The following is a 66296-nucleotide window of genomic DNA, read 5'->3' on the forward strand; positions in this document are numbered from 1 at the left end:
GTTCTAAATTAAACTTTTTCCTTAAGGTCATTTGCCTATACGGTTGGAGTTTCAAATAGACATAGTCCCCCACATTGAAGACCACTACTCGCTTTCCTTGATCATAATACTTTTTCATCATATCTTGAGCTCTCTCTTCACTTTTGCCAAGATCTCGTCTCAAGTAAGCAATTCACTCTCCACTTCATTATTTTTGGCCGTGCCTCTCTCATAATTTACCCAAATGGGTGGTGGTTTCCCAAACACAACTTCAAAGGGACTTGTTTGGATGGAAACATGGAAGGAAGTGTTATACCAATATTCGGCCCATGTCAGAAAATCACCCATCTTCTTTGTTCCTCATGGCAAAAACACCTTAAGTATTGTTCAAGTGTTCTATTCAATACTTTAGTTTGCCCATCGGTTTGAGGATGGTAATATGAGCTTACCTTCAATTTACTTTCTTGCAATTCAAATAATTCATTCCAAAAGGTGCTCCTGAACACCCTATCCCGATCGGTCATTGTGCTCTTTGGAAAGCCATGGAGCTTCACCACATTGTCCACAAAGGCCTTGGCCATACTCTTGGTCGTGTAAGAATGCTTGAGGGGAATGAAATGAGCATACTTACTAAGACGATCCATCACCACCAAAATAATCTCATAACCACCACTAATAGGTAAGCCCTCCACAAATTCCATTGTCAACTCCTCACAAATTAAGTTTGGAATTGGCAATGGTTGCAAGAGCCCGGATGAAGGTCTTGTATCATACTTGGTCTTTTGACAAACATCACATTCGGCCACTAAAGTCTTCACGGCCTTCTTAAGCCATTCCCAATAAAAGAAGTGCTTAATCCTTATATAGGTTTTCAACCAACCCAAATGTCCTCCCTCTTGCTATTATGAAAATGATCATGGATCTCCCTCCTCAAGTTGGGTACATTCGGCACATACACATAGTCTTTGTAATAGATCAAGCCATCTTTTACATTGAAGCCAAACACTCCATCACCTTGGGCTTCTAAAAGTTCCATAAGTTCAATGGCTCTAGCATCAAGCTTGGTGGCCTCTCGGATCTTGTCCCAAATCCTCCATTTGGCCCCACTCAAGGCCAACATGGAAGACTCATCTTCTTCTTGCACAACCAACAAAAGTGAACTTCCCTATCTTCTACTCAAAGCATTGACTATCTTGTTCTTTTTTCCCGATTGGTACACAATGTCATACTCAAAACCAAGCAACTTCAAAAGGAACTTTTGTTGTTCGGGTGTCACAATCTTTTGTTGAAAGAGGTGCCTCAGGGCTTGTTGATCCGTCACAATAGTGAACTTGCGACCCAATAAATAAGGCCGCCACATCTTCACGGCATGAACAACTGTTAGCATCTCTCTAGTATAAGTACTCCAAGCCTTCTTCATTAGCCCAAGTGCTTTAGAAATAAAGGCCAATGATCTTTTTTCTTGAACCAAAACACAGCCCTTATTCCCTCACCACTTGAATCGGTATATATTTCAAACAGCTTTTCAAAGTTAGGCAAACCTAACACGGGAGTATTGGTCATAGCCCTCTTCAACTCTTCAAAGACATCTCTTGCCTCTTGGGTTCACTCAAAATTATCCTTCTTCAACAAAGAGGTAAGTGGCTTAGCAATAAGCCCATAATTCTTCACAAACCGCCTATAATAATCGGTTAATCCCAAAAAATCTCTTAAGGCCAAAATATCTTTAGGCAAGGGCTAGTCAACCATAGTCTCAATCTTCCTTTGGTCCACTTTCACCCCCTCACTCGAGATAAAATGACCAAGATACTCCAACTCCTTCTTCATAAAGGCACATTTGGAAGCCTTAATAAATAAATTATGTTCTTCCAATATTTTCATTACAACCCGCAAGTGATCCTTGTGCTCTTCAATTGTCTTGGAATAAACCAAGATGTCATCCAAAAATACTAACACAAATTTCCTCAAGAGTAGCTTGAAGATAGAGTTCATAGCGGCTTGGAAAGTAGATGGGGCATTACATAACCCAAATGGCATCACAAGGTACCCAAAATGCCTACAATGAGTTTTAAATGCCGTCTTGTGCACATCTTTATCTCTCATTCTTATTTGGTGATACCCGACCCTCATGTCAAGTTTGGAGAAGATTCTTGCACCATGCAACTCATCAAGCATTTCATCCACCGTGGGGATAGGAAACCAATCCGTCACCGTGGCCTCATTTAAGGCCTTATAGTCCGTGCAAAATCTCCATGATCCATATTTCTTCCTTACAAGCAACACCGGGGAAGAAAATGGACTAGTGCTAGGCCTTATCAAACCATTTTTCAGCATATCATCAACTTACCTCTCTATTTCTCATTTTTGAAAATGGGCATAACTGTAGGTGGAATATTCACCAGTTTCTTCTCATCTACAAGTACAATTAGGTGATCAAAGAGTCTAGAAGGTGGCAATGAAGTAGGCACCTCTAGGACCCCTCTATGGTCCTCTAAGACCTTTCTTACTTCCACGGGCAGCCCCTCAAATTCATCTTTGTTGCCTCCATTTTCAATCTTCTCATTCTTGCACACATAGTCATCATCGACAACCATAATGGAGAAGCTATGAGCCCCACCTTTGCATAATTTTTCAAACATGATGGCTTCACATGATTTCACTTCTTTTGAAGCCAAAGTGGTCCACACCCTCTTCTTGGACCTGAACTTGAACTCCATAGTCATATTGTGGTAATCGTGTATTACTCTTCTAGGTCCTTTGAGCCATGCATTGCCCAAGACCACATCTAACCCAACAAGCGACAACACATGAAGATTCGCCACAATCCTCAAGCCTTGGACATTCATTCTCACTATTTTAACAAACACTTCACATCTTAGTTTGTTCTCATTGGCTACTTTAACCTAGGGGTAGGCAGCGGGGGAGGGGGCCTCGCTACCCCGTCCCGCTTCTACTCTGCCCCCGTGTGGGGAGGAGAAGTACCCTGTCCGTCAGATGAGGGGGCAGATGGTCCAGCCCGCATCTGGCCCCCAAGGCGGGGCGGGGGCAGGATAAGAGTGACCCCCGCCCTGCCCCGCTTAAATATTATATATATAAGTATATACATATATATATATATATATAAATAACCCAGGCATGAAACGACATCGTTTCATGCCTGGGTTTTTTTTTACGTAATAACAAATAACAAAATGACGCCATTTTGTTAATGGAAAAATGGAGTCATTTCGTTATTTGTTTAGATCCCCCTGCAAGCTTACCATACCCAGAATCTCTCTCTCTCTCTCTCTCTCTCTCTCTCTCTCTCTCTCTCTCCGCTCACTTTTGCAATCTACATCTCCGTCGCCATCGCCATCGCCGTCTCCACCACCATCACCGTAGCCTTCCATGACTCCGTCTTCATCTCCATCGCCGAAGGTAAGAAACCCTAAATCTACTTTAATTTTTTGTGATTTATATTTTTTTGAATGAAGATTGAAGGAAGGATGTGGTTTAATCAGAGATGGAGAATGAGATTTTGTGAATTGTGTGCTGTGGAGACTTGATTGTGCATGTGGTTTGAATGATTGATGAACGATGTGTACTGTGTAGTAGTGTGTGAATCTGTCTGTGGTTTATTTTTTCATTTTTTTCAAAATACCATAAAATAATTTAGGGTTTCAGATTGATCCACTTTATCCAACCACTCGTATGGATCTCCCCCATTGAACTTGGGGAAATCCACCTTTGGCCTCCTTGGTCCCCAGTCATAAGTCCGGTTTCCTCTTCGATCATCATAATGGTCCTCATTATGTCTTCAACCCCTATGGCCTCTTTCTCAATCATGGTTGTGGTGTCTCCTACCGACATGGTCATCATGACCATTCGGTATCTCATGGCCAAACTCATACTCGGCCTCATGATGGCCTTCATATCTTGGAATTTCAAACCTCACATCTTGATGTTCTCTCAAAACACTCAGGCTTCTAGAATGGTTGCTTTCGTCACGGATCCACCTCTCCATGCCACATGGTTATTCTCAACACGACCTCCTCTTCTATATTCGGCCCTTGGTGGTTCATGCATGGAGCCTGTCACACTTGTCTCGGCTCCATCAACAAAGGCCTCATGCCTTTGCCCATTTGGACTAGGTGGTGCATTTTGACCATTGTTATCCGCCAATCTTCTCTCAAGCCTTTCAAGGCTTGTATTGGTATCCCGTCTCATGGTATCCATGACTCTCCCATTCTCTTCAGTCTCTCGGTATGTGGCATTCAAGGCCATCCTTAGCTTGGCCAATGTAGTGTTGACCTCGCCAAGGATATTGGAAAGCCTTGTGGTATGCCCTTCCATGGCCTCAAGGTGTTCTCGGTTGGAACCACCTTGTTCCTCAGCCTCTAGCACATCACGGTTCATGGCTCTTCAAAGCTTGCAACTGTAATTCGGTCTATCACTTGCAACTGAGTCTTGCAAATTGAACTTGCAACTAAGCTTGTACTCGGTAACTTGGACAACAATTCGGCTTGTGGAAGTTTGTTCACGGCTTCACAAGTCTAACCTTGGGTCCCCCACCTTCAAGGGTGGTCGATCTCTTCGAGTAACACTACTCTGTCCTCTACCTCAACCCCCGAACTTTGTTTCACAATCAATAAAAATAAATGAGATTCCAGAGGAATTCCCCTAACCAATTCACAAAGTACAAGTTAATGAGTTGTTTGCCTTGAGGATAAGCGAGAACTTCTCAAAACACCAAACAAGATAACACTCTCAATGAAAGTACCAATTAATGTTAAGGATCTCAGTCTAGTCTCTAAACACTAAGGTCCATGAGCTCGCCTTGGTGATGGTGATGACCGAGTGAGTCTTGCCAACTTGCTTGGCCTTCAACTTTTGTGGCAATGGATGGTCCCTAAGCTGATGAAGGTTTAGTGTTTGAGTGATGGAGTGATGATGATGATGCAATGGGGTATTCTAAGTGTTTGATGAATGCAATGCAATGTGGTTCGACTAGTGCTTGTTCTTGAAAATGGCGCCGAAATGGTATGGGCTAGGGTTGGAGGCGTGTAGTGTCGTTAGAGTTTGGTGGCTAGGGGAACACGCAAAAGAGGTAGTGGAATTAGGGTTTGCATGAGTTTAGGGTTTGGATTAGGGTTGGCAAGATTGGATGATGGAATGAGGTTAAACGGATTGGAGATTAATATGGAAAGATTCCTAAATGGTAGGAATCTTTTAAAGAAGGAAAATGATTCGGTTTTGGCTATTATGGAAGGTTTTGGGTTGACCTGAGGTAAAGTAGGAAAGTAGGAAATGATGAATAACAATTCCTTAAATCAAGGGATTTGATTTTGGATGAATTCAAAGAATCCTAAATGATAGGAATTTCCTTATGGGACTTAGAGATTTCGGCTAGGGTTTAGGGAGGATGGAGGAAAGACTAAATATGGTAAGTGGACTAGGGTAAACACAATAGTGGCCGAAATATAGTGCATGAAAAGATTGAATGGATGCAATAAAATATATGAACACAATGGGAAGTATGAATACTCAAGAACTTGAATGAACACAAAGATAAACCAATAAACTTTGATTCAGAATTTGTACAAAGATGAAAGAAAACCTCATATATTGATAGAATGAATCACACCTATTCACGAATTGTGTGATTCTCTCTTAGAGGATTCACGAATTGCACCCCAAAGAGCTTTATCTCAAGAACAATAAGTCGTCCACAAAGGGAATTGTCAAAATATGTAAAAGAAATGACTAAGTGTCATATTTATAGAGATTATAAAGTGGAAACCCACCACCAAAAGGACCTTTGAAAAATATTAAAATAAAAATAAAAGAAAGCAATAAGACAGTCTTGTTAAGAGCCATGGTGGCCCGTTGCATGCATTGGCCCATGGGTGGGCAAAGAGTGGTTCATGGCCCACGACTGGCTTGTCTGGCTCATGGTTAGTCTAGTCTGGTTTGGTTTGATGGTGGTCGTGGCAGGGTGCCATGCATGGGCCTGTTGGTGGGCACGACATGGTGCCGTGCATAGCCCGTTGCTGGACATGACAGGGTGCCCTGCGTTGATGTTGCATGGCCCAGGCAGGTGGCTTGGGCGTTGATGCTGCAAGGCATAGGCTGGTGCCATGGGCTGGATGACATGCTTAGTGGGCATGACATTGGCCTTGCCTGCAAGGCACAAGCTGAAGCCGTGCACTGGATGGCATACCTGCTGAGGCATGCCACTAACCTCGTTGGCTGCTACTCGGAGATGCGCGCATGGACTTGCGGCGCAAGGGCATGCATAGGAGTCACGTGCCACCTCCTTCTCGTCATGTGTTTAGTAAATGTCAATGGCCTTACCGTGCAAGATGTCCTTTGTGAAGAAGAAGTTCGCCATGTCTGGGCTACCCTAAGGCCTGAACACACGGAAGAACCTTAAGCCAGTGAGGGAGAAAGCTTGTAGATATGGTTGTTGGTGTGAGTGATTTCTTTGCCAGCTTTCTTCGTGGTGGCGTAGAGACTCGCCTGGTGGGTGACGAAACTTGTTGGAAGAGATAGAGCTTGGTGGGGCCAACGAAACTTGGTTGGTGTGATGGCATTGCCCGACTTTGGCGACGATGGACCTTGTATCGTGTGATAGGATTCTTCCCAATGTTCACGTGTTGAAATTCCAAGGAGGCATGACTTGCTTTATTGGGGGCCGTTAAATGCTCAAAGAGGAATTGGACATTAAATCATTAAAACCCCTTTCTTGACATGGGGTGATTCGATCTCTTCCCACTTGTAAAATTCAAGTATTCTATACCACTTAGCCAAAGATCTACTTTGACTGTACTGCAGACCCATTTTATTATAACTATATATAAGTCATAACTTATAAACTTTCTATAATTCTTCTATTTTTAAAATAATTCATAATTTTCAAAAATAAATCCCAAACTATTAATAATAATAAATATAATATATTTATTTTGAAAATATTTCTAACAATATTTTGAAAAAGATGAAAGCTTCAATCAGCTTCACTTACACAGAACAAATAAAGGAATTAGATATATGTGGCACACAAGCAATAGAAATATTGCCATTATTATAAAATAAGACCACTATATATAATTATATATATAGCATACTAATTTATTCTTGATATTCATGTACTGATCAATATTGTGGAAATAATTCAAAGCTAAAATTACAAATATAATAAAGATCAGAAATAATTTATACAAGTCTCAAATAAAAAAAATTTGAGTAAGTTTTTATAAAAAAATATACTCCATATTAAAAAAGTGTTAAAAAAATTAATTTTTTAACTCTCTCTCTCTTCCATTTTTTTTTTTTTTAAAATTCATAAGGAGCCTAACGGGACTTGTAACTAGCGACCCATTGATGTTGAACCCAACTAAATGACAATAGGAGATCAATTTAATTAGTTGGCTGTCTAGCTGGATCGGTTGCATGATTAATCGGCCTGGTTCTGTTGATCTGACTGCCATTCCAATTCTACTGGTCAACGTTTTGCTCAAGCAGATTCATGAATGGCTCCAGACTGCAGCCTATCGAAGTATGACTAATCATGTGGAGGTAATTAATATTCATTTTGGGTTAATTAGAAAAGAGGAGGGATACATGTCGTATTTATATTTATATTTATAATATTCATTTTAATATTTTTATTTTAAAATTTAAAATTTTTAATTTTCAACGTATCAATAACTAAAATGTAGAGAAGTAATTTTTTTATAAATTTTTCTTAAATATATTTAACATTTTTAAAAATATATATGTCAATATTGGAGGATAGTGAAAATATTTTTAAAAAATGGGAAATATACAAATTAAGTCTGAGATAATGCATGGGTATCTGCATGCGTAAGTATAAAGTAGTGAAAGAATCGGCCATGAACATGATCATTTAGATTTTGGAGTGAGCTCTAAAGAAATAGCTATCAGTGACTCAGTATTCTGCTTGATTTAATTCCTCTCAAGGGTATTAATTAATTGTGGTATTTGGTATATTTATTGACGCAAGATTAGAGAAGTTATTAATCAAACCTTATAACCATAATTTATAAAAGATGAATTCTATCTATCAATTACTATTTATTCTTATACTATACTTATAATTTTTTTATAGAATATAGGAATATTTTTCATAAAATGTGAGGTGTAAAATAATGAACAGTGACCGATAAAAATAATTTTTCCTTATAAAATGTATATAGTTTCCAATTTGAGTTGTTAAAACGAATTATAAAGACATGACCGTTGAAAGGTCTAACCCAGCATTAATAATATTCGAGCATATATGCCACAATGCTTATATATTTGTTGTTAAAAGCAAGCTAGGCCTCATTAATTTCTCCGAACTAGACAATGTCTTCAACGTTGAAAATAATGCTATTCATGGTGCTCCTATCCCTCCACACCTTCTCCAGTCTAGTCTCAAGCCACCAGCACCACCCCCTAGACCCTCTAACTCGATCTGAGTTCACCCTGGTCCGCACCATAGTGCAGAAATCGTACCCTAGCTCGATCCATAACCTAACCTTCCAATACGTAGGTTTGGACGAGCCAGACAAACCCAGAGTCCTTGCATGGCTATCGAACCCAGCCTCCAAACCCCCACCTCGGCGCGCCTTCGTCATCACACGCCTCGCAAAAAAATCCCACGAGATCGTAGTGGATTTGTCGACACGTTCGATAGTCTCCGATGCTGTTTACGACGGACATGGCTACCCTTTGCTTACCATTGACGAACAATCTACTGCAATCACACTGCCCCAAACATACGAGCCATTCATCGAATCGGTTAAGAAGAGGGGGCTGAACTTATCCGATGTGGTTTGCTCCACTTTTACGGTCGGATGGTTCGGAGAGGTGAAGATCAGTGCGAGGGTGTTGAAGCTACTGTGTTTCTATACAGATCATGGAACGGTTAATCTGTACGTGAGACCAGTGGAGGGAATAACGTTAGTGGTTGATCTAGACGAGATGAAGATTGTTGAATACTATGATAGGTTTAGGGTTCCGGTGCCAAAAGCTGAAGGAACAGAGTACCGGGCATCCAAGATGAAGCCACCGTTCGGTCCTCACTTGAATGGTGCAGCCTTCCTGCAACCGGATGGACCAGGGTTTAAGATAGATGGTCACACTGTCAGGTCGGTGTTTCTTCTCTCTTATTTCTTTACTCATCCAACGCCATTTTTGTTTGTATGATATATAATCCTATCCGGTCCGGTTGGTCCCTCTTTTTTTGACATATTTTAAAATTAAATTGGTATATACGTACCAGTTTTAGGATTTAAAAAATCGATATCACATTGATTACGCTTTATATTTTCAGTTTTATCCATTTCAATTTGATTTGATCTGATCCGATTTTTTTAATATATAATATATATAATATAGAATATAATAATATAATGATAATATATTATAATTATATTATAGACTATATATAATATATTATAATATTATATATTATATATTATATATTATATATTATAATATATAGTAATATAGATTAATAAATATAACTATTAATATAATAGACTATAGTAATAATATATAGTTATTTATAATATAAGATTTTAAAATTTAATATTAAATTAATTAATAATTTATCATATAATACAAAATTATTTTATATATAAAAATTATATATAATATAAGAAATTAAAATATATATGTGAACTAGTTTGGTCCAATCTAGTGTTTGAAAAAGAAAAATCATAACTAAACTAATTTTAATTAATTTAAAAAAAAATAAAATCGATACCAATATGAACCAAATTTAGTACCGAACCAAACCTACCTTATCTAATTTATCGATATTTTTTTTCACTCCTAACTAAATTAATCACATTATCAAGGCTGGCTAATTAATTTAAGCTTTGACTTTGCTATGGGCGATTGGTTTAAGCCATCTCTCTCTCTCTCTCTATCTCTCTCTCTCTCTCTCTCTCTCTCTCTCTCTCTCTCTCGTTTTTCTTTTGCTGCGCGTGGAAGTGTAGGAGACATGGTTGATTATTCCCAGGTTCTACCTAATTTAGGTTCATGCATGGAAATTGGACAAGTGAATTGACTAGTTTTCTAATAGAATGTTATAATTGATGATCAGGTAGAACCTAAATTAGGTAGAACCTGGGAATAATCAACCATTGACTGTTCACATTGACTGTTTAAGATTATTCTTTTCCTTTTTTCCCGATTTGACTGTTCTCATCGTTTCCATCACATGTTCTCCTCGATCCCATCAGTCGTCGATCGGGTCATTTTCTATACTTTCACCACCTTCAATTAGGGTAGTGATAACGGTACTATCTATCTACAACTCATCTATTATTTATAATATTTTTATTTTTTTATTATTTTATTTTAAATATTTTTTTAACGTCTTTAATTATTAAAAAAATTTAAAAAATATATAAATTTATTAATTATCACTTCCTTAATTATTAAATAAAATAAAAAATTATAAAAAAAAATTAAATATAAAAAAAAATAGTGAATGAATAATAAGAGGATAATAACCCTATCATTTTCCCTTCAATATACGATATAGGAATGAAGACGACGTGCTTGGCAAAATATCAAAATCCTCTTCGTGGCCTTTTTTTTTTTTAATAAAATAAAATAAGCTACATCAGCAGGCGTGCACGAAGTTGTTTGTATGTAAAAAGAAAATGATAATAGATAAATGAATAAATACGAATTCATATAAATGTTTTTTAATAGTAAATTATATTCTTTTTTAAGATAATTATATAATATTTACAGACTCCACAATTATATATAGTATTATTCATGCTAATGTGCTGCCTAACTAATTTATCTTTTTATTTTGACCGTTTATATATTTAATTTTTTTTAATTTTTGTTTTACTTAATAGTTAAATAAATAATTTTTAATATATTGATGTATTTTTTTATTTTTTAAAAATATTTAATGATGTTTAAAAAATATGAAAAGAAAAAAAAAAACAAAAGAAGTGGCACACTAGCACCACTCAAAATAAAAACAAGCAGAGGTAGGCTGGTCATAGCCTCCCATAAAAAGACTAGACACATACCCGGTTACTAGGTTAGGAAAAGAAAACAAGTAATGCTAGCTATAACTACAGCTCAAAGTATTTACAAAAAAGAAAAGAAAAGAAAAGTGAAACCCATTATAAAAACGTAATTTGTTTTTTTCTCTATGAAAACAGGAAAGTTTGAACAATTGAACTTGCAAAAATCATTTTTTATTAAAAAAAAAAAACATTGTCAGAACCATCTCCCTTCAGCCAGGTGATTTAGATTCAGAGATGAGTTGAGATGGTTTATAAATAATAAAATAAAAGTTAAATTATTTATTATATTTTGTGTAGAAATTTAGAAAAGTTATTTTAAAATTTGAAAAAGTTGATTTGTTTATTATATTTTATGTGAAAATTTGAAAAAATTATAATAATAAGATGAAATAAATTAAAATAAATTAAAATAGATTACAAATACAAACGAGACCTTAGGCTTATATCTAACGCCTGATATATATAGGCTGGCTAGGAGAGGCCGGATCTAAGTTTTTGTGATGGGCATGGACTAAATTAAAGATCAGGGCCCAAGGACTAAATGACCCTCCAAAGACTCTCATTTTAGTAGTTTTGTAACCCACAAAAGACATTTACGATGCATGACAGGCCCAGGCCTATTTCTTATTGTGGGGTCAAGGCTTGGGCTTAAAGGCCGAGTCTAGTATAGGGAACTTGAAAATACTGCCAAACTAACATTTATTTTTGGTGGTTTGCTGGTCAGTTGGGCCAATTGGGTCTTTCACGTAGGATATGACGTTCGAGCCGGTCCAATAATATCTGCAGCATCGATATATGACCTGGAGAAGCAGACATATCGCCGAGTCCTATACAGAGGATTCATATCGGAGTTGTTCGTGCCTTACATGGACCCAACCGAGGAGTGGTACTACAAAACATTCTTTGATTGCGGTGAATTCGGGTTCGGTCAATCTGCGGTGTCACTCGAGCCCTTCGCCGATTGCCCTTCTAATGCAGTGTTCTTGGACGCATATTTTGCCGGAGCAGATGGTTTGCCCGTGAAAATATCCAATGCTTTTTGTATATTCGAGCGCTATGCGGGGAATATTATGTGGCGTCACACTGAGATGGACATTCCAAATGAAGTTGTAAGTCATATTATTATTATATTTCACTCGCGCGAGTTACTTACTATTGGTTGATTTGGACATGGCAAGTACAGATCGATGACAATTTTATGGTGAATTAAGCAGATAAGGGAGGTCAGGCCTGAGGTGAGCCTTGTAGTGAGGATGGTCGCAACAGTTGGCAACTATGACTACATTCTTGATTGGGAACTCAAGCCCAGTGGTTCCATTAAATTTGGGGTATGGAATCATCCATCTTTTTTGTCATTTATGAAGTTTGATGCTAAGTTATATGATCAGGAAACATGTACGTAGTGACTCTAGTATTAGTATGTCTGTATGTGTAACATTATTACCAACTTTTAAAATAATCTTGGCATATTCCCTATTTTACCTCTATCTACAACCAAAATGGGAATCAATTGCATATTTCAAAATAGAGAAGAAAATGGCAATTTGAATAGTTTGATGATCATATTACAAAGAGTGATATGTATTAGATAATATGCAGCGTGGGTGTACAAAATTAATTAATTGGTAATGTAAAGCTTTCTCTTATCTGAATGATATATAGGTAGGGCTAACGGGAGTGCTAGAAGTGAAGGGTGTGACATATACTCACACAGATCAGATAAAGGAGGATGTCTATGGCACCCTGTTAGCAGATAACACAATTGGTGTGTACCACGACCACTTTTTGACGTACTATCTTGACCTCGACGTGGATGGCGAACCCAACTCCTTTGTCAAGAACAAGTTGGAGAAGATCCAGGTAACAGATGGCCACAGCTCACCAAGGAAGAGTTACTGGACAACTGTGAGTGAGACGGCTAAAACTGAATCTGATGCACGAGTTCAGCTGGGCTTGATGCAGTCTGAGTTAGCAGTGGTGAATACGAACAAGAAAACCAATTTTGGGAACAACGTCGGTTATCGTTTGATTCCAGGGTCAGCAGCACAGCCCCTTTTGTCATATGATGATTACCCACAAATTCGGGGAGCCTTCACCAATAATAATGTGTGGGTCACACCGTATAACAAGTCAGAGAAATGGGCTGGAGGATTATATGTTGATCAAAGCCATGGAGATGATACCTTGGAAACTTGGAGCCTCAGGTACCACATGATAAACTGAACTAGGAAAAAGAACATATATATGAAATGATGATATTAATTTGATTGTTGATGATTGAGTTTGATTTGTTTGTACGTGTGTTTGTGTCTGTGCAGGAATAGGGACATTGAAAACAAGGATATAGTATTGTGGTACACAATTGGATTTCATCATGTCCCTTGCCAGGAAGATTTCCCGGTGATGCCAACCTTGAGTGGTGGGTTTGAGCTCCGGCCGACCAATTTCTTTGAGAGCAATCCCGTCCTCAAAACAAAACCTCCCAAGCATGTGGACTGGTCTAACTGCACTACTACTTCCACTCACCCGTGACTGTACTTCATTGTGTTAGAATTATTATAAGAACCTCCATGATCCCCCGGGAACGTGTTGTAAAATTTCGTCTTCTACCGGATTTATATATAATCCTTGTCGGTTTTATCGTAATAATTAGCAAAATGATCAGCAGGGGCGCCGGGCGTTGCCAGGAATAATTGGTTCTTGTACAGTGATGTTAATTGGATCCCAATTGAATCTTAATTACTATAGTCATCTAAGATATATATATATATATATATTATTCATGACAAAATGACGAAGCAAAACGATATATATTCCTAAGTCTTTTAACAATCACTCTTTCGTCATCATTCTTGACATGCCATTAAATAATTATCCGATAATTAGTAACCAAATAATAAATACTTGTCCGCACTATAAAGGAATAATGATTAAAATACTTGTAAATATATATCATTTTCCAAACCAAAGTACAACATTCGTTAGGATTATTTTACATGAAAAAAATGGCTATCTACAAATAAATAATTCATTCTAAGTTACAGAATCTGAATTTAAAATCGTACGTACGTAATGTAATATGAAGTGAAAAGTTACAATGGCCGGGCTGGTCATGTACGCACGTTAACATGCATTATTACATCGAATGCATGCATGCATGAACAAGTAGTAGTTGTGTTAAAGTAATGGGTTGCTTTCGAAATAATTAGCTGGTCGTAGCTCAAATTCATTATGAACTGCTGGCATCACTGGGAAATCTTCTTGGCTTGGAACGTGATGGAACCCTACCGTGTACCACAAGACAATATCTCTGTTTTCAATTCCTCTATTCCTGCACATTATGCACGCATGCATTCAATTGATTGTCTTCTTAGAATTTAAAATCCCCATTAAATTAAATTAATTAAGTAGAACTCAATGTTTACCTCTGGCTCCATACTGCTAACCCATCATCTCCTCGGCTGCCATCCGCGTAGAAGCCTCCAGCCCACCTCTCTGTCCTGTTATAGGCGGTCACCCACACTTGATACTTCGTATAAGCCGCTCTGATCTGTGGGTAATCATCATCGGATAAAAGAGAATTGGCCGGCCGTCCGGCAATCAACCAGTAGCCCACCTCGTTCCCGAGCCTTGTTTTCTTATTGGGATTCACCACCCCCAGCTCAGCTGGCTCCAAGCCCAGGTTGACCCTAGCCTCGGCTTCCGTTTTGGCAATTTCTCCAACCACAGTCCAGTAACTTTTTCTCGGTGAGGTGGCGTCCGCGGGGTGCGACGCTGATGATCTTGCTGTTCGTAACTTGGCTTTGACGAAGGAGTTGTCGTTACCGTCAACGTCAAGGTCGAGATAATATGTCATAAAATGGTCGTGGTTTACGGCCACCGTGTTTTCTGCCACCAAGGTTCCATACATATTTTCTGTCATCTCTTCTACGTTAATGTACGGCGTGGCCTTCATCTCCGGAATACCTGTGAGATCCACCTAGAATAAAATGCCAAGTAATTTTAATAGAAGAAAACAATTTCATTTTTATAATAAAAATATTATTTTTCAATTGTCCGACTGAATTGGATCATTCAATTATAAAAGAGATAGACAATCTTACTTTGGATGATAGAAAGTGTTTCATCTCATCTCTAATCACATCTTATTATTATAAATTTTTTAAATTTCTACACAAAATATCATAAATAATTCTAATTTTTCAAAACCCAAAATAATACTAATATTAAAACATAATATTCTAACAATATTTTATTCAACTTTTAATTTTTATATAAAATCATCTTATCTCATTTCAGTGTCCAAATTACTCCACCTCAATATTACTCATATAGGATTTATGGATAAAATGGACTCCACATAAGCATTTAATGTTTTGTTTATATCTCTGCATTGAATTATCTGAGTTAAAAAATGTGTCAATCTGAATTATTCTTTGCTCTTCAGAAGAAGTAATCATGATTATGTACATCCATGATGGAGAAATTGAGGAAAGAAATCTTTGAAGAGAAAGTATGAATGTTACCCCAACTTTGATGCTTCCACTTTGTTTGAATTCCCAATCGAGTATATAATCATAATTACCCACGGTGGCTATCATTCTAACCACCAAACTAATCTCCGGCTCTCCACTTCTTATCTGCAAGAAGACCATTTTCCACCTTATGCTAACATTAATTGCCACAAACAACAACTACAGAGAAGGGGCGAAAAAATAAAAGTCAGAACGATAACCATAGCTTAACAACCTTACCACTTTGCCTGGAACATTAATTTCAGTATGTCTCCAAGCTACATCACCACCATATCTCTCAAAAATGCAAATAGCTCTTGTTACCATCTGTGCCTGTCCATCCGCCCCAACCATATACCCATCCATATATGCAGCATTCTCCGGGCAATCAATCGATGGCTGCAGGGTATCGGCTGATCGTCCGAACCCGAATTCACCGATGTCCATGAAAGTCCTGAAATACCATTCACGAGTTGGATCAGAATATGGTACAAATGTTTCAGATGTATGTCCTCTGTATAGCACACGCCGAAACTCCCTTTTTCTTGCATCGAATATCGAAGCTGTTGATATGATAACTCCTGCTCGAGCATTGAATCCCACATGGAAAACCCATTTACCCCATTTAACCTCGTGGTCATCAATGGTGAACCCTCCAGTACGGTCATTTGTGATGTTGTCTCGAGTGTTTGAATTGGGATTCCCTTTCGATGACTGAAAATCAGTACCCTCAGCTTTAGGCACAGGTGCTCTGAATCTGTCATTGAACGTTGTAATCTTCATGGAATCAACATCAACAAGCATCGTTATCCCCTCGATCGGCCTTGCAAAAACATTGACTGACCCTTCACGATAAAAGCATGCAACTTTGAGAGCTCTTCTTGTAGCAACTTCCCCATACCAACCAACTGTAAAAGGTATGCAAGAAACTTGAGACAAATTCAAGCCCCTTCTCAGAATCGAGTCCTTGAATTCGGGAGACTGTAGAGGCAGTTTGCTAGCTTTGAAAAGCTCAGTAAAGGTGAGAGGAGGGTAGCCATTGCCGGTGTGGAGTTGGTCGGAGGTAATTGAGCCAAGGGTCAGGTCCAAAATGAGCTCCCGTGTCTCACCCCCGGCTCGAACCACCACCTTGGCTTGACGATTAGGCTTTTTGCTATCATTGCGTGAAGAAAGCCACCTGAGGACATCTTCTTTTTCTGGCTCTTCAAGATCAACAAAGTGAAAGGTCAGGTTAGGGAGAGAGGCTAGGCTAGACTTCTGAATTATGAGCCTTATTTGGTCAATTTCAGTAGGGTTCAGAGGGTCTAGGGGGTGATAAAGACCGGAAACGAAGCAGCAACAACATTGTAGGAGACAAACCAGAACTATAAATGGAATACTCATGGCCGATACTGTTTTATAAACTCGATCTCCGACAGCACAAATTAATAAGCAAATTGTAAGTGTAAAATGCGTAAGCCCAATACTTTAATTTAACATAGAAATAAAAAATTATGAAAAAAAAGAGAGAGAAGATAAATCACATAAAAAGCATGACCGAGATATCATCAAAGGACCGAAAACAAGGCAACAATATAAGCTTATCCTTATAAAGGCGCTGGCTATAATTTTAGAACATCATGGCTATATATATAGTTTGATCTGTTCAAACGTCGTTTGACACTATATATATATATAAAACCTCTTGAAAATCAACCACACACTGTTGGGAACCCTAGCTGTAGTAATAAGACACGTACTCTTGAACTATTCTTATACCCCACTTCCTACCTTATAAACACAGTCTTACATTAATTTGACAATATTATTGCACATTAATTTATGTAAAAGGCCGGGCAGGAGGCGCACAGCCGTAGCTTTAAAGTTGCAACATGCAATTAATTAATTTCTTAGACTTGTTCCGGAAGCACGAGATACACGGCCACTTGCAATATTGTCCTTTTCTTACGTTGAGAGCAAGAACTCAGTGACTTCGTCTCCAGCCTTTTGCTTTAACGCTGAACGAGGGGCATTGTTGCACTTAAAATATATAGAGGAACAATGGGAACGGAATTTTCAATACAAATAAAAAAATCAAGAATTTATTAATATATTGGAAGGAAATGTTTTAGTTACGAAAAAACTTTATGAAATTAAACTCATAAATTGACATGATTTAATGTCATGTGCATGGTATATCAGATTAGTTCATGTAAAATTACTTTTGTTATAAATTAAATATAATAACGTATCATATGAAATCGCATCATATTAATACATATATAAGGAACAAGGTTGTATGTATAATATATAGTTATCTGCATGTCTATATCATCTTTCTTTTAACTGCATATTCCGAACTAAATATTAATCCCAACCGACCGATCATGAATGTTATCTGCAAAAGCAAATTATTTTGTGCTTGAGATTGAATCGTGGATTAAGTATAGGTTTGGGGGGTGGGATGAGACACAAAATTCTCATCTCATCATTACACATTTTTCAAATCCTCATACAAAATATAATAAACAATTCAACTTTTTCAAATCCTAATTCAACTTTTTCAAATCTCAATACAATAATAATACTAAAACATAATATTTTAAACACTAAAACAAAACATAAAATTCTCATCTCACCCCCCAAACATGTCCTAAATATATATTCAATAATTCTCTCACCTATAACCACGAAAGGTATATATCCCCATGCACAACAGCATATGGAACTGATCATGTTTCTTGTTTACTTTAAATCTATTATAAAAAAGGGAATACGTGTGCAATGGATCGAGTGATTATATGAGAAAAAACAGGCAACTAATTTGTCAATATTATTATATATGGGTTTTGAGGACCGGCCGGGTTGCAGGTGTATTATTCGGCCTTTGGGGGGGTTGGGCAAAGTGTAGATGCAGTTTCCTTCAAGTCGAGTGCATCCCGTACGCATTAATTCAACATACGGTTGCTGCAAATAATAGGGATTCTCTCTCCCGTACGCCACTTATTTCAAACATGGTGGCCGCTGCTCAAACTCAAAGTCGTTGTTGAGTGCATGCATCACGGGTACTGGCCAAAGTCTTCCGAGTAAGGTACGTGATGAAAGCGGCACGTACGTGTACCTTTTTCATTACACGATTCTTTTTCTTTTCTGTATCCCTTTTCTTGCTATTCAAAACACGGATTGCATACGTTAAACGAATATTCAAACATCAATCCCCGTCCCAGCTGAAGCTAGGGGTGACAATTTTTCGGTCCCTTTACTCGGTCTCGGTCTATGGTGTCTCCAAAACTTGGTTTTTAATCTGGTCTTGGAGTATAGTTTTTTTACTAGACCGGATCAAAACTGACCGAATCACTTATATATAAATTTTTTTAATATTTTTTAAATATATAAGATATTATTTATATAGTAGTTGCATAAATTAATTATGTAATTTTTTTAATCTATCACCATTGATCATATAAAATGTAAAATAATACATACTATCAATTAACTAATATATTATACGATAAATCATATGATAATATATGTTATTATATATAGATACATACTCTACTAAAATACTAAGTTAATAACTATTAAAATCATAAATATAATTATAATTAATTTTTTTAATAAGTTAGTTATATAATCTACATTAAAGAGCTCACTTAATTTCGGTTTTATTAATTTAATTAATTTTTTGTATTAATTTATCTACCAAAAAATGAAATGAAAAAAAAAATGTGTCCTAACACATATGGATCAAATCAGACCAAATTAGACCGATAGCTAACAGTCTGGTCCAGTCCTTAGGGATAGTCCTTAGGGGTAGTCGCGGCCGGTCTGGTCCTATTCGAAAAAAGAATGGATCGAAATTTATGATTCGTGACCTCGAACCAGACTGAACCGGACCGAATTGATTACACTCCTAGCTGCATCACATCTCGACCCTTTCAAAGCAAAAGACAATACAATACAATCCTTAAGTAATGTTATAAGTTTGGTTCAATCCTTCAGAGTTCGAAAAAAAGATTTAAGTTGCATTTGAGTAGTTAAGTGATTTTAGATAATTCACATAAACCACTTGAAATTATTTGTGCAAGTCCCCCATAATCCACTTGAGATTGAAATGACAAATATAAATTCCATCAGAACCGTTGTGATACAGACACGTGGCAGCCCCACATGCCTGCCAGGACCTTAAGATAGAATGTGGGCTCGTTGCGTGAGCCCACAAGGCTTCATAAAAGATTTAGTGGCACAAGTATACAAATTAATCAGCACCGACAAGTAGATCAGCCCCGAAGCCCAACGGAAAGGCAAGCTCGAGCACAGGACCCGGTCATACTCCACTTGAATTCCAGCATCACTCAGCCGAATACAGAGAGAGAGAGAGAGAGAGAGCGTCACAACTAGCAATAAATTAAATAAAGAGTAATATTAAATAGAGTTATGGATTGCGGAAGTATCTACATTTTTTTTAAGTATATTTTATTATTAAGAAATTAATTTTTTTTAATATGGATCACGTAAAAAAAAAAAAACAAGAGATAGCAGAAGACTCCAAAGGGAAAGATCCCAAATGTCTAACGTCAGTACTAGCTAATCGAGTAACAAAGGCTCGATACCTCGACGGACGACACCCGAAGATTGACGACAAAAAACGCCATCATCAGAACCAAAAACGTATATCATGTACATCCTGAATGTTGTCGATTTTCAATTCCCAATGCTACAGTCACTCTTCTTTTCATTGGACCTCTATTGATAAACAATTCAAACATCAGTTTGACTTCTCCAACAGCAAAACCCGACACATATTCCTACCAACTCTCTGCTAACGTTGAAACCAACCTATAAAATATGAGAGATCACCAAACTAATACAAGAACAACGCTACAAAATCAATGTTTTCAAATGCATGGTTTTTTTTTTTTTTTTCACTATATATAAAGTCCAACCACGTAGGTACAAAAGATTCTATCAACTCCAAAATATTAATAATAAAAAAACTCTCATTTTTCAAAACGACAAAAAAATAAGAGTATAAAACATCAGATTTGAGTCGGAACAGAGATATGCTTTCTTTTTTCAACGCTAGCTTTGGTTTAATTTCCTGGTACATGATGCATACAGTACTTCTCTTTCCCACCATATGATTTCAAAAGCAAAATGTTCGCCGTCTCGACGACGGTATGTATCTTGTCCCATGCATGGCGTTTTGCGCCCCACCAAACCCTAAAAACTTGTAGACTTCGTAAACTCCACAAACCTCAAACTTGGACATAATGCACACTTTCTCACACCCCACCTCGCACGTCGCTGTAATTTCTTCTCTCTCTCTCTCTCTGTTTTATTTTTCCTCGTCTCTCAAACTTGAACTGAGAAATAATTAATCAATTATTAGCTCTAGTGTCATTGAGATGTTAATCCACTATGTACTCTCTCTTCTTGGGTTACTGAATTCTATCAGAACCGTTGTGATACGGACATGTGGCGGCGTCTGATGTGGGGAGAGACGATGGAGATTAGTCCACCAAGTGGGGGCCTCATCTTTGACCTGTAAATCATCTCATCGTATGGCCTCCTGTAGAACTTTAGAAACGGTAGAAACGACTCCCGGGACCTGTCGCCACGGCTGACGTGGCACTCGGCCCTGCGGAAAAACATGGCCGGTGATTGGAGGAACGAGGGCCGTGGGGTTCGGGGGTGGGACATTTTGCTACGTTCATCGCCGGTAGTACGCTGTGGCAACGGGGTCGAGGGGAACAGGGACTTCCTCGTTGGCTTAGTGTAGCTACCCCCGTAGATGCTTCCAGGTGGCGTTCTAGCAGCCGGTGATGCGAAAGAGAGGGACCGGGCGTTGAGTGGGGAGATGAGTGCGGGGCCTAGAGAAGAGTATTGGGTGGTGGTGGGTCCTACTTTGGAGGCCGACGTGTCGGCTAAGCTCAGGTACCATGGTTTGAGCGAGTCAAGGTGGTGCGAGACCGTGAACGAGAAGCGGGAGGACGAGCATGAACCGATCTTGGCCGACGATTTCAACGACGAAGGGTCAAATCGGAGGGACGAAGCTCGTGGGTAGCTTGTGAAATCGTTGAAGTCCAACGATTCTTCAAAATCTAGTGAGGATACCACAATCGTGGCCGTTGATAGCTCAACGAACGGTCGAGCACCCTGCATCCACAGTACTATGTAGTTAATATAGTAACCAATCTTCGAATATAATATTATTGAAATGGTAATTTGAAAATGGACAGCCCTTCTCGTTTAACAATTCACAACCCGAAAATAAATTTGTCAGAATATCATGCATGCATGTCTATAGACTTGACGACTTCTGATTAAAGACAACAACAGAACCTTCAAAATTTCAGCTTAATTTCTACTCTTAGGATATCTTATTAGAACAACGAATTTTAGTTTTGGCATGGGTCCAATAATTTTATTACAAGGTAGCTAGCTAGTTGAAACCCAACAAAGGATGAATTGAAAGATTGGACAGAAAAGTGAAACGGGTTGTTCGAGGATTGACTTAGAAATCCAAAGCAAAAGATGGGACAGAAAAGTGGTTCTCGTTGGTGGTTAAAAAGTAACAAAAATTCAACAGAGCAAGGTGGCATGGTTTTGAATCTCACGTACCTTCCATAGATAAGAGAATAGAGACGGAGGGTCAATGACAAAAGCCTTGTGTAGCCGGCTCGGGTAGTACTCCGCCACCATTTTCAGCGTTGCCAGAAACAAATTCATAAAAGCTGATGCAGACCTGAAATAGCCTGAATGAAACATTTTTTTCAAAGTAATTAACCTCGCTCGTAGTACTTATATATCCGTTTAAAGAAAACATTAAAAGAAACTCTATTTCACAATGAAAGTAATTAACAAAAACGTAAACAATAGCAGAGTTATTTTATAATTAACGTCAATAGGAAAATTAATTAATTAAAAGGCTGAGCACTGCAGAATCCTGGGTACTTCTGCTAGTGAGCATTTATTTAAGGAAACAACAGCTTTGAAATTGACCACTTCTAGGAGAGTATAAGCACCAAGTCCCGATAATACCCCCACGCTTCCAAACCATTATTCGGGACTCGACCATGACATGACTTCAGGGGCTCTCCAGACTAGACACTTTCTGAGAGTATCTCAGACAATGCCGGTGCTCCGACACAGTCACAGTGGCATCCCTGGTCTCGTTGACAAGTAAGGCTGCGACGTACATGATGAGTCATGACCAGCGTGCACGTACAGTAGAGACTAATGAGCTAAACGGAGCTGATACTCAACTTTATATATATATATATATATATATATATATATATATATATATATATATTTTCTTTCAAATCATTTTTAAACATCTTTAAATATTTTTTAAAAATTAAAAAAATATATTACTTCACTAATAATTATTTTCTTAATTATTAAAAAATAAAATAAAATATTCGTTGAGGGGCAAACTACGGATCCAAGAATCATTTTTCTAATTTAAAATGGCTAAAATTAACTTAATTGGCACCATGTAATTTCAAACCTACACTTACTTGCGTCGAAAAGAAGAACGAAGTGCTCGACGTTTTTTTGCATGGTTTGAATAGCCACCTCCAGTGTAAACACAAGCAAACGAGTAAACCTGGCAGATTAAAACATGGAAAGAAAATCATTCTAATTAATACCGTGTGGGACTTTATTACAAACGTGATGACAAAAACTTCCTGTACTCACACTTTCTGCGAATGGAATTTTTGGTAATCTTGCTTGATCCGGAAAATCTGCAAAAGGGTGGTACAACAATTGTTCTCAGTCTCTCAGACTCTCTCTTTACAGCTCGCATATCATGCATTTTGGCAAAACATAAAAACAAAAGAACTTAGATCAGCAAGTGGGAGGTAATTACCAAAATGGGTCTGTTCTCTTCATCGTGACCGGCCACATAAGCAATCCCGTCGCTGAGCTCGGCCGAGAACTCGTCTGCTATCAAATGCTCTATATATCCAAAATGAAACGAGAGAACACAGACATTTTAACAAAATGACCGGAGACTTGAATTTTTGAATTCTTTTCTTTTCTGTATCGTGCGTGCATGGAGAAGTGCTAGTCACTTTAATCATTACGCGGAATGTAACTTTAACGCTTAATTCAAAGTGGGAAAGTAAGATTCGTAGCCCATACTGAGACCAATAAAGAAAGGAAAAGAAAAGAAGCTATCTAGCAACGAAAAGATCGTGGGTGGCTGCAGATCAAAACAGTAGGGAAAGCTTTTGAGAAGAATAAGGAGGAAAGGATTACCGGTGCCAATACTCTCTCTCCAAGCAAGGCAAGCCCTCAAGTTCTTCGCAGCCTTCTTCACACTATCCCCCTTGGCTTTCAGAAACCGTTCTACGCAAGCCTTGTTGCAGAACTTCTCCTGTTAACAATCGTGTCGTCACACATAAGTGTAAGGCAATAACAAACTTACAAACAAGTTCCAGAAAATGATTAGCAGTTTTATCCCTCGTACATAAAAACAATTTGAAATCATATTCATTCTTCAAGAAATGAGAACTAGTAATATTAGTAACAAAGATGTCAAGCACTGATCTATGCTCAATATTGTTTGAAAATAGCAAGGTTTGGTGACAAGCAGCATAGTGAGATCAAGGCGAACCCACACCCACCTGCTTTACTGTAAGTGGGGCTTGTTTTCTGAGAAGCTTCAGAACAGCTTCAACCTTTGCGTCTTCTTTCTGATCCTTCTGCTCTTTCTTCCCCATTTCGAGAAAACTTAGAAATCTCCGAGAAAACACGAATATCCCCAGCTTCTGATTCACGCAACCATTTAAAATTCGAACTCAAACTAGCTTGCAAATAGCGGAGAGAGAGAGAGAGATTTTAAGACTGAGATATAAGTTGAATAAAAAAGAGAGGTCTCAGAACAGGAATTTATAGCAAACGACGACTAATAACGCCGTTATGAACACACTCCCGCATGCAGACATTTAATAAAAAGCTATCTCTCAACGTCAACACCGCAGTACCAATGCATCAATCATAGAGACGGTACGATAACGATTCGTTACGGAAACCGTCACGAGTTCAACCCCACTGCGACCATCCGTTATAGCCTCATTATTATTTTTCCATTGTTGCCCCTCCTCTGTTTATCCTACTTGATGCATTTTCGGTACACGCATTTAATTTCATACGTCGTTTAGGAAAAATAGAGTTTCCATTTTAAGCCGTCTACTGAAGCTAGCCATTTTATGTGCTGCGTCAGAAGACACAAGGGGTCTGACAAATCTACAGCTCATTTATGAAGGCCTGTTAGCCAGCCGGAAATGCGATTGAGGAGGGGAGTGAGAAAAGATGCTGGGAGTGGCATTTGATGTAATTGTACGAGAGACTACTTCCTGTCTTCGTAAATTTGACAAGGGTTATGATGATAATTTAGTAGACTGACTGAGTTTGATGATGCGGCCGAAAAATATGGATGGAACCCGTGAACGGATATTATGGGTATCGGACGTACAAAATGAATGTCTCAGTGTTTTCGGGTACTATGGTTGGCAGAATTTTGTTGGGATTTATTTGTAAGTAGGTAACTTTCTTTTGCTGTATCTTCTCTCCATGGTGTCAATATAACAGTAGTTTATTGTTTCTTCTTCAATCTACTCTCAATCATGTGCATCCTCGTCTCTCAAGTTCTGAATTATATCACGGCCTCCCCAATTGAAATAGAGAAGTTCTAAGTTCAAACTGATCATATGTCTTAAATTTACGTGATTTCATGTTATATCATGTCGAATCTATTTTATATCATATCAAACTATATCAATTTATAAATTTATTTTTATAAGTTGTTTCAGTGAATGACATATTTCTCATTAATTGAAAAATGCATCATGAATCTCTTTTTCATAAACTCATGTATTTTTTCTTATATCTTTTAAAACTCTGTCTTTTGATGTTTTCATGGCCATATATAACACTTTCAAGAAAGTAATATTTAATTCAGAAATATTTTAGCCACAAAGAGATCTCACAAAAGTATATTCACAAAATGACGTGAGTTGATGCATGCGATACGTTAGATTGTAAAGTTATTTTTATTGTAAAGTAGATCTAACGTATCATATGAAATAATGTCAGTTTATGAATTTACTTTTGTGAGATCTCTTTGTAGTTGTAGTACTTATCTATTTAATTTGGATTGATATATAAAATTCTCGAAAGCTGGCCGAATGGTGCTGCGTTAAGTGAAATGCGTGGGATCAATTTTAGTATAAAATGTAAATTATTTTTGCCATTTCATACCATGAAGATCTCTCTTGAATATAATATTGGACTCATTTTCCACAGCTCCAAATTAGTAATTAATCAATGCGTTTGAGAAGTACTTGGCCATTAACTGTTGTGCAAGTATTGAGGTCATGTGGAGGTTTATAATGTCAATGAAAACACACGAGATCACATTGGACATTAACACAAACACATAGTCCCACAAGTCAAAACCTTGATATTTGTCGTCCATTAATTTTCTAATTACATTGATAAAAGTCCAAGTACGTTGTTGTCACGGCGGAGACCTCATTGGCAAAGTCCCACGCTCGAAGACACTTGATCTCCATGTGTACTAAGTACTTTTTAGCAATATATTTAGCTTGTACACACATGATGTTTGGAAAAATGCAAATAGTTTATTTATTGCCTAGAATTGGCCGCTAGCTTAGCTTGCTAGCTCATGAATTTCGAAACTCGAAGTATCAATTAGAACAAAAAAAAAATTTTAGACATAAGTCTCACACTCTTATACATCACTTAAAAATATATGATTTTACTTTTTTATCCTAATATTTCATAAAATATAAAGATAAAAAATGTAAAATTACATATTTTTAAATAATGTATAGAGTATGAAGTTTCTGTGTAACAGGACTCAACAAAATCCACAACAATTAAAAGCAAACTCGATCTCGTCCTTTGAAGTACGTAATAGCTAAAGAAAAGAGGGTGTTGTACTAAAGTTTACATGAAGGCTTTGGATAAATATATAGGGTAATAAACTTACCCAAAGCGCAGTACTTTGATTAGGGCATTAGCTAGGCAGGCTGGTAATTAGTTGAACTTCCCAAAGCTTTAAAGTTGTAAACTTTATCGTTATAACTAAAGTAATCTCACAAAGCTGGTGTTTAGTGAACGATATGTTCCTGTTGTCCTCATTCAAATGTGCTAGAGATTCTTCGCCCTACCTAAGCTTCCTCTCTCTCTCTCTCTCTCTCGTTTGAATATTATAAAATGAGTTGATATTTGAGATTTGATCAGGGTGGCCGGCATGGTTTTGGGCATGAGATGATGATTTTTTTATTTTTTGGTGGGGGAGGGGGTTTTAATATATGGTACTGTTAATTATTCACAGCCAGCCATCCCACGTGGCCAAAGTCATGTCCTATGTGGCTTCCACCTTATTCGCAGTTCTCACCTACCGGCCTTTTTTGAGTGATTTCAAATTTTGAAACATTTTACCCTTTGTTTTAATCTAACTCATGACTACTCAACGTGCTTTGCTTTCTTGCTTCCCACACGTACACCAGTACTCTTAAGCTATAAATATGTATATATGTATATTATGGGTTTGAATCATGATCACCTTTTTAAATTCAAATAACCTATTGCTTTCCTCTCTGGCTTCTATATATCCTGTCCGATCTAGCTGCATGATCTAGTTTCTCTCCATTAAAAACAAATTAATGTGAAAAGGTGAACGTACTAGCTAGCTAGCTAGCTAGCCAGGGATGGATTTCCTTGAATTATTTCATATATGGCAGTGTAAAAAAATAGCAAATTTCCTATTCTATTCATCTGCTAGCTAGCTTGCTTCTGTACGGCCTTCTGTTCTAACTTTATATCAGGGATTTTGTCCATTTCATATCTGCATGGGCAACTGATCAGAACGTCTTGTGAGCGGCGCCCAATTCAACCTGCAATAGTTTTATTTAGTACTTTTCTGTTTACCAACTGTATAATGTGTGAAGTTAAGTATAAAAAACACATGCATGCCAGCTCGTTGTTTTCACCTTTTGGAAACTTATGGGATCAAACTTGCATGAGAGTTTTTAGCTAGGCAGGCAATTGTAGTACCACTTCCAGCACAATGCATGCAATAAATGCCTTTTGCATTTATTTATATTTCTAATTACGTTAGATATACTAAGACATTATTGAATTTATCCCTTTTTTTTTCTTTTATTTGAGTAGTCCTACGTATATATTACTTACAATTTTATGTACAACATTATACATTTTGAGTAAAAGACATATCTTATCAGTTTTTTTTTTTTAATTTGAACCTTAAATTTCAAATTTTATAGTCTTCAACATATAATTAGATGACACGTTAACGTCGTATTGTTATGTAAGTAAAACTTATAAGAAATTTTCTTTTTTATTTCATTATCATCTTAATGGTACTGATGAGAAAGAATTCTACTACTTATAAGTCGATGAGTATAAAATGAGGTACGTAGTGTCTAATTCGCTGGAAGCACAAGAATAAAAGGAAGAGATAATACAAGAAAGGGATAAAAAGAGAGAGGGAGAGAAGAGATTGACTGATATATAAAAAGATGAAAGGGACATAAGGCAATTGAGACTCTAAAGTGATAACTCCAAATAAAAAAGAAAGACCTACGCCTACAAACATGGGAGATAGAATAAACAATGCACTATTCTATTGGGTCTCTCTTTCTTTCTAGATTTCTACGGGGACAATATCATATTCTTCAATCTCTTCACAACCTTATTCTTTCCCATTCATGTATTAGAGCTACGTGAGGTCAAATCATTAAACATAGTCATGAATTTCGCCTTCAAATGCTCTTTAGGTATAAGCTTTTATATCAAATCACGTAAATTTTTATGTCTTTATTTATTTATATTTTATTTTCTTTCATTATTATTTATTTTATAAATAAACATTTGAGTACCATATCCACGTAAAGAGAAATAATATTTGTAATTATAGAATGCGTAAATGCTGTATATTCTTTTTAAAAAAAATAAGTAAATATAAAATTCACATAAAAAAAATTAATTTTTTAAAAATAGACCATCTTTTTTAAAAATAATGTGCGATCTTTACATAATCTATATCGCATTGTTTTGAATTACTAGACGGTATTATTGACCTCCAACACCATATGAACGACAAGATTCATTATAACTATTAAAAAGTTAAAATTATATCAATATGTTTTATATTATTTGCTCTCAAAAAATACATCAGGAAAAATATTGCAGCAATCATCAGACAGAAAAAGTTGCCAGACACACTTTTCCAGCTAGCCCATCGTCCTTGAGAAATGAACGTACAAAGGATGATCACCTATGTTCATCGATCTCTAGTCATGCATTGAAATTTTCTGAAATTGTGTCGCCACTTGTTCGCCTCTCTTGGACAGTATTTCCCACCTCGGAAACATTAGTGCTGTCTCCACTAGTAAATCATCTGATCTTCACGTACAACACGAGCATCTGCTAAAAGTTTTCTTTGATTTCGACTCAACTAGTCATTTAAATCATGAGTAGTTAACAGTATTTATATTTGGAAATTAAGTTGTACATTAATACGTTTAAGATGAACAAATTTGGCATAAATAAGTAGATAAATATAAAAAAATTTATTTTTTAATGATGAATCTGATCATATTTATTTTTTTTATATAAAAAAGTGTGTACTAGAATTTACACATCTTAATATTATTTTTAGCAATATTCTTTAAATTAATATTCTAAATATATTTTAGATATATTATTATGAAAGAATTATACGACCATGCATATAACATATTAATAAATTCGTACAGAATTTCTCCCTTGCCCAATCGTCAGTCAAGTAATTTGAGCCAATCAGTTAGAAAATATACCACGTTAATAATATTTATCAGTTGAGATGACAACCTTGGACAACGGTCATATTTTGCTCCTTTGATAATAATAATAAAATAAAAAAAAACATTTTTTTTAATAGAATTTCAAACTTAAAAAGTAAATGTCGACAAATTGCTAGACTTGGTCAAACCCTTAATTGATGCATATCTTTAGTAGCCATCGATCCATCTACCAACATATTCAAACCAACCATGGAAACGAAAACAAAATTATTAACTTCAAACTTTGTTATTACAATAACACAAGGTTATTGTCAATTATTTATATAAGATCTATCTCAAGAAAAAGAAAGATCAATCACATCAGACTAGACAATTAAGTCCCTAGTTAATCTAAATTTTTCTAAAGCAATTCAAACCACCTTAATAAAATTTGTAAGCACTATTATAAATGGAGATAGAAATGTTTATAACTAGACATGGATTTGAAATCTGTAATATTATTCATCGACTACGAAGACTTATGGATAGGAAGAGTACTTTAGAAGATCATTTTAAAATCTGAGTGAGTTTCAGACGTACTTTCTATTCATGATTTATTTATTGGTATTAATACCCGGAAGAAACATTTTTGAAGATACAATTAAACACTTTGGTATTTTTGCGGATATTGTCTGTTAAAATTTCGTAATTTCAAACAAGTTTTTATAATTCTCAAATATTTTCAAACATTCTTAATAATTAATTAAACATCACAATTTACTTGCTAAAATTAACGTTGTAGCAAGTATATATATATGGTACAGGCGGGAAAAGTCAAATTTGTCGTTGCCTGATGTTTGAAATTTCATACATCTATTTGTTTTTTTTTTCTTTTTATTGGTTTGTTAACCCTTTCAAGTAGGGAAAGAAGTGGAATTATTGATCATTTCAGATTAGACATTTGCGACACAACTGAACGGATCATTATACCGTTACAAAGACGACTAAACAATTTATAATGTTGACCACAAACCTTGTGGATTTAAAACTAATGTTTTGAATTTTGTTTTGTATTGGTCAGTATGGTCGAAATATGCTGTACCGGTTGGATAATCGGTACAGAAAAGTATGTTATTTCTTATTGGTAAGAATTTCGGCCGATATACAGATTTCGACTTTTACTTTTTGTTTTTTGTTTTTTCATTTTTTCAAATTGCAGACTCATTTTTTAACCCTCCAATTTATATCAAACTATTTATAATTTATATATATTTATATATAGACTATTCCAAAACGATGCTGATATCGAAATATTTTATTTCAATACTTTGACTGAAACGATGTTCAAAATATTGTTTAAAACTACCTGATAGTGGGCCCATTGCCTTCGTGACTGAACTATGGCCCCACCTTGAGGAAAAAAACGTTTGGTGCCAAGCCCAAACCTTCGTCCTTCATTGTCCTTGACATTTCATGCATACTTTGCCGGTCCTAATAATTTTGTAAGAGTAATGTTAGTTACAGTTATAAATTATGTAAGTATTGTATATTTTTTTTAAAAAAGAGTAGAGTCTACTATTAAAAATTTAATTTTTTTTCAAGTAGATCTCATATTTATTCACTTTTTTTTAAAAGAAATGCGCTGTACTTGCATACTCTATGACTGTAAATATAATTTCTCTTTAACAAAATATCTTGATCTTTATTCATCATACATCTAACCTATGAAAACTTTATGCATCAAATATCTTTAGAAATCATTGAGGTTTTAGTTTTATATTTAAAATTATAATGTGTTATATAGCAAGTGGTGTTTATGCATAGATTTGTATGTATCATAATTCCTAATCTTGTGCTGATTAAGTGATTAATAGTCCGTACTTCCAATCATTACTGCCCATTAATCTACTATGCATTTATTAGGACGAGAAATGTTACTTATTATCCCTACACCATAGACCAACATGCGATTTGTCATTTTTGTCATTTTATTTAAACACACATATTTATACATCAATATATGCATGTTTAAATAGAAGGACAAAAATGACAAATCACATGTTGGTGTGTGGTGTAAAGGATGATAAATAGAACTTTTCTTATTAGGATTTTACACTTTATCACTACAAGAAATCAAGATTTTTTCAACACTCAAAATCGTCGCAAATACCCCTAATAATTTCTGCATTTGATCATTTGCGGCGATTTTTAATTCGTTGTATTTTCGACGAAATTAAAATTCCATTTCTGACCAATTTCAACAATTAGAAAAAATTGTCGCAAAAACTATTATTTTTAACGAATTTTTTTTCTCGTCACAACTGTCCAAAATATCGATGGAAATGACATTTCTGTTTACCATTAAAATCGCTGAGAAAAGTCAATTTCAGCAATATACTTCGTCGCAAATGGTAAAAAAAAATGCCACAAATAGCTCATTATTTTTTCTAGCGATTTTGAATTATTGTCGCTATTATGTATTTTTAGCGGGTAAGTTTCACCGAAAAAGACTATTTGCGACGATCTAAATTCTCCTCCTCTATTTCCCAACTTCGCACTGAAAATTAAGCGGCAACTTAAAAATTGCCTAAAATAAGATCTATTTGCGACGATTTTTTTGCGATGATTTTAAAATTGTTGGAAATGCCTGATTTCTTGTAGTGTATATTTCAAACTATTAAAATTGATACCTTACATCCTTAAATTATAAAAACCCCTGATTAAATCCAAAACTTAGATAAAATGAAAATAGGCAAGTTGGTATAGTCTTGATAATTAGATCTTAAGGGAGAGTAAAAGATGCCAGTTTTTGGTAATTTAACCATGCTATATATCAGTTGATAGTTGTTAGTATAAAATGCAAAATTCATAATAATTTGGTGCTAGAAAATGTACTTATTTTTTGAAAACAAAAAAAAAAATGCTGGCCATGCATAGTCAGAGTATAGATATATCTATAACCCTTTTATAATTATTTTATGATTCATTTTATTATTAATTAATATAATTGTAAGAATTAAAGAAAAATAACTTCTATTTTAATTGACAATTTTTATTTAAAATAAAACTATAAAATAATTGTAAGTTTATATTTTTTCAATTGTAATCATGAAAACATAGTACAGCAGAAGCCATAAAAATTTGAAGTGGAATTTTAAATGGGATGTGTCAGCACTCAGCACCAACAGGGAATTATAAGGATGGCATCATAGCGTTTTGGTGGCGGGTGTCAGCAATGGGGCTAGAAGTAAGAAAGAAAAAGGGCATCTTTACTCTTGGGATTCGCAATGATGCAAAAGCCCTCTCAGGACAAAGTTGTTTTTGGACTGATTTCACATGTTTAGAGTTAGTTCGTGAGAGAAAGAGGAGGGTCCTAAACCTCTGGTCGTTGTTTGATCATTGATGGGTCATAAAGCATCCACCACACGACGATTCTCATTTATCGCTGCTGCCTTATCTTCAGGGCCTGTGTCCTTTGCTACCTCTATTTTTTATTATCCTTCTTCGGAACAAGATAATCCCATTAATAATTAAAATGAGATATATCAGTAGTAGATGGTGGGATTTCCAGATAATCGCCCCCAAAATAGTAGATGCAATGTAAAAAATAAAAAAGAATTGAGAAATGACTGATTTTGTTAGTCTCTTAGTTAGCCACTATGATAGCAGTAATTGAAGCAATCCAGTCAATGGATTGGTTTAAATTAGGATTGTTGGGCGGGCTCCTACATCTAGCCCATCCTCCTGCCACTGCATGGGCTCGGACGGATGGATTTTTTAAGCAAGTAAGATGCCAGATGCGGGGGGTGGGTGGGGCTCCCCACCTGCATAGCTTGGTATAAAAGGGAAAAAACCCTGGGTTTATTTCCTCAACTCTCTCTTCTCTCTCAAACCCTCACATCGTTCCCTCATCTCTTAGTCTCTTCTCTCTTCTAAATCTCCTCCTCTGTCGCCGACCCTTAACCCCTTAGCAGTGCAACATGTCTCCTCTTCCATCTCCTCCTCCTCCTCCTCCACAGGCCATGGTGTAGTCGTCGATTTGTTTAGACCCACGACCACAACTAGCAGTGGTTCTCTGCATCAAGCCACATGCCACGGCATGGCCGTGGGTTTGTTCAAAGAACCACGACCACACAATTAGCTAGGTTTGGTTTTATTTTTGTTGGTTAATCGATATAGATTTTGATTTGTTGGTTATTTTGGTTCGTTCGAGTTTCGAAGAGGAGGAGTGATTAAGCCACATATCTGGTGGTTTCCGAGCATGGAGAGCCATGGCCATGAGTCACCCACCTGCTTGCCAAACGAACTGGGCTAGAGAGTATACAGAGGTAAGGAATATTGAAGCAAGGAAAAAAATGACTTCCCACACAAGTGAGGGCGGGGTGCCTGCCCAAGTAGGGCGGGTAGCACACCTAGTTTGAATAATTTATTGCGTGAATCTCTTGCAATAAGATTGTAGGTATTGAACCCAACTGTATTGAGATGGTAGTTGAGGATCTCCACTTCTACATCCTACACAATAGACAAAATCCACTTCCTGACCAAAAAATATATACACACGTACTCTAGGAAAGAGTACGTCCAATGTTTCTTTAGTTTTGTTTCTTTATTTTTGTTGCTAGTGATTGTGTGGAGTCCGTTTTCCTTCCAAACCTAGTTCATTTAACCATCATTTATAATTGCGGTGAAAAATTGGCACCATTAAATTTGCTTGTAATATGTTAGAACAATTTTTTTCATCTTACAATCATATTTAATGACAGTAATTTTAGAACAACCATATATTAATGATTGTAGGGCTTTATAGTTTTAATATATATGTTTGAACAATCTCCCCAATGCCAAATCTCCAATGGATGTACCTACAAAAATGAAAAAACAATATTGAAGCATGATAGAGCACATTCAATAGATTTTTCATCTTATCCTTTAAAATACATCATCAAAATCTATTTTTTCTATTTTACATAGTAACTTTTACAATATATATACCATACATCAGTTTATCTATTTTTTCTTTATATCATTTAAATATTATACTTTTTAATATATTTGATTCAAGGTAAAAAGTAGAAAGTAGATAAAAAAATGAATAAAGAGTAAAAAATAGAGAGAGAAATGAATTAAATATTTATACAATTATGCATAGTGTTCTATAGATGTAGAGATGATATTGTAGTAAACTGGATATTAGTTATAAAATATGTATTCCATTGGATGGGCTATATTAAGCTATTTCTTTCAAATTTTACAAAAACTTGGGTTTTACATAACCTATTAAGAATGCTCTTAGTCGGTTTAACTATTTGGATAGTTCTAATTGAGTAAAGAAATAAAATACAACTAAAAATAGGATAGACTGGCTAGGCCTGTGTAGAAAATGTTAGGACCCGGCCCATCCGTGTGGCCCGACCTGACCGACTTGGCCAAAAAAACGGGTTAAGTAACTTGCGGGTCGAACCCGCTGAAACCGATATAATGTTATAAAGAAGACCAAAAAAAGCGGGCGGGGTTTCAAAGTCTTCGAATCCAGTAGAAAAAAGCACTTTCTCGCCTTTTCCTACCTGCTAGTTGTTCCCATGGCCACACCTTAGATCTTCTCCCCTTTCAAGTACTCCGATAGCCTCACCATCATGGCCATTTCTTTTTGAACTGCCATAGTCTGCTAGGCTATCTCCTGGCTCCTCATCTATTGCACCAACTCCTACAAGTCCCTCCGTTCCTCAATTGACAAGGTTGCCAAGAAGCTGGAGACGATGAAAACTGAATCCTTCGCCAAGATCACCAAGAAATCTAAAACCAAAAAGATGGACTGCGTCAAGACTAGTCTCAAGGAGTTGAGCAAATACCTTTCCCTCTTCAAGTTGAAGTCCGGCATTGTTGTCGCCCTTGTCCTCTTCATTGTCTTCGGTCTTCTTAACTCACTTTTCTTAGGGTTTTCACCACCACGCGGTGCCAGCTCTGACCTCTTCCCCATGCCAGATCCCAAAACCAATTGATATGGTTCACTGCTACTCTTCCTTTCCTTTTATTTTTATTTTTTATTTTTTTATTTTTTTTTATATTCAAATTATGATCGTTATGTTCTAGATCATATAGAGTAAGGTTTTGATCGGATTGTATAGGGATAATAGGATTTGTAATTTCTGCATGGATTGTGTATTTATCCATGAATTTTCGAGAAAATTGGCTCTGTTTGTATTGGCTGATGCTGGGTTTTGATCAAATTGTATAAGGATAGTGGGTTTGTAAGGTTTTTTGGATCTGTTTGTATACGATTTGGGTTCCCATTAACTGCTTCCAATCTCGAGTCGAGCCATATTGGATTGGTTTGTTCTTGAGACCGGTCGGGTTAGGTGGGGCCCATACATGAACCAGGTTGGTCGGATTGCAGCTCTAAGACCGACCGTATAAGTAGTTGTGTCTACTCGATCTTGAGTTCCCAAATGGAAACAACTTCAAATTCTAGTGTAGCGGTCCTACCCATTCATTTAGGCTTACCAATATTAGTCATTAAGGTTGAGTGGGTTGTGGCTGGGTTTGATGGGCCTAGCCTAACTTCTACACTCATTGGGTTGATCACTCGACCTGATTGTAAAAGCCCAAACTCTTATAGCCATCTGGACCCAATACTTATTTGGGACCAAAAATGCTTATAAAACAAACCTTTTATCCCTTCAACTTCCTTTCGTTCCAATTCCAGTTTACCATTTTATTATGTATTTTTTCGTATAAAAGACTTTATTGGAGCATGGAAGCTAGTACTATGGCTGCCCTACACTGCCACCACTCTCATGCATAATGGCTCACATATCGCCACTTCTATTACCAAATGTCAAGCTCTCTTGCCACTTATGGTGAACTCGTTGAAGCACACTTTTATTAAGAACTATTTCGTCTTAAACACTATCATTCGAACGACTAAATGTTTGTTCGAACTATATTTTTAATAATTTAGGTTTTTGAGATGAAATTTAAATTTCATTTCAAAAGATCACTTTTGAAGATGAAAAAAATTCGTCCCTAAAACATTTTGTCCCTATAGATAGAGAGCATTTGTCGCATTTGGATCAAGGCAGAAGAAGGCTAGCCAGTACACCAATCCAATCGAGGTTATAGGGATGCATAAGGCCTGCTCTACAAATCTCAAGTTTTGGTAGCTATTATATAAAAAACCCACGGAATTGTAAAGGGAACACCAAAATTCTAATCACATCGAACAAAAAAAAGTAATCTCTAAAAATATACTGTGTAGATAGTACATCTAGAAAAAGGTGAAGGAGGAAGAGAAGATGACTTGAACGAGGACGAGAAGAGGAAGATGAAGACTGTGAGGAAGAGAGGAGTAACACGAAGAGGACAAGAAGATGAGGAAGAGAGGAGGAATAGGATGAGGAGTACGAGGAGATGAAGAAATGAGGGAGGAGGAGAGGAACATAGGAGGAAAAAAGGAGAAGGAGAATTTAACAATAATAAGAATATAAAAAATACTATAGGAATAACCATAAACGAGACAACTAAATTAACAATAAATGTGTAATCGAATTTCAAGTTATTCACCTTATCTAAAGAAAGAAATGAGTTCAACTAGAAGAGAGAGATAACTAACTACCGAGGACAAGTATTTTGCTCTTCGTGCATACATTATATATATGAAACGCCACGTGGGAGGGTGAAGTGCTTCAAATAAAATTTCATACAAAAAAGTTCCAAATGTTAGAGAGCATACAAAGTTGTACATAGAATTTTCTACAAAAAAAAAAAAAGAAAAGAAAAGAAAAAAAAAGGTGAGTATAAAAATATAACCTATAGACAGAGAATTCGTCGCATTTGGCTCAAGGCCGAAGGCTAGCCAGTACATCAATCCAATCGAGGTTGCAAGGCTGCATAAGGCCTCCTTTACAAATCTCAAGCTTTGGTAGCTATTATATAAAAAACCTGAGAGAATCGAAAAATGAATACCAAAATTCTAATCACACCTAACAAAAACAAAGTGATCTCTACAAATATTCTATAAAAATAGTACATCTAAAAGAAGATGGAGAAAAAAGAGAAGAGGATGTGAACGAGGACAAGAAGAGGAAGATGAACACGGAAAGGAAGAGAGGAGGAGTAAGATGAGGAGTACTAGGAGAGGAAGAGAGAAGGAAGGAGGAGATGACTATAGGAGGAAAAGAGAAGGAGTAGGACGAGGATAGGAAGAGAGGAGGGAGCAGGAGAAGAGTAGGAAAAATCAACAATAACATGAAATAAGAAATTCTATAGGAATAACCATAAATGAGACAACTATATTTACAATAAATGCATAATCGGTAATCAAGTTATTCACCTTACCTAAAGAAAGAAGTGAGCTCAACTAGAAGAGAGAGATAACTAACTACCCAGGAAAATTGTTTTACGCTTCATACATGTAACATAGATATGAAACACCACGTAATCGAGTGAAGTGCTGCAAATAAAATCTCATACAAAAAAGTCCCAAATGTTAGATACATACAAAGCAATAAATAACATTTTATACAAAAACAAAGGTGAGCATAAAAATATCACCTATAAATAGAGAGCTTTTGTCACAATTGGATTAAGGTTGAAGGCTAGCCAGCACACCAATCCAATCGAGGTTGCAGGATGTGTAAGGCCTCCTCTAAAAATCTCAAAATTTGGTAGCTATTATATAAAAAACCCAAGAGAACTAAATTAACAATAATTGCGTAATCGGATTTCAACTTACTCACCTTACCTAAAGAAAGAAGTGAGTTCAACTAGAAGAGAGATAACTAACTACTGAGAACAATTTGTTTGCCCTTCATACATCGAGCATATATATGAAACACCACGTCAAAGGGTGAAGTGGAGCAAATAAAATTTCATACAAAAAAGTCCCAAATGTTAGAGAGCATATAAAGCTGTAAATAGATTTTTCTACAAAAAAAATGCGAGTTTAAAAATATAACCTATAGACAGAGAGAATTCTTCACATTTGGCTCAAGGTCGAAGGCTAGCCAGTACATCAATCCAATCGAGGTTGCAATCTCCTTTACAAATCTCAAGCTTTGGTAGCTATTATATAAAAAACCCAAGATAATCGAAAAATGAATACCAAAATTCTAATCACATCTAACAAAAAATAAAGTGATCTCTACAAATGTACTATAAAAAGATAGTACATCTAGAAGAAGGTGGAGGAAGAAGAGAAGAGGACGTGAATGAGGACGGGAAGAAGAAGATGAACACGGTAAGGAAGAGAGGAGTATGGCGAAAAGGATGAGGAGAGGTGGAAGAGAGGAGTAAGACGAGGAGTACTAGGAGGGGAAGAGAGGAGAGGAATATATGAGGAAAATAAGAGTAAGACGAGGAGAGAAAGGGAGGAGGGAGAATGAGTGGAGTAGGAGAAATTAATCATAACAAGAATATTAAAAAAACTATAGGAATAACCACAAACGAGACAACTAAATTAACAATAAATGCATAATCAGCAATCAAGTTATTCACCGTATATGAAAAAAGAAGTGAGTTCAAATAGAAAAGAAATATAACTAACTATCCAGGACAATCTTTTTGCGCTTCATTCATCCAACATAGATATGAAATGCCGCGTAAGAGAGTGAGGTGTTGCAAATAAACTTCATACAAAAAAATCTCAAATGTTAGAGAGCATACAAAGATCTATATAGAATTTTCTACAAAAAAAATGTGAGTATAAAAATATCACCTATATACGAGAGCATTCATTGGATTTGGATTAAAGCCGAATGCTAGCCAGTACACCAATCCAATTGACCTCGTCTACAAATCTCAAGCTTTGATAGCTATTATATTAAAAATCCAGGTTAATTATACTTTGTCCCCTCGAACTTTCACCCAATTCACAATGTGTCTCCGAAACTAATAATTGTATTAAAGTGGACCCTCAAACTTTCAAAACTTCTCAATCCCCCTCTTTCGTCTACTAGCAGCGTTAAATCTAATAGAAATTCATTGCACGTGCTGCTCATGTGCATAACATTCACTGTAAAGATGTAATTTTCATCTAATTTATTATCATTGATCATATAAAATATAAAATAATATATGTTATTAATTAATAATAAACCATAAATCATTAAATAATTTTTTATTAATTTATATATGATTATGAATATCAAATAATTTCATTGTGTACATAGATTATTCATACTTACTTGCAACTAAGATATAAAATAATTTTATATATGGTTAATGATTAATGATTTATTATTAATTGATAGCATATATTATTTTATATTTTATATGGTCAATGATAATAAATTAGATAAAAAATTATAACTTCGTAGTGAATTTTCGTTAGATTTGATGCTGCTGGTAGACGAAATAGAGGAGATTGGGAAGTTTTGAAAGTTCGAGGGTCCACTTTGATGGAATTATTAGTTTCAGATGCACATTATGATTTGAGTGAAAGTTCGAGAAGACAAAACGTAATTAACCCTAAAAACCCGAGAGAATTAAAAAAGGAATACCAAAATGATAATCACATCTGACCAAAGAAAAAGGATCTCTAAAAATATACTATAAAAATAGTACATCTAGAAAAAGGTAGAGGAGGAAGAGAAAAGCACGAGAAGAGGAAGACGAGGATGATGAGGAAGATAGAAGTAGGACGAAGAGGACGGGAAGAGCAGAAAGAGAGGAGGACTAAGACTAGGAGATGAAGAATGAAGGGATGAAGAGAGGAATATAGGAGGAAAATAGGAGTAGGATGAAGAGAGTAAGAGAGGAGGGAGAAGGAGAGGAGTAGGAGAAATTAACAAGAACAAGAATATAAAAAATACTATTGGAATAACTATAATTGAGACAACTAAATTAACAATAAATACGTACTCTGCAATCAAGTTATTAACCTTACATAAAGAAACAAGTGAGTTCAACTAGAAGAGAGAGATAACTAACTGTTTAGGACAATTTTTTGGTTTTTCATACATCCAGCACAAAAACGAAACGCCACATAGGAGGGTGAAGTCCTTCAAATAAAATTTCATACAAAAAAGTCCCCAAGGTTAGAGGGCATACAAAGCTGTAAATTGCATTTACAAAAATAAAAAGGAGATTATAAAAATATCACCAATAGACAGAGAGCATTCGTCACATTTGGGTCAATACTGAAGGTTAGCCAATAAACCAATCCAATTGAGGTTGTAGGGATGCGTAAGGTCTACTATACAAATCTCAAACTTTGGTAGCTATTATATAAAAAATCCAAGAGAATTGAAAACGGAACACCAAAATTCTAATCACATCTAACCAAAAATGAAGTGATCTCTAAAAATATACTATAAAGATAGTACATCTAGAAAAGGGTGGCAGAGGAAGAGAACAAGAGGTGAACGAGGAAGAGAAGAGGAAGATGAGGACCGTGAAAAAGAGAAGAATCGGACGAAGAGGACGGGGAGAGCAGGAAGAGAGGAGAACTAGGACGAGGAGAGGAAGAGAGCAAGGAGGAGTAAAGGAATATAGGGGGAAAATAGGAGGGGGAAGGAGAGGAGTAGGAGAAATTAACAATACCAAGAATATAAAAAATACTATAGGAATAACCATAAACGAGACAACTAAACTTACAATAAATACGTAATTAGCAATCAAGTTATTCACCTTACCTAAATAAAGAAGTGAGTTCAATTAGAAGAGAGGCATAACTAACTACTAGGAACAATTGTTTTGCCATTCAAACATCTAGCATAGATATGAAATGCCAGATACAAGGGTGAAGTCCTGCAATTAATTTGCATTGAAAAAAGTCCCAAATGATAGAGAGCATACAAAGCTGTAAATAGCATTTAATACAAAAAAAAAAAAAAAGGTGTGTTTAAAAATATCACCTATAGATAGAGAGCATTTGTCGCATTTGGATCAACGTCGAAGGGTAGCTAGTACACCAATCTAATCGAGGTTGCAAAGATGGGTAAGGCCAGCTAAGCCCACACTTCATCGTAGCAGAGGTCGGGGTAAGCTTTTCGGGTAGCCGTGGGGCTGGTCTCACTCTCTGCTATGGGAGGAACAATGCAACCTTTCGGCCTACATTTCCCTCTGGTATCCTGTGGGGAGGTAAGTCATTAAGGTAGTCTATAACTGGACCCGCTCCCGCCTATTGACGGTTACGAGGAAGGTAAGTCTTATTTTCTTTGGGTAGCTGAGGACTGACACGCATTCAGCCGCAGGAGAGACAAGACAATCTTTAGGTCTATATTTCCCTCTGGTATCCTGCGGGGGAGGTAATTCAAACAGCGATGTGGCTGATCCGCTCCTTCACCACTATGGGGGTGAGGGTAAGTTATTCGCGTAGCCAAAGGCGGGTTGGTCCCGCTCTTTCGGAAGAGGAGGTTGTGTCGCCTGCTCACCTATCATCCTTCGTGGGGAGATAAGTTGTTCAGGCAGTTTGGGACTGAACCAGCTGCCGCCCATTGACATCGCAAGGAAGGATAAGTTTGGGTTAGGGTAGCACTGATCCCACACTTCATCGTAATAGAGGTTGGGGTAAGTTTTTCTGGTAGCCATGGGGTTGGTCCCGCTCTCCGCCGTAGAAGGGACAAGGCAATCTTTCGGCCTACCTTTCCCTCTGGTATCCCGTGGGGTGGTAAGTCATTCGGGCAGTCTGTAACTAGACCTATTCCTGCTTGTTGACTCTCACGACAAATGTATGTTTTTGTCTTTGGATGGCCAAAGGCAGACTCACACTCCTCTGCGAGAGGGATAGAGCAGCCTTAGGCATTACACTCGTCCCTTTCGCCTCGCAGGGAGTTAAGTTGCCGATAGAGATTTCATTGACTTTGTCGATAGAGATTACGTTGATGGAGAGTTCATTGACTTTGTTGATGGAGATTACGTTGATGGAAAGTTCATTATGTCCCTGAAATTTGCCATTAAAATACAACCCTTTTTATTAGGGTCTGTGGCGCAAGCATGGAAATATGAATTGACAACAGTTGAGTTAGCTTAGCAATAAAATTTACATAGATGTTCGGCGTTAAAGGGGTGCGGCAGCTCATTCCCTTGGGGGTCTTGAAGCCGGTAGGAGTCTGGGCAATTTGTGGCAGTGAGCACGTAAGGGCCTTCCCTCATCCCATGTTGTTATTCCTATCTCTTTGAGTACAAGATTTCTGACCTTGAATGTTCGTGGGCACACTCACTTTTTTAAGCATCGCTCGGCCTTCCTTTTGTTGGCAGCAGTTCTTATCTCGGCCTCCAGTCTGACTTCTTCCAACAAATCAAGTTGTTCCTCCAGCCGCCTATCATTGGATTCTAGCTTGAAGTGCTGAAATCTGTATGTGGAGATTCTGATCTCTTCTGGCGGCATCGCCTCGTGGCCACAAGTGAGGGTGAAAGGAGTTTCCTCAGTCGGAGTTCTCACTTTGACCTGGTAGGCCCATAAGACAGCGGGAAGTTCTTCTGCCCACACCCCTTTCTATCGTCAAGCTACTTCTTGAGCAATCTCATCAATGTTTTGTTGGTCGCCTCCACTTGCCCATTAGACTGGGGTGCCCCGGGGATGAGTACCAAAACTCAATCCCCAACTCCTGGCACTAATTAGGGGGATGAGTACGGGAGATGCCAAACCTGCAAACCACCCGTCTTCCAAGATAATTTTTTTGCCCTTCATACATCCAACATCCATATGAAACGCCACGTAAGAGGGTGAAGTGTTGCGAATAAAATTTTGTGCAAAAAAGTCTCAAAGGTTAGAAAGCATAAAAAGTTCTAAATAGCATTTTATTACAAAAACAAATGTGACTATAAAAATATCACCTATATAATACAGAAAGTATTCGTCGCATGATCAAGTCCGAAGGCTGACCAGTACACCAATCCAATCAAAGTTGCAAGGATGCGTAAAGCTCCTCTACAAATCTCAAACTTTGGTTCCTATTATATTAAAAATCTGAGAGCATTGAAAAAGGAAAACCAAAATTCTAATAACATCTGACAAAAAACAAAGTGATCATTAAAAATATACTATAAAGAAAGTACATCTAGAAAAAGGTGGAGGAGGAAGAGAGGAGGACGTGGAGGACGAGACAAGAAACATGAGGATGGTAAGAAATATAGGAGTTGGACGAAAAGGACGATGAGAGCAGGGAATAGATGGGGGAGTAGGACGAGCAGTACGTGGAGAGGAAAAGAGGAAGGAGGAGGAGAAGGAGAAGAATATAGGACGAAAAGAATGGTAGGAGGAGGAGAGGAAAATATGAGGTAGAATGAGAAGAATATGAGAAACTAACAATAAAAAGAATATAAAAATCCTAAAGGAATAACCATAAATGAGACAAATAAATTAAAAAATAAATAGGTAATCGCAATCAAGTTATTCACCTTACCTAAAGAAACAAGTGAATTGAACTATAAGAGAGATATAACTAACCACCTAGGAAAATTCTTTTGCCCTTCATACATCCAGCGTCGACATGAAACACCACGTAAGAGGGTGAAATGCTACAAATAAAATTTTGTGCAAAAAAGTCTCAACGGTTAGAGAGCATAAAAAGTTAAAAATAGCATTTTATACAAAAACAAATGTGAGTATAAAAATATCACCTAAATACAGAGAGCTTTGGTTGCATAAGGATCAAGGTCGTAGACTAGCCAACACACCAATCCAATCGAGGTTGCAAGGATGCGTGAGGCCTCCTCTACAAATCTCAACCTTTGGTAGCTATTATATTAAAAACTCGAGAGAATTGAAAAAAGAATACCAAACTTCTAATCACATATGACCAAAAATAAAGTTATCTTTAAAAATATACTAGAAAGATAGCGTACATCTTGAAAAACGTAGAGGAGGAAGATAATAGGACATGAATGAGGATGAGAAGAGGAAGACGAAGAGGATGGGTGAGAGCAGGAAGAGAGGAGGAGTAGAACGAGGAGTACGAGGAGACAAAGAGAGAAGGGAGGACGAGAGGAATATTGGCGGAAAATAGTAGGAGTAGAACGAGGAGAGGAAGAGACGAGGGAGGAGGATATGAGTGAGAGAAATTAACAATAACAAGATCATAAAAAATACTCTAGTAATAACCATAAACGGGAAAACTAAATTCAAAAATAAATGTGAAATCGACAATCAAGTTATACACCTTACTTGAAGAAATAAGTGAGTTTAACTAGAAGAGAGAGATAACTAACTACCTAGGATAATTCTCTCACCCTTCATACATCTTACATAGATATGAAACGCTAAGTAGAAGGGTGAAGTGCTACAAATAAAATTTTAAATAAAAAAAAGTCACAAATGTTCTAGTGCATACAACGTTCTAAATAGCATTTTATACAAAACCAAATGTGAGCAGAAAAAATCACCTATATACCGTTCATCGCATAAGGACCAAGGCTGAAAGCTATTCAACACACAAATCCAATCAGGGTTGCCAAGATGTGTAAGGCCTCATTTACAAATCTCAAGCTGTGGTAGCTATTATATTAAAAACTTGAGAGAATTGAAAAAAGAATACCAAAATTCTAATCACATATGACCAAAAATAAAGTGTTCTCAAAAATATAATATAAAGATAGTACATCTTGAAAAAGTTGGAAGAGGAAGAGAAGAGGATGTGAACGAGGATGGGAAGAGGAAAATGAAGACAATTAGGAAGAGAGGAGTAGGACGAAAAGAACGATGAGAGCAGGAAGAGAGGAATATAGGAGGAAAATAAGAGTAGGATGAAGAGAGGAAGAAATGAGGGAGAATGAGAAGAATAGGAGAGAGAAACTAACAATAAAAAATACTAAAGGAATAACCATAAACGAGACAACTAAATTAAAAAATAAATGCATAATCGGCAATCAAGTTATTCACCTTACCTAAATAAAGAAGTGAGCTCAACTAGAAGAGAGAGATAACTAACTAACCAAGACAATGTTTTTGCCTTTCATTCATCCAACATCCAAAGGGTAGAGAGCATTAAAAGTTCTAAATAGCATTTTATACAAAAACAAAGGTGAGTATAAGAATATCACCTATATACAGAGAACATTCGTCACATAAGGATCAAGTCTGAAGGCTGGCCAGTATATCAATCCAATCGAAGTTACAGGATGCGTAAGGCCTCCTCTACAAATCTCAAGCTTTGGTTGCTATTATATTAAAAATCTGAGAGCATTGAAAAATGAATGCCAAAATTCTAATCACATCTGACTAAAAACAAAGAGATCATTTATAAACAAAGTAAATCTAGGTGGATGAGGAAAAGAATAGGACGGGAACACGAAGACGAAGACAATGAGGAAGTGAGGAGTAGGACAAATAGGACGGTGAGAACAGGAAGAGAGGAGGAGTAGGACGAGTAGTACGAGGAGAGGAGGGAGGATGAGAGGAATATAGGAGGAAAAGAAGAGCAGGACGAGGAGAGGAATAGAGGAGGGAGAATGAGAAGAATAGGATAACAATAAAAAAATACTATAGGAATAACCATAAACGAGACAACTAAATTAAAAAATAAATGCGTAACCGGCAATCAAGTTATTCACATTTCTTAAAGAAAGAAGTGAGTTCAACTAGAAGAGAGAGATAACTAACTACCCAAGACAATTTTTTTGCCCTTCATCCATCCAGCATCGATATGAAACGCCACGTAGGAGGGTGAAGTGCTGCAAATAAAATTTCATACAAAAAAGTCTGAAATGTTAGAGAGAATACAAAGTTCTAAACAACATTTTATACAAAAAAAATGTGAGTATAAAAATATCACCTAAATAGAGAAGTGTTCGTCGCATAAGTATCAAGGTCATAGGCTAGCCAACACACCAATCCAATCGAGTTTGCATGGATGCGTAAGTGAGGCCTCCTCTACAAATCTCAAGGTTTGGCAGCTATTATATTAAAAACTCGAGAGAATTGAAAAAAGAAAAACTTCTAATCACATATGACCAGAAATAAAGTGATCTATAAAAATATACTATAAAAATAGTACATCTTGAAAAACAAAGAGGAGGACATGAACGGGGACGAGAAGAGGAAGACGAAGAGGATGGTGAAAGTAGGAAGAGAAGAGGAGTACGAGGAGAGGAAGAGAGATGGGAGGACGAGAGGAATATAAGAGGAAAATAGTAGGAGTAGGACGAGAAGAAGAAGAGATGAAGGAGGAGGAGAGGAGTGGAAGAAATTAACAATAACAAGATCATAAAAAATACTCTAGGAAAACCATAAACGAGACAACTAAATTAAAAAATAAAACCGTAATCAACAATCAAGTTATTCACCTTACCTGAAGAAAAATGTGAGTTCAACTAAAAGAGAGAGGTAACTAACTACCCAAGACAATTCGTTTGCCCTTCATACATCTAGCATAGATATGAAATGCCACGTATGAAGGTTGCAGGGCTACAAATAAAATTTTAAGCAAAAAAGTTTCAAATGTTAGAATACATACAAAGTTCTAAATAACATTTTATACAAAAACAAAAGTGAGCAGAAACAAATCACCTATATATCGTTCGTCGCATAAGGACCAAGGCCGAAAGCTAGCCAACACACCAATACAATCAAGCTTGCAAGGATGCGTAAGGCGTAATTTACAAAACTCTAGCTGTGGTAGTTATTACATTAAAAACTCGAAAGAATTGAAAAAAGAATAGCAAAATTCTAATCACATATGACCAAAAAGAAAGTGTTTTCTAAAAATATACAATAAAGATAGTACATCTAGAAAAAGTTGGAGGAGGAAGAGAAGTGGACGGGAAAGGGAAGACGAAGATAATGAAGAAGAGAGTAGGACGAAGAGGACGGTGAGAGCAAGAAGTGAAGAGGGAGGAGGAGAAGAATATAAGAGGAAAGAAAGAGTAGGACAAGGATAGGAAGAGAGGAGGGAGAAGAAAAAGAATATGAGAAACTAACAATAAAAAATACTATAAAAATAACTATAAATGAGACAACTAAATTAAAAAATAAATGTGTAATCGACAATCAAGTTATTCACCTTACCTGAATAAAGAAGTGAGTTCAACTAGAGGAGAGAGATAACTAACTACCTAAGACAATTTTTTTGCCCTTCATACATCCAGCATCCATATGAAATGCCACGTAAGAGGGTGAAGTGCTGCAAATAAAATATCGTACAAAAAGTCTCTAAGGTTAGAGAGCATAAAAAGTTCTAAATTGCATTTTATACAAAAACAAATGTAAGTATAAAAACATCACCTATATACAAAGAGCATCTGTTGCATAAGGATCAAGTCCAAATGCTGGCCAGTACACCATTCCAATCGAAGTTGTAGGGATGCGTAAGGCCTCGTCCACAAATCTCAAGTTTTGGTTGCTATTATATTAAAACTCTATTAAAAATAAAGTGATTATTAAAAATATCCTATAAAGAAAGTACATCTATAAAAAGGTAGAGGAGAGAGAGAAGAGGACGTGAATGAGGATGAGATGAGGAAGACAAGGATGGTAGGGAAGAGAGAAGTATGACGAAGAGGACGGTAAGCACAGGAAGAGATGGGGGAGTAGGACGAGCAGTACGTGGAGAGGAAGAGATGAGGGAGGAGGAGAGGTGTGAGGGAAATTAACAATAACAAGATCATAAAAAATACTCTAGGAATAACCATAACGAGACAACTAAATTAAAAAATAAATGCATAATCGGCAATCAAGTTATTCACATTACCTGAAGAAACAAGTGAGTTCAACTATAAGAGAGATAACTAACCACCGAGGACAATTCTTTTGCCCTTCATACATCCAACATAGATATGAAAAGCCACGAAGGAGGGTGAAGTGTTGCATATAAAATTTCAAACTAAAAGTCTCAAATGTTAGAGAGCATACAAAATTCTAAATTGCACTTTATACAAAAAACATTTGTCAATAGAAAAATATCACCTATATACTGAGAGTCTGCGTCGCATAAGGATCAAGGCCAATGCTAGCCCACACACCAATCCAATCGAGGTTCCAAGGATGCGTAGCTGAGGTCTCCTCTACAAATCTAAACCTTTTGTAGCTATTATATTAAAAACTCGAGAGAATTGAAAAAATAATACGAAGCATGTAATCACATATGACCAAAAATAAAGTGATCTCTAAAAATAGGCTATAAAGATAGTACATCTTGAACAACACAGTGGAGAAAGAGAAGAAGACATTAACGGGGATGAGAAGAGGAAAACGAAGATGATGGTGAGAGCAAGAAGAGAGGAGGAGTAGGATGAGGAGAGGAAGAGAGAAGGGAGGACGAGAGGAATATAGGAGGAAAATAGGAGTAGGATGAGGGAGGAGGAAATGAGTGGGAGAAATTAACAATAACAAGATCATAAAAAATGCTCTAGGAATAACCATAAACGAGACAACTAAATTAAAAAATAAATGCGTAATCATCAATCAAGTTATCCACCTTACCTGAAGAAAGAAGTGAGTTCAAATAGAAGAGAGAGATAAATAACTACCCTGGACAATTCTTTTGCCCTTCCTACATCCAGCATAGATATGAAATGCCACGTAGGAGGGTGAAGTGCTACAAATAAAATTTCAAACAAAAAAGTCTCAAATGTTAGAGTGCATACAAAGTTTTCAAAAATATTTTATACAAAAACAAATCTAAGCAGAAAAAAATCACCTATATATAGTTCGTCGCATAAGGACCAAGACCGAAAGCTAGCCAACACACCAATCCAATCAAGGTTGCAAGGATGGATAAGGCCTCCTTTACAAATCTCAAGCTTTGGTAGTTATTATATTAAAAACTCAAGAAATTGAAAATAGAATACCAAAATTCTAATCACATGACAAAAAATAAAGTGTTCTCTAAAAATATACTATAAAGATAGTACATCTTGTAAAAGTTGGAGGAAGAGAAGAGGACGTGCCCGAGGACAGAAAGACGAAGATGAAGACGGTGAGGAAGAGAGGAGTAGGACGAGGAGTATGAGGAGAGGAAAAGGGGAGGGAGGAGGAGAGGAATATAGGAGGAAAATAAGAGTAGGACTAGGAGAGGAAAAGAGGAGGGAGAAGGAGAAGAATAGGAGAAACTAACAATAAAAAATACTATAAAAATAACCATAAACGAGACAACTAAATTAAAAGATAAATGCGTAACCGGCAATTAAGTTATTCAACTTACCTGAAGAAATAAGTGAGTTTAACTAGAAGAGAGAGATAACTAACTACCCAAGACAATTTTTTTACCCTTCATACATCCAGCATCGATATGAAACGCCACGTAAGAGGGTGAAGTGCTACAAATAAAATTTCGTGCAAAAAAGTCTCAAAGGTTACAGAGCTTAAAAAGTTCTAAATAGCCTTTTATACAAAAACAAATGTGAGTATAAAAATATCACCTATATACAAAGAGCATCTATCGCATAAGGTTCAAGTCCGAAGGCTGGCCAGTACACCAATCCAATCGAAGTTGCAGGGATGCGTAAGGCCTTCTCTACAAATCTCAAGCTTTGGTTGCTATTATATTAAAAACTTGAGAGCATTGAAAAATGAATACCAAATTTTAATCACATATGACCAAAAACAAAGTGATCATTAAAAATATAATATAAAGAAAGTACATCTAAAAAAAGGTGGAGGAGGAAGAAAAGAGGACGTGAACAAAGATGAGACGAGGAAGACAAGGACGATAGGGAAGAGAGAAGTAGGACGAAGAGGACGGTGAGAGCAAGCAAATATGGGGAGTGGGACGAGGAGTATGTGGAGAGGAATAGATGATGGAGGAGAAGAGGAGTGTGAGAAATTAACAATAACAAGATCATAAAAAAATACTCTAGAAATAACCATAACGAGACAACTAAATTAAAAAATAAATGCGTAATCGGCAATCAAGTTATTCACCTTACATGAAGAAACAAGTGAGTTCAACTATAAGAGAGATAACTAACTATCCAGGACAATTCTTTTGCCCTTCATACATCCAACATAGATATGAAAAGCCACGCAAGGTGAAGTGCTACATATAAAATTTCAAACTAAAAGTCTCAAATGTCAGAGAGCATACAGAGTTCTAAATTGCACTTTATACAAAAAAACATTTGCCAGTAGAAAAATATCACCTATATACCGAGAGTCTTCGTCGCATAAGGATCAAGGACAATAATAGCCCACACACCAATCCAATCGAGGTTCCAAGAATGCATAACTGAGGTCTCCTCTACAAATCTTACTCAACAAATCTTAAGCTTTTGTAGCTATTATATTAAAAACTCGAGAGAATTGAAAAAATAATACCAAAATTCTAATCACATATGACCAAACATAAAGTGATCTCTAAAAATATGCTATAAAGATAGTACATCTTGAAAAACATAGTGGAGGAAGAGAAGATGACATTAACGGGGATGAGAAGAGGAAAACGAAAAGGATTGTGAGAGCAGGAAGAGGGGAGGGGTAGGACGAGGAAAGGAAGAGAGAAGGGATGATGAGAGGAATATCAAAGGAAAATAGGAGTAGGATGAGGGAGGAGGAGAGGAGTGGGAGAAATTAACAATAACAAGATCATAAAAAATACTCTAGGAATAACCATAAACGAGACAACTAAATTAAGCAATAAATGCGTAATCGCCAATCAAGTTATTCACCTTATCTGAAGAAAGAAGTGAGTTCAAATAACTACCTTGGACAATTCTTTTTCCCTTCATACATCCAACATAGATATGAAATGCCACGTAGGCGGGTGAAGTGCTACAAATAAAATTTCAAACAAAAAAGTCTCAAATGTTAGAGTGCATACAAAGTTCTAAATAGTATTTTATACAAAAACAAATCCTTGCAGAAAAAAATGTTCGTCGCATAAGGACCAAGGCTGAAAGCTAGCCAACACACCAATCCAATCAAGGTTGCAAGGATGCGTAAGGCCTCCTTTACAAATCTCAAGCTTTGGTAGTTATTATATTAAAAACTCGAGAGAATTGAAAATAGAATACCAAAATTCTAATCACATGACAAAAAATAAAGTGTTCTCTAAAAATATACTATAAAGATAGTACATCTTGTAAAAGTTGGAGAAAGAGAAGAGGACGTGAACGAGGACGGGAAGACGAAGACGAAGACGATGAAGAAGAGAGGAGTAGGACGAAGAGGACATTGAGAGCAAGATGAGAGGAGGAGTAGGACAAGGAGTACGAGGAAAATAATGGAGGGAGGAGGAGAGGAATATAGGAGGAAAATAAGAGTAGGATTAAGAGAGGATGAGAAGAAGAGATGAGGGAGAAGGAGAAGAATAGGAGAAACTAACAATAAAAAATACTATAGAAATAACCATAAACGAGACAACTAAATTGAAAAATAAATGCGTAACCGGCAATCAAGTTACTTACCTGAAGAAAGAAGTGAGTTTTTAACTAGAAGAGAGAGATAATTAACTACCAAAGACAATTTTTTTGCCCTTCATACATCCAGCATCGATATGAAACACCACGTAAGAGGGTGAAGTGCTGCAAATAAAATTCCGTGCAAAAAAGTCTCAAAGGTTAGAGAGCTTAAAAAGTTCTAAATAGCATTGTATACAAAAACAAATGTGAGTATAAAAATATCACATATATATAAAGAGCATCCATCGCATAAGGATCAAGTCCGAAGGCTGGCCAGTACACTAATCCAATCAAAGTTGTGGGGATGCGTAAGGCCTTCTCCACAAATCTCAAGCTTTGGTTGCTATTATATTAAAAACTCGAGAGCATTGAAAAAGGAATACCAAATTTTAATCACATCTAACCAAAAACAAAGTGATCATTAAAAATATAATATAAAGAAAGTACATCTAGAAAAAGGTGGAGGAGGAAGAGAAGAGGACGTGAACGAGGACGAGACGAAGAAGACCAGGACAATAAGGAAGAGAGGAGTACGACGAATAAGACAGTAAGGAAAAGAGTAGGACGTAGAGGATAGTGAAAATAGGAAGAGATGGAGAGTGGGACGAGGAGTATAGGGAGAGGAAGAGAGGAGGGAGGAGGAGAGGAATATTGGACGAAAAAAAGAGTGGGCCAAGGAGGGAGAATGAGAAAAATAGGAGAAACTAACAATAAAACCATTATAAAAAAATACTATATATTCCATAACCATAAACGAGAATCCTAAAATAAAAAATAAATGCATAATTGTTAATCAAGTTATTCACCTTACTTGAAGAAACAAGTGAGTTCAACTATAAGAGAGAGATAACTAACCACCCAGGACAATTTTTTTGCCCTTCATAAATTCAGCATAGATATGAAAAACCATGTAAGAGGGTGAAGTGCTGCAAATAAAATCTCAAACAAAAAAGCATCAAATGTTAGAGTGCATACAGAGTTCTAAATAGCATTTTATACAAAAACAAATATGAGCAGAAAAATATCACATATATATAAAGAGCCTTCGTCACATAAGGACAAGAGTTGAAGGCAAGCCAACACCCCAACCCAATCGAGGTTGCAAGGATGTGTAAATGAGCCTTCCTCTAAAAATCTCAAGCTTTGGTAGCTATTATATTTAAAAACTCGAGAGAATTGAAAACGATTACCAAACTTCTAATCACATATGACCAAAAATAAAGTGATCTCTAAAAATATGCTATAAAAATAGTACATCTTGAAAAACATAGAGGAAGAGAAGAGGACATGAACAGGGATGAGAATAGAGGCAGAGTAGGACAAGGAGTACGAAGAGAAGAGGATGGTGAGAGCAAGAAGAGAGGCAGAGTAGGACGCGGAGTATGAGGAGAAAAAGAGAGGAGGGAGGTGGATGGGAATATAGGTAGAAAAAATGAGGTGTAGGACGAGTAGAGTAAGAGAGGAGGGAGAATGAGAGGAGTAAGAGAAATTAACAATAACAAGAATATAAAAAATACTATAGAAATAACCATAAACGAGACAACTAAATTTAAATCAAGTTATTCACATTTTACCTAAAGAAAGAAGTGAGTTCAACTAGAAGAGAGAGTTAACTAACTACTCAAGACAATGCTTTTGCCCTTCATACATCCAGCATAGATATGAAACATCATGTAGGAGGGTGAAGTGCTACACATAAAATTGCAAACAAAAAAGCCTCAAATGTTAGAGTGCTTACAAAGTTCTAAATAGCATTTTATACAAATATATATATATATATATATGAGTAGAAAATTATCACCTATATACAGAGAGCATTCGTCGCATAAGCCAAAGGCATAGCCAACAAACCAATCAAATCAAGGTTGCAAGGATATGCGTAAGGGTGGCTCTAAAAATCTCAAGCTTTGGTAGCTATTATATAAAACATTTGAGATAATTGAAAATAGAATACCAAAATTCTAATCACATATGACCAAAAATAAAGTGTTCTCTAAAAATATACAATAAAGATAGTACATCTTGAAAAACTTGGAGGAAGAGGAAGACGGTGAGGAAGCGAGAAGTAGGACGAAGAGGACAGTGAGAGCAGGAAGAGAGGAGTAGGACGACGAGTACGAGGAAATGAAGAGAGAATGGAGGAGGGAGGAGGATAGGAATATAGAAGGAAAACAAGAGTAGGATGACAAGAGGAAGAGATGAGAGATAAGGAGAAGAATAGGAGAAACTAACAATAAAAAATACTATATGAATAATCATAAACGAGACAACTAAATTAAAAAATAAATGCGTAATCGGCAATCAAGTAGATCATCTTACCTGCAAAAAGAAGTGAGTTCAACAATAAGAGAGAGTTAACTAACTACTCAAGACAACTCTTTTGCCCTTCCTACATCTAGCATAGATATGAAGTGCTATGCTTCATACAGACAATTCTTTCGCCCTTCATTCTTTTATTTGTAGGGTGAAGTGCTACAACTAAAATTGCAGACAATAAAGTCTCAAATGTTAGAGTGCATACAAAGTTTTAAATAACATTTCATACAAAAAAAAAATGTGAGTAGAAAATTATCACCTATATACAGAGAGTATTCGTCGCATAAGCCAAAGGCTAGCCAAAACACCAATCAAATCGAGGTAACGCCTCCTCTACAAATCTCAAGCTTTGGTAGCTATTATATTAAAAACTCGAGAGAATTGAAAATAGAATACCAAAATTCTAATCACATATGACCAAAAATAAAGTGTTCTCAAAAAGTATACTGTTAAGATAGAAAGTTGGAGGAATAGAAAAGGACGTCAACAAGGACGAGAAGAGGAAGACGTAGACGGTGACGAAGAGAGGAGTATGATGAAGACGACGCAATGAGAGGAGCAAGAGAGGAGAAAAGGAAGAGAGGAGGGAGGAGGAGAGGAATATAGGAGGAAAAGAGTAGGAGTAGGACGAGGAGAGGAAGAGATGAGGGAGGAGGAGAGGACTAGGAGAAATAAATGCATAATCGGCAATCAAGTTATTTACCTTACCTGAAGAAAGAAGTGAGTTCAACTAGAAGAGAAAAAAGATAACTAACTATCCAAGACAATTGTTTTGCCTTTCATACTTCCAGCATAGATATGAAACGCCACATAGGAAAGTGAAGTGCTGCAAATAAAATTTCGTACAAAAAAGTCTCAAATGTTAGTGAGCAGACAAAGTTTTAAATATTCTATACAAAAATAAATGTGAGTAGAAAAATATTACCCATATACAGAGAGCATTCGTCGCATAAGGATCAAGGCCGAAGGCCAGCCAACACACCAATCCAATCGAGGTTGCAAGGATACGTAAGGTCTCCTTTACAAATCTCAAGCTTTGATAGAAATTATATTAAAAACTCGAAAGAATTGAAAAAAGAAAACTAAAATTCTAATCACATATGACAAAAAATAAGTTGATCTCCAAAAATATACTATAAAGATGGTACATCTTGAAAAAGGTGGAGGAGGAAGAGAATAGGACATGAACAGAGACGAGAAGACGAAAACTATGAGGAAGAGAGGAGTAGGACGAAGAGGACGGTGGGAGCAGGAAGAGATGAGGAGTAGGATTAGGAGTACAAGGAGAGAAAGAAAGGAGAGAAGAGGAGAGGAATATAAGAGGAAAATAGTAGGAGTAGGACCAAGGGGAGGAAGAGATGAGGGAGGCAGAAAATGTTATAGGAATTGTCACAAATGAGACTACTAAATTTAAAAATAAATACGTAATCGGCAATCAAGTTATTCACCTTACTTGTAAAAAGAAGTGAGATTAACTAGAAGAGATAGAAAACTAACTACCCAGGTTAATTCTTTTGCCAGTCATACATCCAACATAGATATGAAACGCCACGTCGGAAACTGAAGTGCTACAAATAAAAGTTCGTACAAAAAAGTCTCAAATGTTAGAGAGCATACAAAGTTTTAAATATTCTATACAAAAATAAATGTGAGTAGAAAAATATCACCGGTTTGTCGCATAAGGATCAAGGCTGAAGGCTAGCCAACACACCAATTCAATCGAGGTTGCAAGGATACGTATGGCCTCCTCTACAAATCTTAAGCTTTGGTAGCTATTATATTAAAAACTCGAAAGAATTGAAAATAGAATACTAAAATTCTAATCACATATGACCAAAAATAAATTGATCTCTAAAAATATACTATAAAGATAATACATCTTGAAAAACATGGAGGAGGAAGAGAAGAGGACATGAACAGGGAAGAGAAGATGAAGACGGTGAGGAATAGATGAGTAGGACGAAGAGGGCGGTGGGAGCAGGAAGAGACGAGAGGAGTAGGATGAGGAGTACGAGGAGAGAAAGAAAAGAGAGAGAAGGAGAGGAATATAAGAGGAAAATAGTAGGAGTAGAACCAAGGGGAGGAAGACAGGAGTAGGAGAAATTAAGAATAACAAGAATATAAAAAAATGTTATAGGAATTGTCATAAATGAGACAACTAAATTTAAAAATAAATACGTAATCGGCAATCAAGTTATTCACCTTACTTGGAAAAAGAATTAGATCAACTAGAAGAGTTAGAAAACTAACTACCCAGGTTAATTATTTTGCCTATCATACATGCAACATAGATATGAAACGACACGTAGGAGGGTGAAGTGCTGCAAATAAAGTTTCATACAAGAAGTCTCAAATGTTAGAGAGCATACAAAGTTCTAAATAGCATTTTATACAAAAACAAATGTGAGTAGAAAAACATTACCCATATACACAGCAATCGTCGCATAAGGATCAAGTCTGAAGGCTAGCTAGTGCACCAATCCAATCGAGGCTGCAATGATGCGTAAGGCCTCCTCTACAAATCTCAAGCTTTGGTAGCTATTATATTAAAAACCTCGAGAGAATTGAAAAAAGAATACCAAAATTCTAATCACATCTTACCAAAAACAAAGTGAACTCTAAAAATATATTATAAAGATAGTACATCTAGAAATAGATGGAGGAGAAAGAGAAAAGGACGTGAACAAGGACGTGAAGAGGAAGACGAGAACTGTGATGAAGAGAGTAGGACAAAGGGGTCGGGAAGAGAAGGAAGAGTAGGAAGAGCAGGACAAGGAGTACGAGGAGAGGAAGAGATGAGGGAGGATGAGAGAAATGTAGGAGGAAAAGAGGAGGAGTAGGACGACGAGAGGAAGAGAGGACGGAGAAGGAGAAGCGCATCAGAAATTAACAATAATAAGAATATAAAAAATACTATAGGAATACCATAAACGAGACAACAAAATTAAAAAATAAATGTGTAATCGGTAATCAAGTAAATCATCTTACCTGTAGAAAGAAGTGATTTTCAACTAGAAGAGAGAGTTAACTAACTACTCAAGGCAATTCTTTTGCCCTTCATACATCCAGCATAGATATGAAGTGCTATGCTTCATACAGACAATTCTTTTGCCCTTCATTCTTTTATTTGTCGGGTGAAGTGCTATAAATAAAATTGCAAACAATAAAGTCTCAAATGTTAGAGTGCATACAAAGTTCTAAATAACATTTCATACAAAAAAAATATGAGTAGAAAATTATCACCTATGTACAGGGAGTATTTGTCCCATAAGCCGAAGGCTAGCCAACACAGCAATCCAATCGAGGTAAGGCCTCCTCTACAAATCTTTGGTAGCTATTATATTAAAAACTCAAGAGAATTGAAAATAGAATATCAAAATTCTAATTACATATGACCAAAAACAAAGTGTTCTCAAAAAGTATACTGTTAAGATAGAAAGTTGGAGGAATAGAAGAGGACGTCAACAAGGACGAGAAGAGGAAGATGTAGACGGTGACGAAGAGAGGAGTATGATGAAGAGGACGCGGTGAGAGGAGGAAGAGAGTAGGACGACGAGTACGAGAAAATGAACAGAGGAAGAGAGGAATATAGGAGGAAAAGAGTAGGAGTAGGACGAGGAGAGGAAGAGATGAGGGAGGAGGAGAGGAGTAGGAGAAATAAATGCATAATCGGCAATCAAGTTATTCACCTTAACTGAAGAAAGAAGTGAGTTCACAACTAGAAGAGAAAAAAGATAACTACCCAAGACAATTGTTTTGCCCTTCATACTTCCAACATAGATATGAAACGCCACGTAGGAAAGTGAAGTGCTGCAAATAAAATTTCGTACAAAAAAGTCTCAAATGTTAGAGAGCATACAAAGTTTTAAATATTCTATACAAAAATAAATGTGAGTAGAGAAATATGACCCATATACAGAGAGCGTTTGTCGCATAAGGATCAAGGCCGAAGGCCAGCCAACACACCAATCCAATTGAGGTTGCAAGGATACGTAAGGCCTCCTCTACAAATCTCAAATTTTGGTAGCTATTATATTAAAAACTCGAAAGAATTGAAAATAGAATACTAAAATTCTAATCACATATGACCAAAAATAAATTGATCTCTAAAAATATACTATAAAGATAATACATCTTGAAAAACATGGAGGAGGAAGAGAAGAGGACATGAACAGGGAAGAGAAGATGAAGACGGTGAGGAATAGATGAGTAGGACGAAGAGGGCGGTGGGAGCAGGAAGAGACGAGAGGAGTAGGATGAGGAGTACGAGGAGAGAAAGAAAAGAGAGAGAAGGAGAGGAATATAAGAGGAAAATAGTAGGAGTAGAACCAAGGGGAGGAAGACAGGAGTAGGAGAAATTAAGAATAACAAGAATATAAAAAAATGTTATAGGAATTGTCATAAATGAGACAACTAAATTTAAAAATAAATACGTAATCGGCAATCAAGTTATTCACCTTACTTGGAAAAAGAATTAGATCAACTAGAAGAGATAGAAAACTAACTACCCAGGTTAATTATTTTGCCTATCATACATGCAACATAGATATGAAACGACACGTAGGAGGGTGAAGTGCTGCAAATAAAGTTTCATACAAGAAGTCTCAAATGTTAGAGAGCATACAAAGTTCTAAATAGCATTTTATACAAAAACAAATGTGAGTAGAAAAACATTACCTATATACACAGCATTCGCCGCATAGGATCAAGTCTGAAGGCTAGCTAGTGCACCAATCCAATCGAGGCTGCAATGATGCGTAAGGCCTCCTCTACAAATCTCAAGCTTTGGTAGCTATTATATTAAAAACCTCGAGAGAATTGAAAAAAGAATACCAAAATTCTAATCACATCTTACCAAAAACAAAGTGAACTCTACAAATATATTATAAAGATAGTACATCTAGAAATAGATGGAGGAGAAAGAGAAAAGGACGTGAACAAGGACGTGAAGAGGAAGACGAGAACTGTGGTGAAGAGAGTAGGACAAAGGGGTCGGGAAGAGAAGGAAGAGTAGGAAGAGCAGGACAAGGAGTACGAGGAGAGGAAGAGATGAGGGAGGATGAGAGAAATGTAGGAGGAAAAGAGGAGGAGTAGGACGACGAGAGGAAGAGAGGACGGAGAAGGAGAAGCGCATCAGAAATTAACAATAATAAGAATATAAAAAATACTATAGGAATACCATAAACGAGACAACAAAATTAAAAAATAAATGTGTAATCGGTAATCAAGTAAATCATCTTACCTGTAGAAAGAAGTGATTTTCAACTAGAAGAGAGAGCTAACTAACTACTCAAGGCAATTCTTTTGCCCTTCATACATCCAGCATAGATATGAAGTGCTATGCTTCATACAGACAATTCTTTTGCCCTTCATTCTTTTATTTGTCGGGTGAAGTGCTATAAATAAAATTGCAAACAATAAAGTCTCAAATGTTAGAGTGCATACAAAGTTCTAAATAACATTTCATACAAAAAAAATATGAGTAGAAAATTATCACCTATGTACAGGGAGTATTTGTCGCATAAGCCGAAGGCTAGCCAACACACCAATCCAATCGAGGTAAGGCCTCCTCTACAAATCTTTGGTAGCTATTATATTAAAAACTCAAGAGAATTGAAAATAGAATATCAAAATTCTAATTACATATGACCAAAAACAAAGTGTTCTCAAAAAGTATACTGTTAAGATAGAAAGTTGGAGGAATAGAAGAGGACGTCAACAAGGACGAGAAGAGGAAGATGTAGACGGTGACGAAGAGAGGAGTATGATGAAGAGGACGCGGTGAGAGGAGGAAGAGAGTAGGACGACGAGTACGAGAAAATGAACAGAGGAAGAGAGGAATATAGGAGGAAAAGAGTAGGAGTAGGACGAGGAGAGGAAGAGATGAGGGAGGAGGAGAGGAGTAGGAGAAATAAATGCATAATCGGCAATCAAGTTATTCACCTTAACTGAAGAAAGAAATGAGTTCACAACTAGAAGAGAAAAAAGATAACTACCCAAGACAATTGTTTTGCCCTTCATACTTCCAACATAGATATGAAACGCCACGTAGGAAAGTGAAGTGCTGCAAATAAAATTTCGTACAAAAAAGTCTCAAATGTTCTATACAAAAATAAATGTGAGTAGAGAAATATGACCCATATACAGAGAGCGTTTGTCGCATAAGGATCAAGGCCGAAGGCCAGCCAACACACCAATCCAATTGAGGTTGCAAGGATACGTAAGGCCTCCTCTACAAATCTCAAATTTTGGTAGCTATTATATTAAAAACTCGAAAGAATTGAAAATAGAATACTAAAATTCTAATCACATATGACCAAAAATAAATTGATCTCTAAAAATATACTATAAAGATAATACATCTTGAAAAACATGGAGGAGGAAGAGAAGAGGACATGAACAGGGAAGAGAAGATGAAGACGGTGAGGAATAGATGAGTAGGACGAAGAGGGCGGTGGGAGCAGGAAGAGACGAGAGGAGTAGGATGAGGAGTACGAGGAGAGAAAGAAAAAAGAGAGAAGGAGAGGAATATAAGAGGAAAATAGTAGGAGTAGAACCAAGGGGAGGAAGACAGGAGTAGGAGAAATTAAGAATAACAAGAATATAAAAAAATGTTATAGGAATTGTCATAAATGAGACAACTAAATTTAAAAATAAATACGTAATCGGCAATCAAGTTATTCACCTTACTTGGAAAAAGAATTAGATCAACTAGAAGAGATAGAAAACTAACTACCCAGGTTAATTATTTTGCCTATCATACATGCAACATAGATATGAAACGACACGTAGGAGGGTGAAGTGCTGCAAATAAAGTTTCATACAAGAAGTCTCAAATGTTAGAGAGCATACAAAGTTCTAAATAGCATTTTATACAAAAACAAATGTGAGTAGAAAAACATTACCTATATACACAGCATTCGCCGCATAGGATCAAGTCTGAAGGCTAGCTAGTGCACCAATCCAATCGAGGCTGCAATGATGCGTAAGGCCTCCTCTACAAATCTCAAGCTTTGGTAGCTATTATATTAAAAACCTCGAGAGAATTGAAAAAAGAATACCAAAATTCTAATCACATCTTACCAAAAACAAAGTGAACTCTACAAATATATTATAAAGATAGTACATCTAGAAATAGATGGAGGAGAAAGAGAAAAGGACGTGAACAAGGACGTGAAGAGGAAGACGAGAACTGTGGTGAAGAGAGTAGGACAAAGGGGTCGGGAAGAGAAGGAAGAGTAGGAAGAGCAGGACAAGGAGTACGAGGAGAGGAAGAGATGAGGGAGGATGAGAGAAATGTAGGAGGAAAAGAGGAGGAGTAGGACGACGAGAGGAAGAGAGGACGGAGAAGGAGAAGCGCATCAGAAATTAACAATAATAAGAATATAAAAAATACTATAGGAATAACCATAAACGAGACAACAAAATTAAAAAATAAATGTGTAATCGGCAATCCTTACCTGAAGAACGAAGTGAGTTCAACTAGAAGAAAGAGATAACTAACTACCTATGACAATTCTTTTGCCCTTCATACATCCAGCATAGATATGACAATTCTTCGTCAATCTCATGTTTTCTGGTGAATTAGACAAAAACAATTAGCAAGTAGTACCAACAAACTGAAGGGAAAAAAGTGCAACCAATTTCAACCACTTACAACTTACAAGCAATATATTAAAATACGGTTTGGTAATAGATCTTCCCAAGCCCTGGTAACGATGCCTTTACCTTCTCCAAAAGAAATCTTCCTGATACAGGCAATTCGAGCGAGCATAAAGCGTCTAGACTGTACTTACAAAGAGGCATGCTCTCATAACTGGGTACTGAAAAAAAGAAAGATGCAATAATTAGTACCTTGGCAAGCATTTCCTATGGTATGACTTAGGACAACGCCTACATACAGCAAACTGCAATTGGTGATCCTTCTTATTCTCTCCTCGTTTACAAACACAGCACTTAGGGAGCAGTTTCGCCACACAATGTGTATGATAAAACTAGCCACATGTTGCACTAATGCACATAAAGACCTAAAAACGCAATCGGTATAAACATTTAGAGCCATTGACATACACATTGTTTTTTTAAAATAACGGCAAAGAAATTTGGAACAACATTCATTCCAATCTATCAAAATGGGCATTGGACTTCGCAGCAGGTTAACAGAAGATCCAACAACAGCAACCGATTGCAAATAATCAACCAGAATAGTAAACAAATGCATTGATATCTCCACGCACAATGAAGAAAATTAAAAAAAGGGACTGAGAATCACGATAGCTGTCCTGAATGAACAGCCATGCCTATCAAAACAAGAGAAGCAAGCATGAAATTTGTAACAACTTGCCATCAGGAGCAATTACATCAAACATAATCAAATCTCTGCTGAACATCTAACTGAGCAAGCTAAAAGAAGCTAAAGCAGGGAAGATCAAGTTTTCTTACATGGAAATTAGAAGTACACCAAACAAAAAATAACAGATGAAACAAAGAAAGATCAATGCTTCCTGAATGGGATTTCAGGATGACAGAAACTACAGAAGAAGCAAAAGAGAGGGATGGGAGAAAGGGGTAAGGAGAGCACTTAATACGAAAGAAATCAATTTACCAGGCAAAACTAATTTCAAACTAAGAATTAAATAAAAACTAGAAATCCCAAAGCTGGAGGAAAAAGTGTTTTGAGCGTGAGAGAAGAGAACAGTTTATTAAACTGGAATATACAACTCAGTCTGCAAGGTTCCAAGTGATAAAATACATAAATTAAATGAGGAAAACAGATGCATGCATTTTTCTTGGTATAATCAGATCAATATAAAAGTTAGAAATACAGCAATATATATAAAAAATTAGAAACAGAAAAATCAAGGTGCATTATAAAAGTTATTTAGACGAAGAAAAGAAAGCTCATAAGATGAAAGATATAAGGAAAGATGAGTAAGGCCTAATTAGAAATAACGGCTTTTTGGGGAGAATGGGGGAGGGAGGAATCAAGTCTTCCCATATCTTGCTTCTTTAAAACAAGAGAAAACACAAGAAGCTAAAAATCCATTGGTTCTGAAATATTTTCCAATTATTATATAATACAAAACTCACTAGAAAATTAAGTGTCACTTCATAAAAGCAACGAAGGAAATAATATGAAATGATAAGGATAAGGGTAGGTGAATTGTGATACCCAATAAAAATCATCTCACTACTATTTTATTGCTATTCACAAACTATCTCATTACTATTCACAGATTCTCATCTCATCTAACTATACAAACGAGGCCTTAATGATTTATCAATTTATATATTGCAGACAATCTTGGATAGTATCTCATACACCACATTGCAAAGACTTAATGGGCAAAATTGGATCACCATGTACGGGCTCTCCTCCTTCAGTATCAGTCATATTAGTATGGGTCATCTTGAGAAGAATTAACGATTAAAATAATTCTAAAAAAAAGGTAATATGCACTTTCTGAGTTATAATTAACAATCCATGTGGTCCACCAGATCATTCTGAGAAGGTCTGACCTCATACAAGCTTCAAATTAAATAACTGTCAAAATTTGAACAAAGAATACAAACAGAAAGAAAGTCAAAATGGTTCAGAAGATTGGAAATACCTGAAGACTTTAGACAAGTGATCCCACAAAGATTTTCCAGATGCTTCAGGATTTTTCTTTAAGAAATGAAGGCACCGCAATGTTACCATAATTGTCCTAATTATATCCTCGAAGCTTTTTCTTGGCTTCTGAAGCTTGATCCAATTATTTTCCTTAGAGAGCACCGATATCTCAGGATTCATCATATTGGAAAGATCAAAACTCCATGCAAACCACATGCTTATATATTTTTCGAAGCCCATTGTCAATCACTTCATGCAGGAATATCTGTTCTTTGACACAATCTTGAATGTCCCCCTCTCTCCATTGAATTGGAAAAACAGAAAATGAAATTGGTTCATCCTCGTTGTCTTCAAAATAGTAATTTGACACCCATTGTGGCAAGACATCAGCCTCATCATCAGATGACGCCATTGCCCTTCTTTGAGTCACCTGCACCATAAGACATTCAAAAAATAAATACCGTAAAGAAAGCATTGAGAACGATACAGACTACAGAGCATGTTAAGGGAATCCATAAAATACAGGTTCCTTTATAGGGCTTCCATGCGCTTCTTTTTATCTTCCTCTTTTTGAGCCTTAGACTTTCATATTTCTAAATTAAAAGTTTAAGCCTACCAACGTAACCAAAGGATGACGGAAAGTTAAGACGACATATTCTCAGAAAAAGTTAAAAACACAGTTTCTAACGATCGATTATAACTATTGATGCCTTGCTAGCAAAGTAATTATCAATATGCAGTACTTGTCAATAACTGTTAATGCCAAGAGTGACTGCCTTTCAAGATCATAGTAATTAATATTTGGACCTACAAATTCTAACATATAAAAAATTATACAAGAGCATTGATCCTAAAATCTGCAATCAAATTATTCACCTTCCCTATAGAAAGAAGTGAATTAAATTCAACTAGAAGAGAGAAAGATAACTACCTAGAACAATTTTTCTGCCTTTCATACATCTAGCTAAGATATGAAACGCCACTTAGGAGGGTTGAGAGCTGTAAATAATACTTCATGCAAAAAAAGATCCTAATGTTAGTGGGAGCTTTCATGAGTCTCCCTCTAGTACCAGCAAGGTATATGCCAAAGTATCTTCCATAGACAGAGCAGTCTCTGACTAGGCTACCTTTATAGCCACTTCACATGTCTTATCTCCTTTAAACAGAAGAATGAAATAAGAATAATATAATACGATGTGCAAAAGATGAGCCAGGAATATTCACTGTTGTAAGACTCTGGAAAAATGGTTCAACAACAATGATGAAAGGATTAGAACACCTGTAGTACTAGTAACCAAAAAGCCATCTTTAACATGATTCACTTTTCAATTTCTCTCTAGAAAATGAAACTAATTTTAATAGTATTGCTTTTTGCGTGACATAGAAAGAGTAACAAACAGAAAGAAAATATAACGGTTGAAGACAGTTGAGTCACAGGAGACAAAACAGCTAATGAGTATACGTGTTGATTCCTCGATAGCACAGTAGTTATCATAATGCAGTTGTCAGTATCTGTTAATGCAAAGAGTGACTACTTTTCAAGATCATAGTAATAAATATTTGGCCAGACAAATTCCAAAGTCATAAAAACTTATACAGGAACATTGATAGTAAAATCTGCAATCAAATTATTCACCTTATTTAAAGAAAGAAGTGATTTAAGTTCAACTAGAAGAGAGAAAGATATCTACCCAGGACAATTTTCTGCCTTTCATACATCCAGCATAGATATGAAGCACCATGCAGGAGGTTTGAGAACTGTAAAGAATATTTCATACAAAAAAATCCAAATGGTAGTGGGATCTTTCATGGTAAGTACCAAAGTATCTTCCATAGACAGAGCGGCTCTGACTAGGCTGCCTTTCTAGCCTTTCCATAAGTCTTATCTCATTTAAAAAGAAGAATTAAAAAAGAATAATATAATATGATGTGCCAAAGTTGAGCCAGAAGTATTCACTGTGGTAAGACTCTGTAATAATGGTTTAATAACAATGATGAAAGGATTAGAACAATTGTATTCACCAGTTTCCCGACAACCCATCTCTAATATAATTCACTTACTAATTTCTCTAAAAAATGGAATTAAAATGGAATTAGTTTTAACAGTATCAGTTTTTTCCATGACCACCTAACCTAAACAAAGTTCTCTGAGATTATTATCGATGGAGGCTCTTCAGAACATAAACGAGGCAATCATCTTACAAAACTTAAGAGTCTCATGTGGTTTCAACCGGAGGAGGCAAATAGCAAATACACATGCAATTGGCATGCATGAGCATGCTGAATATTTGGAGTGAAAAGACCATGAGACCCCATCCTGGTCCAACTTAAGAGGACAATTCCAGGACATGGAACCCTATATAAATACTCAAGCATACAAATTTATCCTATCAGATGAGGTCATGCACAATTATTAACACTAGGTGTTTATTTGAGGAGTCGGTTTGATATGATGTACACTAATGAATGTATGTGGACTTTGCACAAGCAGACCCGAACCTGTCAACCAACGATTATATTCATTCAAATAATTTATATTCCATATATGTGCAGAAACTAACTCAAGAAGAGTGTATGCAACACAGAGCAAGAATCTCAGCATAGTCCAAGATAGCTTATAAGGAGTTATAAGAACGACAGACAAAAGCGAGAGCGATTAAATTCATCAAGAGTCTAGACAAGAAGCATAAGTCGAGTAACACTCGACTAGAGTAACTACAGTCCCCGCCCCATAAAATTCGAGCAC

The 66296-nt window shown here is 36.4% G+C and overlaps 3 protein-coding genes and 1 pseudogene across 3 annotated transcripts; 2 read left to right on the plus strand and 2 right to left on the minus strand.

Annotated features, from left to right (window-relative positions):
- Nucleotides 1-8225: 8225 nt before the first annotated feature.
- On the plus strand, nucleotides 8226-13755 carry LOC109005850 (primary amine oxidase-like). The gene is made up of 5 exons (XM_018984915.2): nucleotides 8226-9113; nucleotides 11752-12136; nucleotides 12242-12355; nucleotides 12690-13231; nucleotides 13346-13755. Exons 1-5 carry the CDS (start codon nucleotides 8329-8331, stop codon nucleotides 13557-13559), a joined length of 2040 nt encoding a protein of 679 aa, XP_018840460.1. The 5' UTR covers nucleotides 8226-8328; the 3' UTR covers nucleotides 13560-13755.
- A 186-nt stretch (nucleotides 13756-13941) lies between these two features.
- Nucleotides 13942-17139, minus strand: LOC109005849 (primary amine oxidase 1). Its single transcript, XM_018984914.2, has 4 exons — nucleotides 15782-17139; nucleotides 15554-15667; nucleotides 14453-15006; nucleotides 13942-14358 (listed from the first exon to the last, which is right to left on the minus strand). Exons 1-4 carry the CDS (start codon nucleotides 16922-16924, stop codon nucleotides 14205-14207), a joined length of 1965 nt encoding a protein of 654 aa, XP_018840459.1. The 5' UTR covers nucleotides 16925-17139; the 3' UTR covers nucleotides 13942-14204.
- Nucleotides 17140-20439: 3300 nt separating this feature from the next.
- LOC109005848 lies at nucleotides 20440-24378 on the minus strand. Its single transcript, XM_018984913.2, has 7 exons — nucleotides 24160-24378; nucleotides 23792-23909; nucleotides 23400-23488; nucleotides 23228-23274; nucleotides 23047-23135; nucleotides 22145-22278; nucleotides 20440-21679 (listed from the first exon to the last, which is right to left on the minus strand). Exons 1-7 carry the CDS (start codon nucleotides 24253-24255, stop codon nucleotides 20975-20977), a joined length of 1278 nt encoding a protein of 425 aa, XP_018840458.1. The 5' UTR covers nucleotides 24256-24378; the 3' UTR covers nucleotides 20440-20974.
- Nucleotides 24379-34439: 10061 nt separating this feature from the next.
- On the plus strand, nucleotides 34440-35575 carry LOC118343960 (annotated as a pseudogene).
- Nucleotides 35576-66296: the final 30721 nt, after the last annotated feature.

Source organism: Juglans regia, chromosome 12 (assembly GCF_001411555.2).
Source record: "Juglans regia cultivar Chandler chromosome 12, Walnut 2.0, whole genome shotgun sequence".
NCBI classification, from domain to species: domain Eukaryota; kingdom Viridiplantae; phylum Streptophyta; class Magnoliopsida; order Fagales; family Juglandaceae; genus Juglans; species Juglans regia.

Coding starts and splice junctions, on each gene's coding strand:
- LOC109005850 (XM_018984915.2), top strand. CDS start 8,329: ATGTCTTCAACGTTGAAAATAATGCTATTCATGGTGCTCCTATCCCTC. Junction 9,114..11,751: donor ATAGATGGTCACACTGTCAG/GTCGGTGTTTCT, acceptor TTTGCTGGTCAG/TTGGGCCAATTGGGTCTTTC. Junction 12,137..12,241: donor TGGACATTCCAAATGAAGTT/GTAAGTCATATT, acceptor TGAATTAAGCAG/ATAAGGGAGGTCAGGCCTGA.
- LOC109005849 (XM_018984914.2), bottom strand. CDS start 16,924: ATGAGTATTCCATTTATAGTTCTGGTTTGTCTCCTACAATGTTGTTGC. Junction 15,007..15,553: donor GTGGAAGCATCAAAGTTGGG/GTAACATTCATA, acceptor ATTTTATTCTAG/GTGGATCTCACAGGTATTCC. Junction 14,359..14,452: donor TTAGCAGTATGGAGCCAGAG/GTAAACATTGAG, acceptor CATAATGTGCAG/GAATAGAGGAATTGAAAACA.
- LOC109005848 (XM_018984913.2), bottom strand. CDS start 24,255: ATGGGGAAGAAAGAGCAGAAGGATCAGAAAGAAGACGCAAAGGTTGAA. Junction 23,136..23,227: donor AAATTCCATTCGCAGAAAGT/GTGAGTACAGGA, acceptor TTAATCTGCCAG/GTTTACTCGTTTGCTTGTGT. Junction 21,680..22,144: donor TATTCTCTTATCTATGGAAG/GTACGTGAGATT, acceptor CTGTGGATGCAG/GGTGCTCGACCGTTCGTTGA.